The sequence below is a fragment of the Heptranchias perlo genome, unplaced genomic scaffold, assembly GCF_035084215.1.
Source record: "Heptranchias perlo isolate sHepPer1 unplaced genomic scaffold, sHepPer1.hap1 HAP1_SCAFFOLD_82, whole genome shotgun sequence".
Lineage (NCBI taxonomy): Eukaryota > Metazoa > Chordata > Chondrichthyes > Hexanchiformes > Hexanchidae > Heptranchias > Heptranchias perlo.
Window position 1 is genome coordinate 146,667 of NW_027139855.1, and position 72,089 is coordinate 218,755.

The following is a 72,089-nucleotide window of genomic DNA, read 5'->3' on the forward strand; positions in this document are numbered from 1 at the left end:
TCGTGGTTCTTGTCAATTTTTGTTGGTTTTCATCTGATGAACTTATTTCATTCAGCTAGATCTTTCTTCTTCAAAGCAAAAAGATTTTATCTTCAAATACAAGAACTTTTCGTGATTTTGTTGATTTTCAGCAAATGCACATATTTCAGCGAGCGGGAAGTTTTTTCTTTAATAGCGTCAGATTTCATCTTAAAATACAAGAACTTTTCGTGGTTCTTGTCAATTTTTGTTGGTTTTCATCCCATAAACTTATTTCAGTCAGCTAGATCTTTCTTCTTGAAAGCAAAAAGATTTTATCTTCAAATGCAAGAACTTTTCGTGGTTTTGTTGATTTTCAGCAAATGAACATATTTCAGCGAGCTAGAAGTTTTTTCTTCAATCGCGTAAGATTTTATCTTAAAATACAAGAACTTTTCGTGGTTCTTGTCAATTTTTGTTAGTTTTCATCTTATGAACTTATTTCAGTCAGCTAGATCTTTCTTCTTCAAAGCAAAAAGATTTTATCTTCAAATACAAGAACTTTTCGTGGTTTTGTTGATTTTCAGCAAATGAACATATTTCAGCGAGGGAGAAGTTTTTCCTTTAATCGCGTCAGATTTGATCTTAAAATACAAGAACTTTTCGTGGTTCTTGTCAATTTTTGTTGGTTTTCATCCAATGAACTTATTTCAGTCAGCTAGATCTTTCTTCTTCAAAGCAAAAAGATTTTATCTTCAAATACAAGAACTTTTCGTGGTTTTGTTGATTTTCAGCAAATGAACATATTTCAGCGAGCGAGAAGTTTTTTCTTTAATCGCGTCAGATTTTATCTTAAAATACAAGAACTTTTCGTGGTTCTTGTCAATTTTTGTTGGTTTTCATCCAATGAACTTATTTCAGTCAGCAAGATCTTTCTTCTTGAAAGCAAAAAGATTTTATCTTCAAATGCAAGAACTTTTCGTGGTTTTGTTGATTTTCAGCAAATGAACATATTTCAGCGAGCGAGAAGTTTTTTCTTTATTAGCGTCAGATTTCATCTTAAAATACAAGAACTTTTCGTGGTTCTTGTCAATTTTTGTTGGTTTTCATCCAATGAACTTATTTCAGTCAGCTAGATCTTTCTTCAAAAAAGCAAAAAGATTTTATCTTCAAATACAAGAACTTTTCGTGGTTTTGTTGATTTTCAACAAATGAACGTATTTCAGCGAGCTGGAAGTTTTTTCTTTAATAGCGTAAGATTTTATCTTAAAATACAAGAACTTTTCGTGGTTCTTGTCAATTTTTGTTGGTTTTCATCTGATGAACTTATTTCATTCAGCTAGATCTTTCTTCTTCAAAGCAAAAAGATTTTATCTTCAAATACAAGAACTTTTCGTGATTTTGTTGATTTTCAGCAAATGAACATATTTCAGCGAGCGAGAAGTTTTTTCTTTAATAGCGTCAGATTTTATCTTAAAATACAAGAACTTTTCGTGGTTCTTGTCAATTTTTGTTGATTTTCATCCAATGAACTTATTTCAGTCAGCCAGATCTTTCTTCTTCAAAGCATAAAGATTTTATCTTCAAATACAAGAACTTTTCGTGGTTTTGTTGATTTTCAGCAAATGAACATATTTCAGCGAGCGAGAAGTTTTTTCTTTAAAAGCGTCAGATTTTAGCTTAAAATACAAGAACTTTTCGTGGTTCTTGTCAATTTTTGTTCGTTTTCATCAAATGAACTTATTTCAGTCAGCTAGATCTTTCTTCTTCAAAGCAAAAAGATTTTATCTTCAAATACAAGAACTTTTCGTGGTTTTGTTGATTTTCAGCAAATGAACATATTTCAGCGAGGGAGAAGTTTGTTCTTTAATAGCGTCAGATTTTATCTTAAAATACAAGAACTTTTCGTGGTTCGTGTCAATTTTTGTTGGTTTTCATCCAATGAACTTATTTCAGTCAGCGAGATCTTTCTTCAAAAAAGCAAAAAGATTTTATCTTCAAATACAAGAACTTTTCGTGGTTTTGTTGATTTTCAGCAAATGAACGTATTTCAGCGAGCTGGAAGTTTTTTCTTTATTAGCGTCAGATTTTATCTTAAAATACAAGAACTTTTCGTGGTTCTTGTCAATGTTTGTTGGTTTTCATCCAATGAACTTATTTCAGTCAGCTAGATCTTTCTTCTTAATAGCAAAAAGATTTTATCTTCAAATACAAGAACTTTTCGTGGTTTTGTTGATTTTCAGCAAATGAACATATTTCAGCGAGCTGGAAGTTTTTTCTTTAATAGCATCAGATTTTATCTTAAAATACAAGAACTTTTCGTGGTTCTTGTCAATTTTTGTTGGTTTTCATCCAATGAACTTATTTCAGTCAGCAAGATCTTTCTTCTTGAAAGCAAAAAGATTTTATCTTCAAATGCAAGAACTTTTCGTGGTTTTGTTGATTTTCAGCAAATGAACATATTTCAGCAAGCAAGAAGTTTTTTCTTTATTAGCGTCAGATTTTATCTTAAAATACAAGAACTTTTCGTGGTTCTTGTCAATTTTTGTTGGTTTTCATCCAATGAACTTATTTCATTCAGCGAGATCTTTCTTCAAAAAAGCAAAAAGATTTTATCTTCAAATACAAGAACTTTTCGTGATTTTGTTGATTTTCAGCAAATGAACATATTTCAGCGAGCGAGAAGTTTTTTCTTTAATAGCGTCAGATTTTATCTTAAAATACAAGAACTTTTCGTGGTTCTTGTCAATTTTTGTTGGTTTTCATCTTATGAACTTATTTCAGTCAGCTAGATCTTTCTTCTTCAAAGCAAAAAGATTTTATCTTCAAATACAAGAACTTTTCGTGGTTTTGTTGATTTTCAGCAAATGAACATATTTCAGCGAGGGAGAAGTTTTTTCTTTAATAGCGTCAGATTTTATCTTAAAATACAAGAACTTTTCGTGGTTCTTGTCAATTTTTGTTGGTTTTCATCCAATGAACTTATTTCAGTCAGCTAGATCTTTCTTCTTAAAAGCAATAAGATTTTATCTTCAAATACAAGAACTATTCGTGGTTTTGTTGATTTTCAGCAAATGAACATATTTCAGCGAGGGAGAAGTTTTTTCTTTAATAGCGTCAGATTTTATCTGAAAATACAAGAACTTTTCGTGGTTCTTGTCAATTTTTGTTGGTTTTCATCCAATGAACTTATTTCAGTTAGCTAGATCTTTCTTCTTCAAAGCAAAAAGATTTTATCTTCAAACACAAGAACTTTTCGTGGTTTTGTTGATTTTCAGCAAATGAACATATTTCAGCGAGGGAGAAGTTTTTTCTTTAATAGCGTCAGATTTTATCTTAAAATACAAGAACTTTTCGTGGTTCTTGTCAATTTTTGTTGATTTTCATCCAATGAACTTATTTCAGTCAGCCAGATCTTTCTTCTTCAAAGCAAAAAGATTTTATCTTCAAATACAAGAACTTTTCGTGGTTTTGTTGATTTTCAGCAAATGAACATATTTCAGCGAGGGAGAAGTTTTTTCTTTAATAGCGTCAGATTTTATCTTAAAATACAAGAACTTTTCGTGGTTCTTGTCAATTTTTGTTGGTTTTCATCCAATGAACTTATTTCAGTCAGCTAGATCTTTCTTCTTCAAAGCAAAAAGATTTTATCTTCAAATACAAGAACTTTTCGTGGTTTTGTTGGTTTTCAGCAAATGAACAGATTTCAGCGAGCGAGAAGTTTTTTCTTTAAAAGCGTCAGATTTTAGCTTAAAATACAAGAACTTTTCGTGGTTCTTGTCAATTTTTGTTGGTTTTCATCCAATGAACTTATTTCAGTCAGCAAGATCTTTCTTCTTGAAAGCAAAAAGATTTTATCTTCAAATGCAAGAACTTTTCGTGGTTTTGTTGATTTTCAGCAAATGAACATATTTCAGCGAGCGAGAAGTTTTTTCTTTATTAGCGTCAGATTTTATCTTAAAATACAAGAACTTTTCGTGGTTCTTGTCAATTTTTATTGGTTTTCATCCAATGAACTTATTTCAGTCAGCTAGATCTTTCTTCTTCAAAGCAAAAAGATTTTATCTTCAAATACAAGAACTTTTCGCGGTTTTGTTGATTTTCAGCAAAAGAACATATTTCAGCGAGCTGGAAGTTTTTTCTTTAATAGCATAAGATTTTATCTTAAAATACAAGAACTTTTCGTGGTTCTTGTCAATTTTTGTTGGTTTTCATCTGATGAACTTATTTCATTCAGCTAGATCTTTCTTCTTCAAAGCAAAAAGATTTTATCTTCAAATACAAGAACTTTTCGTGATTTTGTTGATTTTCAGCAAATGCACATATTTCAGCGAGCGGGAAGTTTTTTCTTTAATAGCGTCAGATTTCATCTTAAAATACAAGAACTTTTCGTGGTTCTTGTCAATTTTTGTTGGTTTTCATCCCATAAACTTATTTCAGTCAGCTAGATCTTTCTTCTTGAAAGCAAAAAGATTTTATCTTCAAATGCAAGAACTTTTCGTGGTTTTGTTGATTTTCAGCAAATGAACATATTTCAGCGAGCTAGAAGTTTTTTCTTCAATCGCGTAAGATTTTATCTTAAAATACAAGAACTTTTCGTGGTTCTTGTCAATTTTTGTTAGTTTTCATCTTATGAACTTATTTCAGTCAGCTAGATCTTTCTTCAAAAAAGCAAAAAGATTTTATCTTCAAATACAAGAACTTTTCGTGGTTTTGTTGATTTTCAACAAATGAACGTATTTCAGCGAGCTGGAAGTTTTTTCTTTAATAGCGTAAGATTTTATCTTAAAATACAAGAACTTTTCGTGGTTCTTGTCAATTTTTGTTGGTTTTCATCTGATGAACTTATTTCATTCAGCTAGATCTTTCTTCTTCAAAGCAAAAAGATTTTATCTTCAAATACAAGAACTTTTCGTGATTTTGTTGATTTTCAGCAAATGAACATATTTCAGCGAGCGAGAAGTTTTTTCTTTAATAGCGTCAGATTTTATCTTAAAATACAAGAACTTTTCGTGGTTCTTGTCAATTTTTGTTGATTTTCATCCAATGAACTTATTTCAGTCAGCCAGATCTTTCTTCTTCAAAGCATAAAGATTTTATCTTCAAATACAAGAACTTTTCGTGGTTTTGTTGATTTTCAGCAAATGAACATATTTCAGCGAGCGAGAAGTTTTTTCTTTAAAAGCGTCAGATTTTAGCTTAAAATACAAGAACTTTTCGTGGTTCTTGTCAATTTTTGTTAGTTTTCATCAAATGAACTTATTTCAGTCAGCTAGATCTTTCTTCTTCAAAGCAAAAAGATTTTATCTTCAAATACAAGAACTTTTCGTGGTTTTGTTGATTTTCAGCAAATGAACATATTTCAGCGAGGGAGAAGTTTTTTCTTTAATAGCGTCAGATTTTATCTTAAAATACAAGAACTTTTCGTGGTTCGTGTCAATTTTTGTTGGTTTTCATCCAATGAACTTATTTCAGTCAGCGAGATCTTTCTTCAAAAAAGCAAAAAGATTTTATCTTCAAATACAAGAACTTTTCGTGGTTTTGTTGATTTTCAGCAAATGAACGTATTTCAGCGAGCTGGAAGTTTTTTCTTTATTAGCGTCAGATTTTATCTTAAAATACAAGAACTTTTCGTGGTTCTTGTCAATGTTTGTTGGTTTTCATCTGATGAACTTATTTCATTCAGCTAGATCTTTCTTCTTCAAAGCAAAAAGATTTTATCTTCAAATACAAGAACTTTTCGTGATTTTGTTGATTTTCAGCAAATGAACATATTTCAGCGAGGGTGAAGTTTTTTCTTTGATAGCGTCAGATTTTATCTTAAAATACAAGAACTTTTCGTGGTTCTTGTCAATTTTTGTTGGTTTTCATCCAATGAACTTATTTCAGTCAGCGAGATCTTTCTTCTTCAAAGCAAAAAGATTTTATCTTCAAATGCAAGAACTTTTCGTGGTTTTGTTGATTTTCAGCAAATGAACATATTTCAGCGAGCGAGAAGTTTTCTCTTTATTAGCATCAGATTTTATCTTAAAATGCAAGAACTTTTCGTGGTTCTTGTCAATTTTTGTTGGTTTTCATCTTATGAACTTATTTCAGTCAGCTAGATCTTTCTTCTTAAAAGCAAAAAGATTTTATCTTCAAATACAAGAACTTTTCGTGGTTTTGTTGATTTTCAGCAAATGAACGTATTTCAGCGAGCTGGAAGTTTTTTCTTTAATAGCGTAAGATTTTATCTTAAAATACAAGAACTTTTCGTGGTTCTTGTCAATTTTTGTTGGTTTTCATCCCATAAACTTATTTCAGTCAGCTAGATCTTTCTTCTTCAAAGCAAAAAGATTTTATCTTCAAATACAAGAACTTTTCGTGGTTTTGTTGATTTTCAGCAAATGAACGTATTTCAGCGAGCTGGAAGGTTTTTCTTTAATAGCGTAAGATTTTATCTTAAAATACAAGAACTTTTCGTGGTTCTTGTCAATTTTTCTTGGTTTTCATCTGATGAACTTATTTCATTCAGCTAGATCTTTCTTCTTCAAAGCAAAAAGATTTTATCTTCAAATACAAGAACTTTTCGTGATTTTGTTGATTTTCAGCAAATGAACATATTTCAGCGAGCGAGAAGTTTTTTCTTTATTAGCGTCAGATTTTATCTTAAAATACAAGAACTTTTCGTGGTTCTTGTCAATTTTTGTTGGTTTTCATCCAATGAACTTATTTCAGTCAGCAAGATCTTTCTTCTGAAAAGCAAAAAGATTTTATCTTCAAATACAAGAACTTTTCGTGGTTTTGTTGATTTTCAGCAAATGAACATATTTCAGCGAGGGAGAAGTTTTTTCTTTGATAGCGTCAGATTTTATCTTAAAATACAAGAACTTTTCGTGGTTCTTGTCAATTTTTGTTGGTTTTCATCCAATGAACTTATTTCAGTCAGCGAGATCTTTCTTCTTCAAAGCAAAAAGATTTTATCTTCAAATGCAAGAACTTTTCGTGGTTTTGTTGATTTTCAGCAAATGAACATATTTCAGCGAGCGAGAAGTTTTTTTCTTTATTAGCGTCAGATTTTATCTTAAAATGCAAGAACTTTTCGTGGTTCTTGTCAATTTTTGTTGGTTTTCATCTTATGAACTTATTTCAGTCAGCTAGATCTTTCTTCTTGAAAGCAAAAAGATTTTATCTTCAAATACAAGAACTTTTCGTGGTTTTGTTGATTTTCAGCAAATGAATGTATTTCAGCGAGCTGGAAGTTTTTTCTTTAATAGCGTAAGATTTTATCTTAAAATACAAGAACTTTTCGTGGTTCTTGTCAATTTTTGTTGGTTTTCATCCCATAAACTTATTTCAGTCAGCTAGATCTTTCTTCTTCAAAGCAAAAAGATTTTATCTTCAAATACAAGAACTTTTCGTGGTTTTGTTGATTTTCAGCAAATGAACATATTTCAGCGAGCGAGAAGTTCTTTCTTTAATCGCGTCAGATTTTATCTTAAAATACAAGAACTTTTCGTGGTTCTTGTCAATTTTTGTTGGTTTTCATCCAATGAACTTATTTCAGTCAGCAAGATCTTTCTTCTTGAAAGCAAAAAGATTTTATCTTCAAATGCAAGAACTTTTCGTGGTTTTGTTGATTTTCAGCAAATGAACATATTTCAGCGAGCGAGAAGTTTTTTCTTTATTAGCGTCAGATTTCATCTTAAAATACAAGAACTTTTCGTGGTTCTTGTCAATTTTTGTTGGTTTTCATCCAATGAACTTATTTCAGTCAGCTAGATCTTTCTTCAAAAAAGCAAAAAGATTTTATCTTCAAATACAAGAACTTTTCGTGGTTTTGTTGATTTTCAGCAAATGAACGTATTTCAGCGAGCTGGAAGTTTTTTCTTTAATAGCGTAAGATTTTATCTTAAAATACAAGAACTTTTCGTGGTTCTTGTCAATTTTTGTTGGTTTTCATCCCATAAACTTATTTCAGTCAGCTAGATCTTTCTTCTTCAAAGCAAAAAGATTTTATCTTCAAATACAAGAACTTTTCGTGGTTTTGTTGATTTTCAGCAAATGAACGTATTTCAGCGAGCTGGAAGGTTTTTCTTTAATAGCGTAAGATTTTATCTTAAAATACAAGAACTTTTCGTGGTTCTTGTCAATTTTTCTTGGTTTTCATCTGATGAACTTATTTCATTCAGCTAGATCTTTCTTCTTCAAAGCAAAAAGATTTTATCTTCAAATACAAGAACTTTTCGTGATTTTGTTGATTTTCAGCAAATGAACATATTTCAGCGAGCGAGAAGTTTTTTCTTTATTAGCGTCAGATTTTATCTTAAAATACAAGAACTTTTCGTGGTTCTTGTCAATTTTTGTTGGTTTTCATCCAATGAACTTATTTCAGTCAGCTAGATCTTTCTTCTGAAAAGCAAAAAGATTTTATCTTCAAATACAAGAACTTTTCGTGGTTTTGTTGATTTTCAGCAAATGAACATATTTCAGCGAGGGAGAAGTTTTTTCTTTGATAGCGTCAGATTTTATCTTAAAATACAAGAACTTTTCGTGGTTCTTGTCAATTTTTGTTGGTTTTCATCCAATGAACTTATTTCAGTCAGCGAGATCTTTCTTCTTCAAAGCAAAAAGATTTTATCTTCAAATGCAAGAACTTTTCGTGGTTTTGTTGATTTTCAGCAAATGAACATATTTCAGCGAGCGAGAAGTTTTTTTCTTTATTAGCGTCAGATTTTATCTTAAAATGCAAGAACTTTTCGTGGTTCTTGTCAATTTTTGTTGGTTTTCATCTTATGAACTTATTTCAGTCAGCTAGATCTTTCTTCTTGAAAGCAAAAAGATTTTATCTTCAAATACAAGAACTTTTCGTGGTTTTGTTGATTTTCAGCAAATGAATGTATTTCAGCGAGCTGGAAGTTTTTTCTTTAATAGCGTAAGATTTTATCTTAAAATACAAGAACTTTTCGTGGTTCTTGTCAATTTTTGTTGGTTTTCATCCCATAAACTTATTTCAGTCAGCTAGATCTTTCTTCTTCAAAGCAAAAAGATTTTATCTTCAAATACAAGAACTTTTCGTGGTTTTGTTGATTTTCAGCAAATGAACATATTTCAGCGAGCGAGAAGTTCTTTCTTTAATCGCGTCAGATTTTATCTTAAAATACAAGAACTTTTCGTGGTTCTTGTCAATTTTTGTTGGTTTTCATCCAATGAACTTATTTCAGTCAGCAAGATCTTTCTTCTTGAAAGCAAAAAGATTTTATCTTCAAATGCAAGAACTTTTCGTGGTTTTGTTGATTTTCAGCAAATGAACATATTTCAGCGAGCGAGAAGTTTTTTCTTTATTAGCGTCAGATTTCATCTTAAAATACAAGAACTTTTCGTGGTTCTTGTCAATTTTTGTTGGTTTTCATCCAATGAACTTATTTCAGTCAGCTAGATCTTTCTTCAAAAAAGCAAAAAGATTTTATCTTCAAATACAAGAACTTTTCGTGGTTTTGTTGATTTTCAACAAATGAACGTATTTCAGCGAGCTGGAAGTTTTTTCTTTAATAGCGTAAGATTTTATCTTAAAATACAAGAACTTTTCGTGGTTCTTGTCAATTTTTGTTGGTTTTCATCTGATGAACTTATTTCATTCAGCTAGATCTTTCTTCTTCAAAGCAAAAAGATTTTATCTTCAAATACAAGAACTTTTCGTGATTTTGTTGATTTTCAGCAAATGAACATATTTCAGCGAGGGAGAAGTTTTTTCTTTAATAGCGTCAGATTTTATCTTAAAATACAAGAACTTTTCGTGGTTCTTGTCAATTTTTGTTGGTTTTCATCTTATGAACTTATTTCAGTCAGCAAGATCTTTCTTCTTCAAAGCAAAAAGATTTTATCTTCAAATACAAGAACTTTTCGTGGTTCTTGTCAATTTTTGTTGGTTTTCATCCAATGAACTTATTTCAGTCAGCTAGATCTTTCTTCTTCAAAGCAAAAAGATTTTATCTTCAAATACAAGAACTTTTCGTGGTTTTGTTGATTTTCAGCAAATGAACATATTTCAGCGAGGGAGAAGTTTTTTCTTTAATAGCGTCAGATTTTATCTTATAATACAAGAACTTTACGTGGTTCTTGTCAATTTTTGTTGATTTTCATCCAATGAACTTATTTCAGTCAGCCAGATCTTTCTTCTTCAAAGCATAAAGATTTTATCTTCAAATACAAGAACTTTTCGTGGTTTTGTTGATTTTCAGCAAATGAACATATTTCAGCGAGCGAGAAGTTTTTTCTTTAAAAGCGTCAGATTTTAGCTTAAAATACAAGAACTTTTCGTCGTTCTTGTCAATTTTTGTTAGTTTTCATCAAATGAACTTATTTCAGTCAGCTAGATCTTTCTTCTTCAAAGCAAAAAGATTTTATCTTCAAATACAAGAACTTTTCGTGGTTTTGTTGATTTTCAGCAAATGAACATATTTCAGCGAGGGAGAAGTTTTTTCTTTAATAGCGTCAGATTTTATCTTAAAATACAAGAACTTTTCGTGGTTCGTGTCAATTTTTGTTGGTTTTCATCCAATGAACTTATTTCAGTCAGCGAGATCTTTCTTCTTCAAAGCAAAAAGATTTTATCTTCAAATGCAAGAACTTTTCGTGGTTTTGTTGATTTTCAGCAAATGAACATATTTCAGCGAGCGAGAAGTTTTTTCTTTATTAGCGTCAGATTTTATCTTAAAATACAAGAACTTTTCGTGGTTCTTGTCAATTTTTGTTGGTTTTCATCCAATGAACTTATTTCAGTCAGCTAGATCTTTCTTCAAAAAAGCAAAAAGATTTTATCTTCAAATACAAGAACTTTTCGTGGTTTTGTTGATTTTCAGCAAATGAACGTATTTCAGCGAGCTGGAAGTTTTTTCTTTAATAGCGTAAGATTTTATCTTAAAATACAAGAACTTTTCGTGGTTCTTGTCAATTTTTGTTGGTTTTCATCTGATGAACTTATTTCATTCAGCTAGATCTTTCTTCTTCAAAGCAAAAAGATTTTATCTTCAAATACAAGAACTTTTCGTGATTTTGTTGATTTTCAGCAAATGAACATATTTCAGCGAGCGAGAAGTTTTTTCTTTATTAGCGTCAGATTTTATCTTAAAATACAAGAACTTTTCGTGGTTCTTGTCAACTTTTGTTGGTTTTCATCCAATGAACTTATTTCAGTCAGCGAGATCTTTCTTCTTCAAAGCAAAAAGATTTTATCTTCAAATGCAAGAACTTTTCGTGGTTTTGTTGATTTTCAGCAAATGAACATATTTCAGCGAGCGAGAAGTTTTTTCTTTATTAGCGTCAGATTTTATCTTAAAATGCAAGAACTTTTCGTGGTTCTTGTCAATTTTTGTTGGTTTTCATCTTATGAACTTATTTCAGTCAGCTAGATCTTTCTTCTTAAAAGCAAAAAGATTTTATCTTCAAATACAAGAACTTTTCGTGGTTTTGTTGATTTTCAGCAAATGAACGTATTTCAGCGAGCTGGAAGTTTTTTCTTTAATAGCGTGAGATTTTATCTTAAAATACAAGAACTTTTCGTGGTTCTTGTCAATTTTTGTTGGTTTTCATCCCATAAACTTATTTCAGTCAGCTAGATCTTTCTTCTTCAAAGCAAAAAGATTTTATCTTCAAATACAAGAACTTTTCGTGGTTTTGTTGATTTTCAGCAAATGAACATATTTCAGCGAGCGAGAAGTTCTTTCTTTAATCGCGTCAGATTTTATCTTAAAATACAAGAACTTTTCGTGGTTCTTGTCAATTTTTGTTGGTTTTCATCTTATGAACTTATTTCAGTCAGCTAGATCTTTCTTCTTCAAAGCAAAAAGATTTTATCTTCAAATACAAGAACTTTTCGTGGTTTTGTTGATTTTCAGCAAATGAACATATTTCAGCGAGGGAGAAGTTTTTTCTTTAATAGCGTCAGATTTTATCTTAAAATACAAGAACTTTTCGTGGTTCTTGTCAATTTTTGTTGGTTTTCATCCAATGAACTTATTTCAGTCAGCTCGATCTTTCTTCTTAAAAGCAAAAAGATTTTATCTTCAAATACAAGAACTATTCGTGGTTTTGTTGATTTTCAGCAAATGAACATATTTCAGCGAGCTGGAAGTTTTTTCTTTAATAGCGTCAGATTTTATCTTAAAATACAAGAACTTTTCGTGGTTCTTGTCAATTTTTGTTGGTTTTCATCTGATGAACTTATTTCATTCAGCTAGATCTTTCTTCTTCAAAGCAAAAAGATTTTATCTTCAAATACAAGAACTTTTCGTGATTTTGTTGATTTTCAGCAAATGAACATATTTCAGCGAGCGAGAAGTTTTTTCTTTATTAGCGTCAGATTTTATCTTAAAATACAAGAACTTTTCGTGGTTCTTGTCAACTTTTGTTGGTTTTCATCCAATGAACTTATTTCAGTCAGCTAGATCTTTCTTCTGAAAAGCAAAAAGATTTTATCTTCAAATACAAGAACTTTTCGTGGTTTTGTTGATTTTCAGCAAATGAACATATTTCAGCGAGGGAGAAGTTTTTTCTTTGATAGCGTCAGATTTTATCTTAAAATACAAGAACTTTTCGTGGTTCTTGTCAATTTTTGTTGGTTTTCATCCAATGAACTTATTTCAGTCAGCGAGATCTTTCTTCTTCAAAGCAAAAAGATTTTATCTTCAAATGCAAGAACTTTTCGTGGTTTTGTTGATTTTCAGCAAATGAACATATTTCAGCGAGCGAGAAGTTTTTTCTTTATTAGCGTCAGATTTTATCTTAAAATGCAAGAACTTTTCGTGGTTCTTGTCAATTTTTGTTGGTTTTCATCTTATGAACTTATTTCAGTCAGCTAGATCTTTCTTCTTAAAAGCAAAAAGATTTTATCTTCAAATACAAGAACTTTTCGTGGTTTTGTTGATTTTCAGCAAATGAACGTATTTCAGCGAGCTGGAAGTTTTTTCTTTAATAGCGTAAGATTTTATCTTAAAATACAAGAATTTTTCGTGGTTCTTGTCAATTTTTGTTGGTTTTCATCCCATAAACTTATTTCAGTCAGCTAGATCTTTCTTCTTCAAAGCAAAAAGATTTTATCTTCAAATACAAGAACTTTTCGTGGTTTTGTTGATTTTCAGCAAATGAACATATTTCAGCGAGCGAGAAGTTCTTTCTTTAATCGCGTCAGATTTTATCTTAAAATACAAGAACTTTTCGTGGTTCTTGTCAATTTTTGTTGGTTTTCATCCAATGAACTTATTTCAGTCAGCTAGATCTTTCTTCTTCAAAGCAAAAAGATTTTATCTTCAAATACAAGAACTTTTCGTGGTTTTGTTGATTTTCAGCAAATGAACATATTTCAGCGAGGGAGAAGTTTTTTCTTTAATAACGTCAGATTTTATCTTAAAATACAAGAACTTTTCGTGGTTCTTGTCAATTTTTGTTGGTTTTCATCCAATGAACTTATTTCAGTCAGTTAGATCTTTCTTCTTCAAAGCAAAAAGATTTTATCTTCAAATAAAAGAACTTTACGTGGTTTTGTTGTTTTTCAGCAAATGAACAGATTTCAGCGAGCGAGAAGTTTTTTCTTTAAAAGCGTCAGATTTTAGCTTAAAATACAAGAACTTTTCGTGGTTCTTGTCAATTTTTGTTGGTTTTCATCCAATGAACTTATTTCAGTCAGCAAGATCTTTCTTCTTGAAAGCAAAAAGATTTTATCTTCAAATGCAAGAACTTTTCGTGGTTTTGTTGATTTTCAGCAAATGAACATATTTCAGCGAGCTGGAAGTTTTTTCTTTATTAGCGTCAGATTTTATCTTAAAATACAAGAACTTTTCGTGGTTCTTGTCAATTTTTGTTGGTTTTCATCTGATGAACTTATTTCATTCAGCTAGATCTTTCTTCTTCAAAGCAAAAAGATTTTATCTTCAAACACAAGAACTTTTCGTGATTTTGTTGATTTTCAGCAAATGAACATATTTCAGCGAGCGAGAAGTTTTTTCTTTATTAGCGTCAGATTTTATCTTAAAATACAAGAACTTTTCGTGGTTCTTGTCAATTTTTGTTGGTTTTCATCCAATGAACTTATTTCAGTTAGCCAGATCTTTCTTCTTGAAAGCAAAAAGATTTTATCTTCAAATACAAGAACTTTTCGTGGTTTTGTTGATTTTCAGCAAGTGAACATATTTCAGCGAGGGAGAAGTTTTTTCTTTAATAGCGTCAGATTTTATCTTAAAATACAAGAACTTTTCGTGGTTCTTGTCAATTTTTGTTGGTTTTCATCCAATGAACTTATTTCAGTCAGCGAGATCTTTCTTCTTCAAAGCAAAAAGATTTTATCTTCAAATGCAAGAACTTTTCGTGGTTTTGTTGATTTTCAGCAAATGAACATATTTCAGCGAGCGAGAAGTTTTTTCTTTATTAGCGTCAGATTTTATCTTAAAATACAAGAACTTTTCGTGGTTCTTGTCAATTTTTGTTGGTTTTCATCAAATGAACTTATTTCAGTCAGCGAGATCTTTCTTCTTAAAAGCAAAAAGATTTTATCTTCAAATACAAGAACTTTTCGTGGTTTTGTTGATTTTCAGCAAATGAACGTATTTCAGCGAGCTGGAAGTTTTTTCTACAATAGCGTAAGATTTTATCTTAAAATACAAGAACTTTTCGTGGTTCTTGTCAATTTTTGTTGATTTTCATCCAATGAACTTATTTCAGTCAGCCAGATCTTTCTTCTTGAAAGCAAAAAGATTTTATCTTCAAATACAAGAACTTTTCGTGGTTTTGTTGATTTTCAGCAAATGAACATATTTCAGCGAGCGAGAAGTTTTTTCTTTAAAAGCGTCAGATTTTAGCTTAAAATACAAGAACTTTTCGTGGTTCTTGTCAATTTTTGTTAGTTTTCATCAAATGAACTTATTTCAGTCAGCTAGATCTTTCTTCTTCAAAGCAAAAAGATTTTATCTTCAAATACAAGAACTTTTCGTGGTTTTGTTGATTTTCAGCAAATGAACATATTTCAGCGAGGGAGAAGTTTTTTCTTTAATAGCGTCAGATTTTATCTTAAAATACAAGAACTTTTCGTGGTTCGTGTCAATTTTTGTTGGTTTTCATCCAATGAACTTATTTCAGTCAGCGAGATCTTTCTTCTTCAAAGCAAAAAGATTTTATCTTCAAATGCAAGAACTTTTCGTGGTTTTGTTGATTTTCAGCAAATGAACATATTTCAGCGAGCGAGAAGTTTTTTCTTTATTAGCGTCAGATTTTATCTTAAAATACAAGAACTTTTCGTGGTTCTTGTCAATTTTTGTTGGTTTTCATCCAATGAACTTATTTCAGTCAGCTAGATCTTTCTTCAAAAAAGCAAAAAGATTTTATCTTCAAATACAAGAACTTTTCGTGGTTTTGTTGATTTTCAGCAAATGAACGTATTTCAGCGAGCTGGAAGTTTTTTCTTTAATAGCGTAAGATTTTATCTTAAAATACAAGAACTTTTCGTGGTTCTTGTCAATTTTTGTTGGTTTTCATCTGATGAACTTATTTCATTCAGCTAGATCTTTCTTCTTCAAAGCAAAAAGATTTTATCTTCAAATACAAGAACTTTTCGTGATTTTGTTGATTTTCAGCAAATGAACATATTTCAGCGAGCGAGAAGTTTTTTCTTTATTAGCGTCAGATTTTATCTTAAAATACAAGAACTTTTCGTGGTTCTTGTCAACTTTTGTTGCTTTTCATCCAATGAACTTATTTCAGTCAGCTAGATCTTTCTTCTGAAAAGCAAAAAGATTTTATCTTCAAATACAAGAACTTTTCGTGGTTTTGTTGATTTTCAGCAAATGAACATATTTCAGCGAGGGAGAAGTTTTTTCTTTAATCGCGTCAGATTTTATCTTAAAATACAAGAACTTTTCGTGGTTCTTGTCAATTTTTGTTGGTTTTCATCCAATGAACTTATTTCAGTCAGCGAGATCTTTCTTCTTCAAAGCAAAAAGATTTTATCTTCAAATGCAAGAACTTTTCGTGGTTTTGTTGATTTTCAGCAAATGAACATATTTCAGCGAGCGAGAAGTTTTTTCTTTATTAGCGTCAGATTTTATCTTAAAATGCAAGAACTTTTCGTGGTTCTTGTCAATTTTTGTTGGTTTTCATCTTATGAACTTATTTCAGTCAGCTAGATCTTTCTTCTTAAAAGCAAAAAGATTTTATCTTCAAATACAAGAACTTTTCGTGGTTTTGTTGATTTTCAGCAAATGAACGTATTTCAGCGAGCTGGAAGTTTTTTCTTTAATAGCGTAAGATTTTATCTTAAAATACAAGAACTTTTCGTGGTTCTTGTCAATTTTTGTTGGTTTTCATCCCATAAACTTATTTCAGTCAGCTAGATCTTTCTTCTTCAAAGCAAAAAGATTTTATCTTCAAATACAAGAACTTTTCGTGGTTTTGTTGATTTTCAGCAAATGAACAGATTTCAGCGAGCGAGAAGTTCTTTCTTTAATCGCGTCAGATTTTATCTTAAAATACAAGAACTTTTCGTGGTTCTTGTCAATTTTTGTTGGTTTTCATCTTATGAACTTATTTCAGTCAGCTGGATCTTTCTTCTTCAAAGCAAAAAGATTTTATCTTCAAATACAAGAACTTTTCGTGGTTTTGTTGATTTTCAGCAAATGAACATATTTCAGCGAGGGAGAAGTTTTTTCCTTAATAGCGTCAGATTTTATCTTAAAATACAAGAACTTTTCGTGGTTCTTGTCAATTTTTGTTGGTTTTCATCCAATGAACTTATTTCAGTCAGCTAGATCTTTCTTCTTAAAAGCAAAAAGATTTTATCTTCAAATACAAGAACTATTCGTGGTTTTGTTGATTTTCAGCAAATGAACATATTTCAGCGAGCTGGAAGTTTTTTCTTTAATAGCGTCAGATTTTATCTTAAAATACAAGAACTTTTCGTGGTTCTTGTCAATTTTTGTTGGTTTTCATCCAATGAACTTATTTCAGTCAGCTAGATCTTTCTTCTTCAAAGCAAAAAGATTTTATCTTCAAATACAAGAACTTTTCGTGGTTTTGTTGATTTTCAGCAAATGAACATATTTCAGCGAGGGAGAAGTTTTTTCTTTAATAACGTCAGATTTTATCTTAAAATACAAGAACTTTTCGTGGTTCTTGTCAATTTTTGTTGGTTTTCATCCAATGAACTTATTTCAGTCAGTTAGATCTTTCTTCTTCAAAGCAAAAAGATTTTATCTTCAAATACAAGAACTTTTCGTGGTTTTGTTGATTTTCAGCAAATGAACGTATTTCAGCGAGCTGGAAGTTTTTTCTTCAATAGCGTAAGATTTTATCTTAAAATACAAGAACTTTTCGTGGTTCTTGTCAATTTTTGTTGGTTTTCATCTGATGAACTTATTTCATTCAGCTCGATCTTTCTTCTTCAAAGCAAAAAGATTTTATCTTCAAATACAAGAACTTTTCGTGATTTTGTTGATTTTCAGCAAATGAACATATTTCAGCGAGCGAGAAGTTTTTTCTTTATTAGCGTCAGATTTTATCTTAAAATAGAAGAACTTTTCGTGGTTCTTGTCAATTTTTGTTGGTTTTCATCCAATGAACTTATTTCAGTCAGCTGGATCTTTCTTCAAAAAAGCAAAAAGATTTTATCTTCAAATACAAGAACTTTTCGTGGTTTTGTTGATTTTCAGCAAATGAACATATTTCAGCGAGGGAGAAGTTTTTTCTTTAATAGCGTCAGATTTTATCTTAAAATACAAGAACTTTTCGTGGTTCTTGTCAATTTTTGTTGGTTTTCATCCAATGAACTTATTTCAGTCAGCGAGATCTTTCTTCTTCAAAGCAAAAAGATTTTATCTTCAAATGCAAGAACTTTTCGTGGTTTTGTTGATTTTCAGCAAATGAACATATTTCAGCGAGCGAGAAGTTTTTTCTTTATTAGCGTCAGATTTTATCTTAAAATACAAGAACTTTTCGTGGTTCTTCTCAATTTTTGTTGGTTTTCATCAAATGAACTTATTTCAGTCAGCTGGATCTTTCTTCTTAAAAGCAAAAAGATTTTATCTTCAAATACAAGAACTTTTCGTGGTTTTGTTGATTTTCAGCAAATGAACGTATTTCAGCGAGCTGGAAGTTTTTTCTTTAATAGCGTAAGATTTTATCTTAAAATACAAGAACTTTTCGTGGTTCTTGTCAATTTTTGTTGGTTTTCATCCAATGAACTTATTTCAGTCAGCTGGATCTTTCTTCTTCAAAGCAAAAAGATTTTATCTTCAAATACAAGAACTTTTCGTGGTTTTGTTGATTTTCAGCAAATGAACATATTTCAGCGAGGGAGAAGTTTTTTCTTTAATAGCGTCAGATTTTATCTTAAAATACAAGAACTTTTCGTGGTTCTTGTCAATTTTTGTTGGTTTTCATCCAATGAACTTATTTCAGTCAGCGAGATCTTTCTTCTTCAAAGCAAAAAGATTTTATCTTCAAATACAAGAAATTTTCGTGGTTTTGTTGATTTTCAGCAAATGAACATATTTCAGCGAGCGAGAAGTTTTTTCTTTATTAGCGTCAGATTTTATCTTAAAATACAAGAACTTTTCGTGGTTCTTGTCAATTTTTGTTGGTTTTCATCCCATAAACTTATTTCAGTCAGCTCGATCTTTCTTCTTCAAAGCAAAAAGATTTTATCTTCAAATACAAGAACTTTTCGTGGTTTTGTTGATTTTCAGCAAATGAACATATTTCAGCGAGCTGGAAGTTTTTTCTTTAATAGCGTCAGATTTTATCTTAAAATAGAAGAACTTTTCGTGGTTCTTGTCAATTTTTGTTGGTTTTCATCCAATGAACTTATTTCAGTCAGTTAGATCTTTCTTCTTCAAAGCAAAAAGATTTTATCTTAAAATACAAGAACTTTTCGTGGTTCGTGTCAATTTTTGTTGGTTTTCATCCAATGAACTTATTTCAGTCAGCGAGATCTTTCTTCTTCAAAGCAAAAAGATTTTATCTTCAAATGCAAGAACTTTTCGTAGTTTTGTTGATTTTCAGCAAATGAACATATTTCAGCGAGCGAGAAGTTTTTTCTTTATTAGCGTCAGATTTTATCTTAAAATACAAGAACTTTTCGTGGTTCTTGTCAATTTTTGTTGGTTTTCATCCAATGAACTTATTTCAGTCAGCTAGATCTTTCTTCAAAAAAGCAAAAAGATTTTATCTTCAAATACAAGAACTTTTCGTGGTTTTGTTGATTTTCAGCAAATGAACATATTTCAGCGAGCGAGAAGTTTTTTCTTTAAAAGCGTCAGATTTTAGCTTAAAATACAAGAACTTTTCGTGGTTCTTGTCAATTTTTGTTAGTTTTCATCAAATGAACTTATTTCAGTCAGCTAGATCTTTCTTCTTCAAAGCAAAAAGATTTTATCTTCAAATACAAGAACTTTTCGTGGTTTTGTTGATTTTCAGCAAATGAACATATTTCAGCGAGGGAGAAGTTTTTTCTTTAATAGCGTCAGATTTTATCTTAAAATACAAGAACTTTTCGTGGTTCGTGTCAATTTTTGTTGGTTTTCATCCAATGAACTTATTTCAGTCAGCGAGATCTTTCTTCTTCAAAGCAAAAAGATTTTATCTTCAAATGCAAGAACTTTTCGTGGTTTTGTTGATTTTCAGCAAATGAACATATTTCAGCGAGCGAGAAGTTTTTTCTTTATTAGCGTCAGATTTTATCTTAAAATACAAGAACTTTTCGTGGTTCTTGTCAATTTTTGTTGGTTTTCATCCAATGAACTTATTTCAGTCAGCTAGATCTTTCTTCAAAAAAGCAAAAAGATTTTATCTTCAAATACAAGAACTTTTCGTGGTTTTGTTGATTTTCAGCAAATGAACGTATTTCAGCGAGCTGGAAGTTTTTTCTTTAATAGCGTAAGATTTTATCTTAAAATACAAGAACTTTTCGTGGTTCTTGTCAATTTTTGTTGGTTTTCATCTGATGAACTTATTTCATTCAGCTAGATCTTTCTTCTTCAAAGCAAAAAGATTTTATCTTCAAATACAAGAACTTTTCGTGATTTTGTTGATTTTCAGCAAATGAACATATTTCAGCGAGCGAGAAGTTTTTTCTTTATTAGCGTCAGATTTTATCTTAAAATACAAGAACTTTTCGTGGTTCTTGTCAACTTTTGTTGCTTTTCATCCAATGAACTTATTTCAGTCAGCTAGATCTTTCTTCTGAAAAGCAAAAAGATTTTATCTTCAAATACAAGAACTTTTCGTGGTTTTGTTGATTTTCAGCAAATGAACATATTTCAGCGAGGGAGAAGTTTTTTCTTTGATAGCGTCAGATTTTATCTTAAAATACAAGAACTTTTCGTGGTTCTTGTCAATTTTTGTTGGTTTTCATCCAATGAACTTATTTCAGTCAGCGAGATCTTTCTTCTTCAAAGCAAAAAGATTTTATCTTCAAATGCAAGAACTTTTCGTGGTTTTGTTGATTTTCAGCAAATGAACATATTTCAGCGAGCGAGAAGTTTTTTCTTTATTAGCGTCAGATTTTATCTTAAAATGCAAGAACTTTTCGTGGTTCTTGTCAATTTTTGTTGGTTTTCATCTTATGAACTTATTTCAGTCAGCTCGAGCTTTCTTCTTAAAAGCAAAAAGATTTTATCTTCAAATACAAGAACTTTTCGTGGTTTTGTTGATTTTCAGCAAATGAACGTATTTCAGCGAGCTGGATGTTTTTTCTTTAATAGCGTAAGATTTTATCTTAAAATACAAGAACTTTTCGTGGTTCTTGTCAATTTTTGTTGGTTTTCATCCCATAAACTTATTGCAGTCAGCTAGATCTTTCTTCTTCAAAGCAAAAAGATTTTATCTTCAAATACAAGAACTTTTCGTGGTTTTGTTGATTTTCAGCAAATGAACATATTTCAGCGAGCGAGAAGTTCTTTCTTTAATCGCGTCAGATTTTATCTTAAAATACAAGAACTTTTCGTGGTTCTTGTCAATTTTTGTTGGTTTTCATCTTATGAACTTATTTCAGTCAGCTGGATCTTTCTTCTTCAAAGCAAAAAGATTTTATCTTCAAATACAAGAACTTTTCGTGGTTTTGTTGATTTTCAGCAAATGAACATATTTCAGCGAGGGAGAAGTTTTTTCCTTAATAGCGTCAGATTTTATCTTAAAATACAAGAACTTTTCGTGGTTCTTGTCAATTTTTGTTGGTTTTCATCCAATGAACTTATTTCAGTCAGCTAGATCTTTCTTCTTAAAAGCAAAAAGATTTTATCTTCAAATACAAGAACTATTCGTGGTTTTGTTGATTTTCAGCAAATGAACATATTTCAGCGAGCTGGAAGTTTTTTCTTTAATAGCGTCAGATTTTATCTTAAAATACAAGAACTTTTCGTGGTTCTTGTCAATTTTTGTTGGTTTTCATCCAATGAACTTATTTCAGTCAGCTAGATCTTTCTTCTTCAAAGCAAAAAGATTTTATCTTCAAATACAAGAACTTTTCGTGGTTTTGTTGATTTTCAGCAAATGAACATATTTCAGCGAGGGAGAAGTTTTTTCTTTAATAACGTCAGATTTTATCTTAAAATACAAGAACTTTTCGTGGTTCTTGTCAATTTTTGTTGGTTTTCATCCAATGAACTTATTTCAGTCAGTTAGATCTTTCTTCTTCAAAGCAAAAAGATTTTATCTTCAAATACAAGAACTTTTCGTGGTTTTGTTGATTTTCAGCAAATGAACGTATTTCAGCGAGCTGGAAGTTTTTTCTTCAATAGCGTAAGATTTTATCTTAAAATACAAGAACTTTTCGTGGTTCTTGTCAATTTTTGTTGGTTTTCATCTGATGAACTTATTTCATTCAGCTCGATCTTTCTTCTTCAAAGCAAAAAGATTTTATCTTCAAATACAAGAACTTTTCGTGATTTTGTTGATTTTCAGCAAATGAACATATTTCAGCGAGCGAGAAGTTTTTTCTTTATTAGCGTCAGATTTTATCTTAAAATAGAAGAACTTTTCGTGGTTCTTGTCAATTTTTGTTGGTTTTCATCCAATGAACTTATTTCAGTCAGCTAGATCTTTCTTCTTAAAAGCAAAAAGATTTTATCTTCAAATACAAGAACTTTTCGTGGTTTTGTTGATTTTCAGCAAATGAACATATTTCAGCGAGGGAGAAGTTTTTTCTTTAATAGCGTCAGATTTTATCTTAAAATACAAGAACTTTTCGTGGTTCTTGTCAATTTTTGTTGGTTTTCATCCAATGAACTTATTTCAGTCAGCTGGATCTTTCTTCTTCAAAGCAAAAAGATTTTATCTTCAAATACAAGAACTTTTCGTGGTTTTGTTGATTTTCAGCAAATGAACATATTTCAGCGAGGGAGAAGTTTTTTCTTTAATAGCGTCAGATTTTATCTTAAAATACAAGAACTTTTCGTGGTTCTTGTCAATTTTTGTTGGTTTTCATCCAATGAACTTATTTCAGTCAGCGAGATCTTTCTTCTTCAAAGCAAAAAGATTTTATCTTCAAATACAAGAAATTTTCGTGGTTTTGTTGATTTTCAGCAAATGAACATATTTCAGCGAGCGAGAAGTTTTTTCTTTATTAGCGTCAGATTTTATCTTAAAATACAAGAACTTTTCGTGGTTCTTCTCAATTTTTGTTGGTTTTCATCAAATGAACTTATTTCAGTCAGCTAGATCTTTCTTCTTAAAAGCAAAAAGATTTTATCTTCAAATACAAGAACTTTTCGTGGTTTTGTTGATTTTCAGCAAATGAACGTATTTCAGCGAGCTGGAAGTTTTTTCTTTAATAGCGTAAGATTTTATCTTAAAATACAAGAACTTTTCGTGGTTCTTGTCAATTTTTGTTGGTTTTCATCCCATAAACTTATTTCAGTCAGCTCGATCTTTCTTCTTCAAAGCAAAAAGATTTTATCTTCAAATACAAGAACTTTTCGTGGTTTTGTTGATTTTCAGCAAATGAACATATTTCAGCGAGCTGGAAGTTTTTTCTTTAATAGCGTCAGATTTTATCTTAAAATAGAAGAACTTTTCGTGGTTCTTGTCAATTTTTGTTGGTTTTCATCCAATGAACTTATTTCAGTCAGTTAGATCTTTCTTCTTCAAAGCAAAAAGATTTTATCTTAAAATACAAGAACTTTTCGTGGTTCGTGTCAATTTTTGTTGGTTTTCATCCAATGAACTTATTTCAGTCAGCGAGATCTTTCTTCTTCAAAGCAAAAAGATTTTATCTTCAAATGCAAGAACTTTTCGTGGTTTTGTTGATTTTCAGCAAATGAACATATTTCAGCGAGCGAGAAGTTTTTTCTTTATTAGCGTCAGATTTTATCTTAAAATACAAGAACTTTTCGTGGTTCTTGTCAATTTTTGTTGGTTTTCATCCAATGAACTTATTTCAGTCAGCTAGATCTTTCTTCAAAAAAGCAAAAAGATTTTATCTTCAAATACAAGAACTTTTCGTGGTTTTGTTGATTTTCAGCAAATGAACGTATTTCAGCGAGCTGGAAGTTTTTTCTTTAATAGCGTAAGATTTTATCTTAAAATACAAGAACTTTTCGTGGTTCTTGTCAATTTTTGTTGGTTTTCATCTGATGAACTTATTTCATTCAGCTAGATCTTTCTTCTTCAAAGCAAAAAGATTTTATCTTAAAATACAAGAACTTTTCGTGATTTTGTTGATTTTCAGCAAATGAACATATTTCAGCGAGCGAGAAGTTTTTTCTTTATTAGCGTCAGATTTTATCTTAAAATACAAGAACTTTTCGTGGTTCTTGTCAACTTTTGTTGCTTTTCATCCAATGAACTTATTTCAGTCAGCTAGATCTTTCTTCTGAAAAGCAAAAAGATTTTATCTTCAAATACAAGAACTTTTCGTGGTTTTGTTGATTTTCAGCAAATGAACATATTTCAGCGAGGGAGAAGTTTTTTCTTTGATAGCGTCAGATTTTATCTTAAAATACAAGAACTTTTCGTGGTTCTTGTCAATTTTTGTTGGTTTTCATCCAATGAACTTATTTCAGTCAGCGAGATCTTTCTTCTTCAAAGCAAAAAGATTTTATCTTCAAATGCAAGAACTTTTCGTGGTTTTGTTGATTTTCAGCAAATGAACATATTTCAGCGAGCGAGAAGTTTTTTCTTTATTAGCGTCAGATTTTATCTTAAAATGCAAGAACTTTTCGTGGTTCTTGTCAATTTTTGTTGGTTTTCATCTTATGAACTCATTTCAGTCAGCTGGATCTTTCTTCTTAAAAGCAAAAAGATTTTATCTTCAAATACAAGAACTTTTCGTGGTTTTGTTGATTTTCAGCAAATGAACGTATTTCAGCGAGCTGGAAGTTTTTTCTTTAATAGCGTAAGATTTTATCTTAAAATACAAGAACTTTTCGTGGTTCTTGTCAATTTTTGTTGGTTTTCATCCAATGAACTTATTTCAGTCAGCTAGATCTTTCTTCTTCAAAGCAAAAAGATTTTATCTTCAAATACAAGAACTTTTCGTGGTTTTGTTGATTTTCAGCAAATGAACATATTTCAGCGAGGGAGAAGTTTTTTCTTTAATAACGTCAGATTTTATCTTAAAATACAAGAACTTTTCGTGGTTCTTGTCAATTTTTGTTGGTTTTCATCCAATGAACTTATTTCAGTCAGTTAGATCTTTCTTCTTCAAAGCAAAAAGATTTTATCTTCAAATACAAGAACTTTTCGTGGTTTTGTTGATTTTCAGCAAATGAACGTATTTCAGCGAGCTGGAAGTTTTTTCTTCAATAGCGTAAGATTTTATCTTAAAATACAAGAACTTTTCGTGGTTCTTGTCAATTTTTGTTGGTTTTCATCTGATGAACTTATTTCATTCAGCTCGATCTTTCTTCTTCAAAGCAAAAAGATTTTATCTTCAAATACAAGAACTTTTCGTGATTTTGTTGATTTTCAGCAAATGAACATATTTCAGCGAGCGAGAAGTTTTTTCTTTATTAGCGTCAGATTTTATCTTAAAATAGAAGAACTTTTCGTGGTTCTTGTCAATTTTTGTTGGTTTTCATCCAATGAACTTATTTCAGTCAGCTAGATCTTTCTTCTTAAAAGCAAAAAGATTTTATCTTCAAATACAAGAACTTTTCGTGGTTTTGTTGATTTTCAGCAAATGAACATATTTCAGCGAGGGAGAAGTTTTTTCTTTAATAGCGTCAGATTTTATCTTAAAATACAAGAACTTTTCGTGGTTCTTGTCAATTTTTGTTGGTTTTCATCCAATGAACTTATTTCAGTCAGCTAGATCTTTCTTCTTCAAAGCAAAAAGATTTTATCTTCAAATGCAAGAACTTTTCGTGGTTTTGTTGATTTTCAGCAAATGAACATATTTCAGCGAGCGAGAAGTTTTTTCTTTATTAGCGTCAGATTTTATCTTAAAATACAAGAACTTTTCGTGGTTCTTCTCAATTTTTGTTGGTTTTCATCAAATGAACTTATTTCAGTCAGCGAGATCTTTCTTCTTAAAAGCAAAAAGATTTTATCTTCAAATACAAGAACTTTTCGTGGTTTTGTTGATTTTCAGCAAATGAACGTATTTCAGCGAGCTGGAAGTTTTTTCTTTAATAGCGTAAGATTTTATCTTAAAATACAAGAACTTTTCGTGGTTCTTGTCAATTTTTGTTGGTTTTCATCCAATGAACTTATTTCAGTCAGCTGGATCTTTCTTCTTCAAAGCAAAAAGATTTTATCTTCAAATACAAGAACTTTTCGTGGTTTTGTTGATTTTCAGCAAATGAACATATTTCAGCGAGGGAGAAGTTTTTTCTTTATTAGCGTCAGATTTTATCTTAAAATACAAGAACTTTTCGTGGTTCTTGTCAATTTTTGTTGGTTTTCATCCAATGAACTTATTTCAGTCAGCGAGATCTTTCTTCTTCAAAGCAAAAAGATTTTATCTTCAAATACAAGAAATTTTCGTGGTTTTGTTGATTTTCAGCAAATGAACATATTTCAGCGAGCGAGAAGTTTTTTCTTTATTAGCGTCAGATTTTATCTTAAAATACAAGAACTTTTCGTGGTTCTTCTCAATTTTTGTTGGTTTTCATCAAATGAACTTATTTCAGTCAGCTAGATCTTTCTTCTTAAAAGCAAAAAGATTTTATCTTCAAATACAAGAACTTTTCGTGGTTTTGTTGATTTTCAGCAAATGAACATATTTCAGCGAGCTGGAAGTTTTTTCTTTAATAGCGTAAGATTTTATCTTAAAATACAAGAACTTTTCGTGGTTCTTGTCAATTTTTGTTGGTTTTCATCCCATCAACTTATTTCAGTCAGCTCGATCTTTCTTCTTCAAAGCAAAAAGATTTTATCTTCAAATACAAGAACTTTTCGTGGTTTTGTTGATTTTCAGCAAATGAACATATTTCAGCGAGCTGGAAGTTTTTTCTTTAATAGCGTCAGATTTTATCTTAAAATAGAAGAACTTTTCGTGGTTCTTGTCAATTTTTGTTGGTTTTCATCCAATGAACTTATTTCAGTCAGTTAGATCTTTCTTCTTCAAAGCAAAAAGATTTTATCTTCAAATAAAAGAACTTTTCGTGGTTTTGTTGGTTTTCAGCAAATGAACAGATTTCAGCGAGCGAGAAGTTTTTTCTTTAAAAGCGTCAGATTTTAGCTTAAAATACAAGAACTTTTCGTGGTTCTTGTCAATTTTTGTTGGTTTTCATCCAATGAACTTATTTCAGTCAGCAAGATCTTTCTTCTTGAAAGCAAAAAGATTTTATCTTCAAATGCAAGAACTTTTCGTGGTTTTGTTGATTTTCAGCAAATGAAAATATTTCAGCGAGCGAGAAGTTTTTTCTTTATTAGCGTCAGATTTTATCTTAAAATACAAGAACTTTTCGTGGTTCTTGTCAATTTTTATTGGTTTTCATCCAATGAACTTATTTCAGTCAGCTAGATCTTTCTTCTTCAAAGCAAAAAGATTTTATCTTCAAATACAAGAACTTTTCGTGGTTTTGTTGATTTTCAGCAAAAGAACATATTTCAGCGAGCTGGAAGTTTTTTCTTTAATAGCGTAAGATTTTATCTTAAAATACAAGAACTTTTCGTGGTTCTTGTCAATTTTTGTGATTTTCATCAAATGAACTTATTTCAGTCAGCTAGATCTTTCTTCTTCAAAGCAAAAAGATTTTATCTTCAAATACAAGAACTTTTCGTGATTTTGTTGATTTTCAGCAAATGAACATATTTCAGCGAGCGGGAAGTTTTTTCTTCAATAGCGTCAGATTTTATCTTAAAATACAAGAACTTTTCGTGGTTCTTGTCAATTTTTGTGATTTTCATCAAATGAACTTATTTCAGTCAGCTAGATCTTTCTTCTTCAAAGCAAAAAGATTTTATCTTCAAATACAAGAACTTTTCGTGGTTTTGTTGATTTTCAGCAAATGAACATATTTCAGCGAGGGAGAAGTTTTTTCTTTAATAGCGTCAGATTTTATCTTAAAATACAAGAACTTTTCGTGGTTCTTGTCAATTTTTGTTGGTTTTCATCCAATGAACTTATTTCAGTCAGCTAGATCTTTCTTCAAAAGAGCAAAAAGATTTTATCTTCAAATACAAGAACTTTTCGTGGTTTTGTTGATTTTCAGCAAATGAACATATTTCAGCGAGCTAGAAGTTTTTTCTTCAATAGCGTAAGATTTTATCTTAAAATACAAGAACTTTTCGTGGTTCTTGTCAATTTTTGTTAGTTTTCATCTTATGAACTTATTTCAGTCAGCTAGATCTTTCTTCTTCAAAGCAAAAAGATTTTATCTTCAAATACAAGAACTTTTCGTGGTTTTGTTGATTTTCAGCAAATGAACGTATTTCAGCGAGCTGGAAGTTTTTTCTTTAATAGCGTAAGATTTTATCTTAAAATACAAGAACTTTTCGTGGTTCTTGTCAATTTTTGTTGGTTTTCATCCCATAAACTTATTTCAGTCAGCTCGATCTTTCTTCTTCAAAGCAAAAAGATTTTATCTTCAAATACAAGAACTTTTCGTGGTTTTGTTGATTTTCAGCAAATGAACATATTTCAGCGAGCTGGAAGTTTTTTCTTTAATAGCGTCAGATTTTATCTTAAAATAGAAGAACTTTTCGTGGTTCTTGTCAATTTTTGTTGGTTTTCATCCAATGAACTTATTTCAGTCAGCTGGATCTTTCTTCTTCAAAGCAAAAAGATTTTATCTTCAAATACAAGAACTTTTCGTGGTTTTGTTGATTTTCAGCAAATGAACATATTTCAGCGAGGGAGAAGTTTTTTCTTTAATAGCGTCAGATTTTATCTTAAAATACAAGAACTTTTCGTGGTTCTTGTCAATTTTTGTTGGTTTTCATCCAATGAACTTATTTCAGTCAGTTCGATCTTTCTTCTTCAAAGCAAAAAGATTTTATCTTCAAATAAAAGAACTTTTCGTGGTTTTGTTGGTTTTCAGCAAATGAACAGATTTCAGCGAGCGAGAAGTTTTTTCTTTAAAAGCGTCAGATTTTAGCTTAAAATACAAGAACTTTTCGTGGTTCTTGTCAATTTTTGTTGGTTTTCATCCAATGAACTTATTTCAGTCAGCAAGATCTTTCTTCTTGAAAGCAAAAAGATTTTATCTTCAAATGCAAGAACTTTTTGTGGTTTTGTTGATTTTCAGCAAATGAAAATATTTCAGCGAGCGAGAAGTTTTTTCTTTATTAGCGTCAGATTTTATCTTAAAATACAAGAACTTTTCGTGGTTCTTGTCAATTTTTATTGGTTTTCATCCAATGAACTTATTTCAGTCAGCTAGATCTTTCTTCTTCAAAGCAAAAAGATTTTATCTTCAAATACAAGAACTTTTCGTGGTTTTGTTGATTTTCAGCAAAAGAACATATTTCAGCGAGCTGGAAGTTTTTTCTTTAATAGCGTAAGATTTTATCTTAAAATACAAGAACTTTTCGTGGTTCTTGTCAATTTTTGTGATTTTCATCAAATGAACTTATTTCAGTCAGCTAGATCTTTCTTCTTCAAAGCAAAAAGATTTTATCTTCAAATACAAGAACTTTTCGTGATTTTGTTGATTTTCAGCAAATGAACATATTTCAGCGAGCGGGAAGTTTTTTCTTCAATAGCGTCAGATTTTATCTTAAAATACAAGAACTTTTCGTGGTTCTTGTCAATTTTTGTGATTTTCATCAAATGAACTTATTTCAGTCAGCTAGATCTTTCTTCTTCAAAGCAAAAAGATTTTATCTTCAAATACAAGAACTTTTCGTGGTTTTGTTGATTTTCAGCAAATGAACATATTTCAGCGAGGGAGAAGTTTTTTCTTTAATAGCGTCAGATTTTATCTTAAAATACAAGAACTTTTCGTGGTTCTTGTCAATTTTTGTTGGTTTTCATCCAATGAACTTATTTCAGTCAGCTAGATCTTTCTTCAAAAGAGCAAAAAGATTTTATCTTCAAATACAAGAACTTTTCGTGGTTTTGTTGATTTTCAGCAAATGAACATATTTCAGCGAGCTCGAAGTTTTTTCTTCAATAGCGTAAGATTTTATCTTAAAATACAAGAACTTTTCGTGGTTCTTGTCAATTTTTGTTAGTTTTCATCTTATGAACTTATTTCAGTCAGCTAGATCTTTCTTCTTCAAAGCAAAAAGATTTTATCTTCAAATACAAGAACTTTTCGTGGTTTTGTTGATTTTCAGCAAATGAACGTATTTCAGCGAGCTGGAAGTTTTTTCTTTAATAGCGTAAGATTTTATCTTAAAATACAAGAACTTTTCGTGGTTCTTGTCAATTTTTGTTGGTTTTCATCCCATAAACGTATTTCAGTCAGCTCGATCTTTCTTCTTCAAAGCAAAAAGATTTTATCTTCAAATACAAGAACTTTTCGTGGTTTTGTTGATTTTCAGCAAATGAACATATTTCAGCGAGCTGGAAGTTTTTTCTTTAATAGCGTCAGATTTTATCTTAAAATAGAAGAACTTTTCGTGGTTCTTGTCAATTTTTGTTGGTTTTCATCCAATGAACTTATTTCAGTCAGCTGGATCTTTCTTCTTCAAAGCAAAAAGATTTTATCTTCAAATACAAGAACTTTTCGTGGTTTTGTTGATTTTCAGCAAATGAACATATTTCAGCGAGGGAGAAGTTTTTTCTTTAATAGCGTCAGATTTTATCTTAAAATACAAGAACTTTTCGTGGTTCTTGTCAATTTTTGTTGGTTTTCATCCAATGAACTTATTTCAGTCAGTTCGATCTTTCTTCTTCAAAGCAAAAAGATTTTATCTTCAAATAAAAGAACTTTTCGTGGTTTTGTTGGTTTTCAGCAAATGAACAGATTTCAGCGAGCGAGAAGTTTTTTCTTTAAAAGCGTCAGATTTTAGCTTAAAATACAAGAACTTTTCGTGGTTCTTGTCAATTTTTGTTGGTTTTCATCCAATGAACTTATTTCAGTCAGCAAGATCTTTCTTCTTCAAAGCAAAAAGATTTTATCTTCAAATACAAGAACTTTTCGTGGTTTTGTTGATTTTCAGCAAATGAACATATTTCAGCGAGGGAGAAGTTTTTTCTTTAATAGCGTCAGATTTTATCTTAAAATACAAGAACTTTTCGTGGTTCTTGTCAATTTTTGTTAGTTTTGATCTTATGAACTTATTTCAGTCAGCTAGATCTTTCTTCTTCAAAGCAAAAAGATTTTATCTTCAAATACAAGAACTTTTCGTGGTTTTGTTGATTTTCAGCAAATGAACATATTTCAGCGAGGGAGAAGTTTTTCCTTTAATCGCGTCAGATTTTATCTTAAAATACAAGAACTTTTCGTGGTTCTTGTCAATTTTTGTTGGTTTTCATCCAATGAACTTATTTCAGTCAGCTAGATCTTTCTTCTTCAAAGCAAAAAGATTTTATCTTCAAATACAAGAACTTTTCGTGGTTTTGTTGATTTTCAGCAAATGAACATATTTCAGCGAGCGAGAAGTTTTTTCTTTAATCGCGTCAGATTTTATCTTAAAATACAAGAACTTTTCGTGGTTCTTGTCAATTTTTGTTGGTTTTCATCCAATGAACTTATTTCAGTCAGCTAGATCTTTCTTCTTCAAAGCAAAAAGATTTTATCTTCAAATACAAGAACTTTTCGTGGTTTTGTTGATTTTCAGCAAAAGAACATATTTCAGCGAGCTGGAAGTTTTTTCTTCAATAGCGTAAGATTTTATCTTAAAATACAAGAACTTTTCATGGTTCTTGTCAATTTTTGTTGGTTTTCATCTGATGAACTTATTTCATTCAGCTAGATCTTTCTTCTTCAAAGCAAAAAGATTTTATCTTCAAATACAAGAACTTTTCGTGATTTTGTTGATTTTCAGCAAATGAACATATTTCAGCGAGCGGGAAGTTTTTTCTTTAATAGCGTCAGATTTTATCTTAAAATACAAGAACTTTTCGTGGTTCTTGTCAATTTTTGTGATTTTCATCAAATGAACTTATTTCAGTCAGCTAGATCTTTCTTCTTCAAAGCAAAAAGATTTTATCTTCAAATACAAGAACTTTTCGTGATTTTGTTGATTTTCAGCAAATGAACATATTTCAGCGAGCGGGAAGTTTTTTCTTTAATAGCGTCAGATTTTATCTTAAAATACAAGAACTTTTCGTGGTTCTTGTCAATTTTTGTGATTTTCATCAAATGAACTTATTTCAGTCAGCTAGATCTTTCTTCTTCAAAGCAAAAAGATTTTATCTTCAAATACAAGAACTTTTCGTGGTTTTGTTGATTTTCAGCAAATGAACATATTTCAGCGAGGGAGAAGTTTTTTCTTTAATAGCGTCAGATTTTATCTTAAAATACAAGAACTTTTCGTGGTTCTTGTCAATTTTTGTTGGTTTTCATCCAATGAACTTATTTCAGTCAGCTAGATCTTTCTTCAAAAGAGCAAAAAGATTTTATCTTCAAATACAAGAACTTTTCGTGGTTTTGTTGATTTTCAGCAAATGAACATATTTCAGCGAGCTAGAAGTTTTTTCTTTAATAGCGTAAGATTTTATCTTAAAATACAAGAACTTTTCGTGGTTCTTGTCAATTTTTGTTAGTTTTGATCTTATGAACTTATTTCAGTCAGCTAGATCTTTCTTCTTCAAAGCAAAAAGATTTTATCTTCAAATACAAGAACTTTTCGTGGTTTTGTTGATTTTCAGCAAATGAACATATTTCAGCGAGGGAGAAGTTTTTCCTTTAATCGCGTCAGATTTTATCTTAAAATACAAGAACTTTTCGTGGTTCTTGTCAATTTTTGTTGGTTTTCATCCAATGAACTTATTTCAGTCAGCTAGATCTTTCTTCTTCAAAGCAAAAAGATTTTATCTTCAAATACAAGAACTTTTCGTGGTTTTGTTGATTTTCAGCAAATGAACATATTTCAGCGAGCGAGAAGTTTTTTCTTTAATCGCGTCAGATTTTATCTTAAAATACAAGAACTTTTCGTGGTTCTTGTCAATTTTTGTTGGTTTTCATCCAATGAACTTATTTCAGTCAGCTCGATCTTTCTTCTTCAAAGCAAAAAGATTTTATCTTCAAATACAAGAACTTTTCGTGGTTTTGTTGATTTTCAGCAAAAGAACATATTTCAGCGAGCTGGAAGTTTTTTCTTCAATAGCGTAAGATTTTATCTTAAAATACAAGAACTTTTCATGGTTCTTGTCAATTTTTGTTGGTTTTCATCTGATGAACTTATTTCATTCAGCTAGATCTTTCTTCTTCAAAGCAAAAAGATTTTATCTTCAAATACAAGAACTTTTCGTGATTTTGTTGATTTTCAGCAAATGAACATATTTCAGCGAGCGGGAAGTTTTTTCTTTAATAGCGTCAGATTTTATCTTAAAATACAAGAACTTTTCGTGGTTCTTGTCAATTTTTGTTGATTTTCATCCAATGAACTTATTTCAGTCAGCAAGATCTTTCTTCTTTAAAGCAAAAAGATTTTATCTTCAAATACAAGAACTTTTCGTGGTTTTGTTGATTTTCAGCAAATGAACATATTTCAGCGAGGGAGAAGTTTTTTCTTTAATAGCGTCAGATTTTATCTTAAAATACAAGAACTTTTCGTGGTTCTTGTCAATTTTTGTTGGTTTTCTTCCCATGAACTTATTTCAGTCAGCTAGATCTTTCTTCTTGAAAGCAAAAAGATTTTATATTCAAATACAAGAACTTTTCGTGGTTTTGTTGATTTTCAGCATATGAACATATTTCAGCGAGCTAGAAGTTTTTTCTTCAATAGCGTAAGATTTTATCTTAAAATACAAGAACTTTTCGTGGTTCTTGTCAATTTTTGTTAGTTTTCATCTTATGAACTTATTTCAGTCAGCTAGATCTTTCTTCTTCAAAGCAAAAAGATTTTATCTTCAAATACAAGAACTTTTCGTGGTTTTGTTGATTTTCAGCAAATGAAAATATTTCAGCGAGCGAGAAGTTTTTTCTTTATTAGCGTCAGATTTTATCTTAAAATACAAGAACTTTTCGTGGTTCTTGTCAATTTTTATTGGTTTTCATCCAATGAACTTATTTCAGTCAGCTAGATCTTTCTTCTTCAAAGCAAAAAGATTTTATCTTCAAATACAAGAACTTTTCGTGGTTTTGTTGATTTTCAGCAAAAGAACATATTTCAGCGAGCTGGAAGTTTTTTCTTTAATAGCGTAAGATTTTATCTTAAAATACAAGAACTTTTCGTGGTTCTTGTCAATTTTTGTGATTTTCATCAAATGAACTTATTTCAGTCAGCTAGATCTTTCTTCTTCAAAGCAAAAAGATTTTATCTTCAAATACAAGAACTTTTCGTGATTTTGTTGATTTTCAGCAAATGAACATATTTCAGCGAGCGGGAAGTTTTTTCTTTAATAGCGTCAGATTTTATCTTAAAATACAAGAACTTTTTGTGGTTCTTGTCAATTTTTGTGATTTTCATCAAATGAACTTATTTCAGTCAGCTAGATCTTTCTTCAAAAGAGCAAAAAGATTTTATCTTCAAATACAAGAACTTTTCGTGGTTTTGTTGATTTTCAGCAAATGAACATATTTCAGCGAGCTAGAAGTTTTTTCTTCAATAGCGTAAGATTTTATCTTAAAATACAAGAACTTTTCGTGGTTCTTGTCAATTTTTGTTAGTTTTGATCTTATGAACTTATTTCAGTCAGCTAGATCTTTCTTCTTCAAAGCAAAAAGATTTTATCTTCAAATACAAGAACTTTTCGTGGTTTTGTTGATTTTCAGCAAATGAACATATTTCAGCGAGGGAGAAGTTTTTTCTTTAATCGCGTCAGATTTTATCTTAAAATACAAGAACTTTTCGTGGTTCTTGTCAATTTTTGTTGGTTTTCATCCAATGAACTTATTTCAGTCAGCTAGATCTTTCTTCTTCAAAGCAAAAAGATTTTATCTTCAAATACAAGAACTTTTCGTGGTTTTGTTGATTTTCAGCAAAAGAACATATTTCAGCGAGCTGGAAGTTTTTTCTTCAATAGCGTAAGATTTTATCTTAAAATACAAGAACTTTTCATGGTTCTTGTCAATTTTTGTTGGTTTTCATCTGATGAACTTATTTCATTCAGCTAGATCTTTCTTCTTCAAAGCAAAAAGATTTTATCTTCAAATACAAGAACTTTTCGTGATTTTGTTGATTTTCAGCAAATGAACATATTTCAGCGAGCGGGAAGTTTTTTCTTTAATAGCGTCAGATTTTATCTTAAAATACAAGAACTTTTCGTGGTTCTTGTCAATTTTTGTTGATTTTCATCCAATGAACTTATTTCAGTCAGCAAGATCTTTCTTCTTTAAAGCAAAAAGATTTTATCTTCAAATACAAGAACTTTTCGTGGTTTTGTTGATTTTCAGCAAATGAACATATTTCAGCGAGGGAGAAGTTTTTTCTTTAATAGCGTCAGATTTTATCTTAAAATACAAGAACTTTTCGTGGTTCTTGTCAATTTTTGTTGGTTTTCTTCCCATGAACTTATTTCAGTCAGCGAGATCTTTCTTCTTGAAAGCAAAAAGATTTTATATTCAAATACAAGAACTTTTCGTGGTTTTGTTGATTTTCAGCATATGAACATATTTCAGCGAGCTAGAAGTTTTTTCTTCAATAGCGTAAGATTTTATCTTAAAATACAAGAACTTTTCGTGGTTCTTGTCAATTTTTGTTAGTTTTCATCTTATGAACTTATTTCAGTCAGCTAGATCTTTCTTCTTCAAAGCAAAAAGATTTTATCTTCAAATACAAGAACTTTTCGTGGTTTTGTTGATTTTCAGCAAATGAAAATATTTCAGCGAGCGAGAAGTTTTTTCTTTATTAGCGTCAGATTTTATCTTAAAATACAAGAACTTTTCGTGGTTCTTGTCAATTTTTATTGGTTTTCATCCCATAAACTTATTTCAGTCAGCTAGATCTTTCTTCTTCAAAGCAAAAAGATTTTATCTTCAAATACAAGAACTTTTCGTGGTTTTGTTGATTTTCAGCAAAAGAACATATTTCAGCGAGCTGGAAGTTTTTTCTTTAATAGCGTAAGATTTTATCTTAAAATACAAGAACTTTTCGTGGTTCTTGTCAATTTTTGTGATTTTCATCAAATGAACTTATTTCAGTCAGCTAGATCTTTCTTCTTCAAAGCAAAAAGATTTTATCTTCAAATACAAGAACTTTTCGTGATTTTGTTGATTTTCAGCAAATGAACATATTTCAGCGAGCGGGAAGTTTTTTCTTTAATAGCGTCAGATTTTATCTTAAAATACAAGAACTTTTCGTGGTTCTTGTCAATTTTTGTGATTTTCATCAAATGAACTTATTTCAGTCAGCTAGATCTTTCTTCTTCAAAGCAAAAAGATTTTATCTTCAAATACAAGAACTTTTCGTGGTTTTGTTGATTTTCAGCAAATGAACATATTTCAGCGAGGGAGAAGTTTTTTCTTTAATAGCGTCAGATTTTATCTTAAAATACAAGAACTTTTCGTGGTTCTTGTCAATTTTTGTTGGTTTTCATCCAATGAACTTATTTCAGTCAGCTAGATCTTTCTTCAAAAGAGCAAAAAGATTTTATCTTCAAATACAAGAACTTTTCGTGGTTTTGTTGATTTTCAGCAAATGAACGTATTTAAGCGAGCTGGAAGTTTTTTCTTCAATAGCGTAAGATTTTATCTTAAAATACAAGAACTTTTCGTGGTTCTTGTCAATTTTTGTTAGTTTTCATCTTATGAACTTATTTCAGTCAGCTAGATCTTTCTTCTTCAAAGCAAAAAGATTTTATCTTCAAATACAAGAACTTTTCGTGGTTTTGTTGATTTTCAGCAAATGAACATATTTCAGCGAGGGAGAAGTTTTTCCTTTAATCGCGTCAGATTTTATCTTAAAATACAAGAACTTTTCGTGGTTCTTGTCAATTTTTGTTGGTTTTCATCCAATGAACTTATTTCAGTCAGCTAGATCTTTCTTCTTCAAAGCAAAAAGATTTTATCTTCAAATACAAGAACTTTTCGTGGTTTTGTTGATTTTCAGCAAATGAACATATTTCAGCGAGCGAGAAGTTTTTTCTTTAATCGCGTCAGATTTTATCTTAAAATACAAGAACTTTTCGTGGTTCTTGTCAATTTTTGTTGGTTTTCATCCAATGAACTTATTTCAGTCAGCTCGATCTTTCTTCTTAATAGCAAAAAGATTTTTATCTTCAAATACAAGAACTTTTCGTGGTTTTGTTGATTTTCAGCAAATGAACATATTTCAGCGAGCTGGAAGTTTTTTCTTGAATAGCGTCAGATTTTATCTTAAAATACAAGAACTTTTCGTGGTTCTTGTCAATTTTTGTTGGTTTTCATCCAATGAACTTATTTCAGTCAGCAAGATCTTTCTTCTTGAAAGCAAAAAGATTTTATCTTCAAATGCAAGAACTTTTCGTGGTTTTGTTGATTTTCAGCAAATGAACATATTTCAGCGAGCGAGAAGTTTTTTCTTTATTAGCGTCAGATTTCATCTTAAAATACAAGAACTTTTCGTGGTTCTTGTCAATTTTTGTTGGTTTTCATCCAATGAACTTATTTCAGTCAGCTAGATCTTTCTTCTTCAAAGCAAAAAGATTTTATCTTCAAATACAAGAACTTTTCGTGGTTTTGTTGATTTTCAGCAAAAGAACATATTTCAGCGAGCTGGAAGTTTTTTCTTCAATAGCGTAAGATTTTATCTTAAAATACAAGAACTTTTCATGGTTCTTGTCAATTTTTGTTGGTTTTCATCTGATGAACTTATTTCATTCAGCTAGATCTTTCTTCTTCAAAGCAAAAAGATTTTATCTTCAAATACAAGAACTTTTCGTGATTTTGTTGATTTTCAGCAAATGAACATATTTCAGCGAGGGAGAAGTTTTTTCTTTAATAGCGTCAGATTTTATCTTAAAATACAAGAACTTTTCGTGGTTCTTGTCAATTTTTGTTGGTTTTCTTCCCATGAACTTATTTCAGTCAGCTAGATCTTTCTTCTTGAAAGCAAAAAGATTTTATATTCAAATACAAGAACTTTTCGTGGTTTTGTTGATTTTCAGCATATGAACATATTTCAGCGAGCTAGAAGTTTTTTCTTCAATAGCGTAAGATTTTATCTTAAAATACAAGAACTTTTCGTGGTTCTTGTCAATTTTTGTTAGTTTTCATCTTATGAACTTATTTCAGTCAGCTAGATCTTTCTTCTTCAAAGCAAAAAGATTTTATCTTCAAATACAAGAACTTTTCGTGGTTTTGTTGATTTTCAGCAAATGAACATATTTCAGCGAGCTGGAAGTTTTTTCTTTATTCGCGTCAGATTTTATCTTAAAATACAAGAACTTTTCGTGGTTCTTGTCAATTTTTGTTGGTTTTCATCCAATGAACTTATTTCAGTCAGCTAGATCTTTCTTCTTAATAGCAAAAAGATTTTATCTTCAAATACAAGAACTTTTCGTGGTTTTGTTGATTTTCAGCAAATGAACATATTTCAGCGAGCTGGAAGTTTTTTCTTTAATAGCGTCAGATTTTATCTTAAAATACAAGAACTTTTCGTGGTTCTTGTCAATTTTTGTTGGTTTTCATCCAATGAACTTATTTCAGTCAGCTGGATCTTTCTTCAAAAAAGCAAAAAGATTTTATCTTCAAATACAAGAACTTTTCGTGGTTTTGTTGATTTTCAGCAAATGAACATATTTCAGGGAGCGAGAAGTTTTTTCTTTATTAGCGTCAGATTTTATCTTAAAATACAAGAACTTTTCGTGGTTCTTGTCAATTTTTGTTGGTTTTCATCCAATGAACTTATTTCAGTCAGCTTGATCTTTCTTCAAAAAAGCAAAAAGATTTTATCTTCAAATACAAGAACTTTTCGTGGTTTTGTTGATTTTCAGCAAATGAACGTATTTCAGCGAGCTGGAAGTTTTTTCTTTCATAGCATCAGATTTTATCTTAAAATACAAGAACTTTTCGTGGTTCTTGTCAATTTTTGTTGGTTTTCATCCAATGAACTTATTTCAGTCAGCGAGATCTTTCTTCTTCAAAGCAAAAAGATTTTATCTTCAAATGCAGAACTTTTCGTGGTTTTGTTGATTTTCAGCAAATGAACATATTTCAGCGAGCGAGAAGTTTTTTCTTTAATAGCGTCAGATTTTATCTTAAAATACAAGAACTTTTCGTGGTTTTTGTCAATTTTTGTTGGTTTTCATCTTATGAACTTATTTCAGTCAGCTAGATCTTTCTTCTTCAAAGCAAAAAGATTTTATCTTCAAATACAAGAACTTTTCGTGGTTTTGTTGATTTTCAGCAAATGAACATATTTCAGCGAGGGAGAAGTTTTTTCTTTAATAGCGTCAGATTTTATCTTAAAATACAAGAACTTTTCGTGGTTCTTGTCAATTTTTGTTGGTTTTCATCCAATGAACTTATTTCAGTCAGCTCGATCTTTCTTCTTAATAGCAAAAAGATTTTTATCTTCAAATACAAGAACTTTTCGTGGTTTTGTTGATTTTCAGCAAATGAACATATTTCAGCGAGCTGGAAGTTTTTTCTTGAATAGCGTCAGATTTTATCTTAAAATACAAGAACTTTTCGTGGTTCTTGTCAATTTTTGTTGGTTTTCATCCAATGAACTTATTTCAGTCAGCAAGATCTTTCTTCTTGAAAGCAAAAAGATTTTATCTTCAAATGCAAGAACTTTTCGTGGTTTTGTTGATTTTCAGCAAATGAACATATTTCAGCGAGCGAGAAGTTTTTTCTTTATTAGCGTCAGATTTCATCTTAAAATACAAGAACTTTTCGTGGTTCTTGTCAATTTTTGTTGGTTTTCATCCAATGAACTTATTTCAGTCAGCTAGATCTTTCTTCTTCAAAGCAAAAAGATTTTATCTTCAAATACAAGAACTTTTCGTGGTTTTGTTGATTTTCAGCAAAAGAACATATTTCAGCGAGCTGGAAGTTTTTTCTTCAATAGCGTAAGATTTTATCTTAAAATACAAGAACTTTTCATGGTTCTTGTCAATTTTTGTTGGTTTTCATCTGATGAACTTATTTCATTCAGCTAGATCTTTCTTCTTCAAAGCAAAAAGATTTTATCTTCAAATACAAGAACTTTTCGTGATTTTGTTGATTTTCAGCAAATGAACATATTTCAGCGAGCGGGAAGTTTTTTCTTTAATAGCGTCAGATTTTATCTTAAAATACAAGAACTTTTCGTGGTTCTTGTCAATTTTTGTTGATTTTCATCAAATGAACTTATTTCAGTCAGCTAGATCTTTCTTCTTTCAAGCAAAAAGATTTTATCTTCAAATACAAGAACTTTTCGTGGTTTTGTTGATTTTCAGCAAATGAACATATTTCAGCGAGGGAGAAGTTTTTTCTTTAATAGCGTCAGATTTTATCTTAAAAGACAAGAACTTTTCGTGGTTCTTGTCAATTTTTGTTGGTTTTCTTCCCATGAACTTATTTCAGTCAGCTAGATCTTTCTTCTTGAAAGCAAAAAGATTTTATATTCAAATACAAGAACTTTTCGTGGTTTTGTTGATTTTCAGCATATGAACATATTTCAGCGAGCTAGAAGTTTTTTCTTCAATAGCGTAAGATTTTATCTTAAAATACAAGAACTTTTCGTGGTTCTTGTCAATTTTTGTTAGTTTTCATCTTATGAACTTATTTCAGTCAGCTAGATCTTTCTTCTTCAAAGCAAAAAGATTTTATCTTCAAATACAAGAACTTTTCGTGGTTTTGTTGATTTTCAGCAAATGAACATATTTCAGCGAGCTGGAAGTTTTTTCTTTATTAGCGTCAGATTTTATCTTAAAATACAAGAACTTTTCGTGGTTCTTGTCAATTTTTGTTGGTTTTCATCCAATGAACTTATTTCAGTCAGCTAGATCTTTCTTCTTAACAGCAAAAAGATTTTATCTTCAAATACAAGAACTTTTCGTGGTTTTGTTGATTTTCAGCAAATGAACATATTTCAGCGAGCTGGAAGTTTTTTCTTTAATAGCGTCAGATTTTATCTTAAAATACAAGAACTTTTCGTGGTTCTTGTCAATTTTTGTTGGTTTTCATCCAATGAACTTATTTCAGTCAGCAAGATCTTTCTTCTTGAAAGCAAAAAGATTTTATCTTCAAATGCAAGAACTTTTCGTGGTTTTGTTGATTTTCAGCAAATGAACATATTTCAGGGAGCGAGAAGTTTTTTCTTTATTAGCGTCAGATTTTATCTTAAAATACAAGAACTTTTTGTGGTTCTTGTCAATTTTTGTTGGTTTTCATCCAATGAACTTATTTCAGTCAGCTAGATCTTTCTTCAAAAAAGCAAAAAGATTTTATCTTCAAATACAAGAACTTTTCGTGGTTTTGTTGATTTTCAGCAAATGAACGTATTTCAGCGAGCTGGAAGTTTTTTCTTTCATAGCGTCAGATTTTATCTTAAAATACAAGAACTTTTCGTGGTTCTTGTCAATTTTTGTTGGTTTTCATCCAATGAACTTATTTCAGTCAGCGAGATCTTTCTTCTTCAAAGCAAAAAGATTTTATCTTCAAACGCAGAACTTTTCGTGGTTTTGTTGATTTTCAGCAAATGAACATATTTCAGCGAGCGAGAAGTTTTTTCTTTAATAGCGTCAGATTTTATCTTAAAATACAAGAACTTTTCGTGGTTTTTGTCAATTTTTGTTGGTTTTCATCTTATGAACTTATTTCAGTCAGCTAGATCTTTCTTCTTCAAAGCAAAAAGATTTTATCTTCAAATACAAGAACTTTTCGTGGTTTTGTTGATTTTCAGCAAATGAACATATTTCAGCGAGGGAGAAGTTTTTTCTTTAATAGCGTCAGATTTTATCTTAAAATACAAGAACTTTTCGTGGTTCTTGTCAATTTTTGTTGGTTTTCATCCAATGAACTTATTTCAGTCAGTTCGATCTTTCTTCTTCAAAGCAAAAAGATTTGATCTTCAAATACAAGAACTTTTCGTGGTTTTGTTGATTTTCAGCAAATGAACATATTTCAGCGAGCGAGAAGTTTTTTCTTTATTAGCGTCAGATTTTATCTTAAAATACAAGAACTTTTCGTGGTTCTTGTCAATTTTTGTTGGTTTTCATCCAATGAACTTATTTCAGTCAGCAAGATCTTTCTTCTTGAAAGCAAAAAGATTTTATCTTCAAATGCAAGAACTTTTCGTGGTTTTGTTGATTTTCAGCAAATTTACATATTTCAGCAAGCGAGAATTTTTTTCTTTATTAGCGTCAGATTTCATCTTAAAATACAAGAACTTTTCGTGGTTCTTGTCAATTTTTGTTGGTTTTCATCCAATGAACTTATTTCAGTCAGCTGGATCTTTCTTCTTCAAAGCAAAAAGATTTTATCTTAAAATACAAGAACTTTTCGTGGTTCTTGTCAATTTTTGTTGGTTTTCATCCAATGAACTTATTTCAGTCAGCGAGATCTTTCTTCTTCAAAGCAAAAAGATTTTATCTTCAAATGCAAGAACTTTTCGTGGTTTTGTTGATTTTCAGCAAATGAACATATTTCAGCGAGGGAGAAGTTTTTTCTTTTATAGCGTCAGATTTTGTCTTAAAATACAAGAACTTTTCGTGGTCCTTGTCAATTTTTGTTGGTTTTCATCCAATGAACTTATTTCAGTCAGTTAGATCTTTCTTCTTCAAAGCAAAAAGATTTTATCTTCAAATAAAAGAACTTTTCGTGGTTTTGTTGGTTTTCAGCAAATGAACAGATTTCAGCGAGCGAGAAGTTTTTTCTTTAAAAGCGTCAGATTTTAGCTTAAAATACAAGAACTTTTCGTGGTTCTTGTCAATTTTTGTTGGTTTTCATCCATTGAACTTATTTCAGTCAGCAAGATCTTTCTTCTTGAAAGCAAAAAGATTTTATCTTCAAATGCAAGAACTTTTCGTGGTTTTGTTGATTTTCAGCAAATGAACATATTTCAGCGAGCGAGAAGTTTTTTCTTTATTAGCGTCAGATTTTATCTTAAAATACAAGAACTTTTCGTGGTTCTTGTCAATTTTTATTGGTTTTCATCCAATGAACTTATTTCAGTCAGCTAGATCTTTCTTCTTCAAAGCAAAAAGATTTTATCTTCAAATACAAGAACTTTTCGTGGTTTTGTTGATTTTCAGCAAAAGAACATATTTCAGCGAGCTGGAAGTTTTTTCTTTAATAGCGTAAGATTTTATCTTAAAATACAAGAACTTTCGTGGTTCTTGTCAATTTTTGTTGGTTTTCATCTGATGAACTTATTTCATTCAGCTCGATCTTTCTTCTTCAAAGCAAAAAGATTTTATCTTCAAATACAAGAACTTTTCGTGATTTTGTTGATTTTCAGCAAATGCACATATTTCAGCGAGCGGGAAGTTTTTTCTTTAATAGCGTCAGATTTTATCTTAAAATACAAGAACTTTTCGTGGTTCTTGTCAATTTTTGTTGATTTTCATCAAATGAACTTATGTCAGTCAGCTAGATCTTTCTTCTTTAAAGCAAAAAGATTTTATCTTCAAATACAAGAACTTTTCGTGGTTTTGTTGATTTTCAGCAAATGAACATATTTCAGCGAGCGAGAAGTTTTTTCTTTAATAGCGTCAGATTATATCTTAAAATACAAGAACTTTTCGTGGTTTTTGTCAATTTTTGTTGGTTTTCATCTTATGAACTTATTTCAGTCAGCTAGATCTTTCTTCTTCAAAGCAAAAAGATTTTATCTTCAAATACAAGAACTTTTCGTGGTTTTGTTGATTTTCAGCAAATGAACATATTTCAGCGAGGGAGAAGTTTTTTCTTTAATAGCGTCAGATTTTATCTTAAAATACAAGAACTTTTCGTGGTTCTTGTCAATTTTTGTTGGTTTTCATCCAATGAACTTATTTCAGTCAGTTCGATCTTTCTTCTTCAAAGCAAAAAGATTTGATCTTCAAATACAAGAACTTTTCGTGGTTTTGTTGATTTTCAGCAAATGAACATATTTCAGCGAGCGAGAAGTTTTTTCTTTATTAGCGTCAGATTTTATCTTAAAATACAAGAACTTTTCGTGGTTCTTGTCAATTTTTGTTGGTTTTCATCCAATGAACTTATTTCAGTCAGCCAGATCTTTCTTCTTAATAGCAAAAAGATTTTATCTTCAAATACAAGAACTTTTCGTGGTTTTGTTGATTTTCAGCAAATGAACATATTTCAGCGAGCTGGAAGTTTTTTCTTTAATCGCGTCAGATTTTATCTTAAAATACAAGAACTTTTCGTGGTTCTTGTCAATTTTTGTTGGTTTTCATCCAATGAACTTATTTCAGTCAGCAAGATCTTTCTTCTTGAAAGCAAAAAGATTTTATCTTCAAATGCAAGAACTTTTCGTGGTTTTGTTGATTTTCAGCAAATTTACATCTTTCAGCAAGCGAGAAGTTTTTTCTTTATTAGCGTCAGATTTCATCTTAAAATACAAAAACTTTTCGTGGTTCTTGTCAATTTTTGTTGGTTTTCATCCAATGAACTTATTTCAGTCAGCTGGATCTTTCTTCTTCAAAGCAAAAAGATTTTATCTTAAAATACAAGAACTTTTCGTGGTTCTTGTCAATTTTTGTTGGTTTTCATCCAATGAACTTATTTCAGTCAGCGAGATCTTTCTTCTTCAAAGCAAAAAGATTTTATCTTCAAATGCAAGAACTTTTCGTGGTTTTGTTGATTTTCAGCAAATGAACATATTTCAGCGAGCGAGAAGTTTTTTCTTTAATCGCGTCAGATTTTATCTTAAAATACAAGAACTTTTCGTGGTTCTTGTCAATTTTTGTTGGTTTTCATCTTATGAACTTATTTCAGTCAGCCAGATCTTTCTTCTTCAAAGCAAAAAGATTTTATCTTCAAATACAAGAACTTTTCGTGGTTTTGTTGATTTTCAGCAAATGAACATATTTCAGCGAGGGAGAAGTTTTTTCTTTGATAGCGTCAGATTTTATCTTAAAATACAAGAACTTTTCGTGGTCCTTGTCAATTTTTGTTGGTTTTCATCCAATGAACTTATTTCAGTCAGTTAGATCTTTCTTCTTCAAAGCAAAAAGATTTTATCTTCAAATAAAAGAACTTTTCGTGGTTTTGTTGGTTTTCAGCAAATGAACAGATTTCAGCGAGCGAGAAGTTTTTTCTTTAAAAGCGTCAGATTTTAGCTTAAAATACAAGAACTTTTCGTGGTTCTTGTCAATTTTTGTTGGTTTTCATCCATTGAACTTATTTCAGTCAGCAAGATCTTTCTTCTTGAAAGCAAAAAGATTTTATCTTCAAATGCAAGAACTTTTCGTGGTTTTGTTGATTTTCAGCAAATGAACATATTTCAGCGAGCGAGAAGTTTTTTCTTTATTAGCGTCAGATTTTATCTTAAAATACAAGAACTTTTCGTGGTTCTTGTCAATTTTTATTGGTTTTCATCCAATGAACTTATTTCAGTCAGCTAGATCTTTCTTCTTCAAAGCAAAAAGATTTTTTGCTTTGAAGAAGAAAGATCGAGCTGAATGAAATAAGTTCATCAGATGAAAACCAACAAAAATTGACAAGAACCACGAAAGTTCTTGTATTTTAAGATAAAATCTTACGCTATTAAAGAAAAAACTTTTCGTGGTTTTGTTGATTTTCAGCAAAAGAACATATTTCAGCGAGCTGGAAGTTTTTTCTTTAATAGCGTAAGATTTTATCTTAAAATACAAGAACTTTCGTGGTTCTTGTCAATTTTTGTTGGTTTTCATCTGATGAACTTATTTCATTCAGCTCGATCTTTCTTCTTCAAAGCAAAAAGATTTTATCTTCAAATACAAGAACTTTTCGTGATTTTGTTGATTTTCAGCAAATGCACATATTTCAGCGAGCGGGAAGTTTTTTCTTTAATAGCGTCAGATTTTATCTTAAAATACAAGAACTTTTCGTGGTTCTTGTCAATTTTTGTTGATTTTCATCAAATGAACTTATGTCAGTCAGCTAGATCTTTCTTCTTTAAAGCAAAAAGATTTTATCTTCAAATACAAGAACTTTTCGTGGTTTTGTTGATTTTCAGCAAATGAACATATTTCAGCGAGCGAGAAGTTTTTTCTTTAATAGCGTCAGATTATATCTTAAAATACAAGAACTTTTCGTGGTTTTTGTCAATTTTTGTTGGTTTTCATCTTATGAACTTATTTCAGTCAGCTAGATCTTTCTTCTTCAAAGCAAAAAGATTTTATCTTCAAATGCAAGAACTTTTCGTGGTTTTGTTGATTTTCAGCAAATGAACATATTTCAGCGAGCGAGAAGTTTTTTCTTTATTAGCGTCAGATTTTATCTTAAAATACAAGAACTTTTCGTGGTTCTTGTCAATTTTTATTGGTTTTCATCCAATGAACTTATTTCAGTCAGCTAGATCTTTCTTCTTCAAAGCAAAAAGATTTTTTGCTTTGAAGAAGAAAGATCGAGCTGAATGAAATAAGTTCATCAGATGAAAACCAACAAAAATTGACAAGAACCACGAAAGTTCTTGTATTTTAAGATAAAATCTTACGCTATTAAAGAAAAAACTTTTCGTGGTTTTGTTGATTTTCAGCAAAAGAACATATTTCAGCGAGCTGGAAGTTTTTTCTTTAATAGCGTAAGATTTTATCTTAAAATACAAGAACTTTCGTGGTTCTTGTCAATTTTTGTTGGTTTTCATCTGATGAACTTATTTCATTCAGCTCGATCTTTCTTCTTCAAAGCAAAAAGATTTTATCTTCAAATACAAGAACTTTTCGTGATTTTGTTGATTTTCAGCAAATGCACATATTTCAGCGAGCGGGAAGTTTTTTCTTTAATAGCGTCAGATTTTATCTTAAAATACAAGAACTTTTCGTGGTTCTTGTCAATTTTTGTTGATTTTCATCAAATGAACTTATGTCAGTCAGCTAGATCTTTCTTCTTTAAAGCAAAAAGATTTTATCTTCAAATACAAGAACTTTTCGTGGTTTTGTTGATTTTCAGCAAATGAACATATTTCAGCGAGCGAGAAGTTTTTTCTTCAATAGCGTAAGATTTTATCTTAAAATACAAGAACTTTTCGTGGTTCTTGTCAATTTTTGTTGGTTTTCATCCCATAAACTTATTTCAGTCAGCTAGATCTTTCTTCTTGAAAGCAAAAAGATTTTATCTTCAAATACAAGAACTTTTCGTGGTTTTGTTGATTTTCAGCAAATGAACATATTTCAGCGAGCGAGAAGTTTTTTCTTCAATAGCGTAAGATTTTATCTTAAAATACAAGAACTTTTCGTGGTTCTTGTCAATTTTTGTTGGTTTTCATCCAATGAACTTATTTCAGTCAGTTCGATCTTTCTTCTTCAAAGCAAAAAGATTTGATCTTCAAATACAAGAACTTTTCGTGGTTTTGTTGATTTTCAGCAAATGAACATATTTCAGCGAGCGAGAAGTTTTTTCTTTATTAGCGTCAGATTTTATCTTAAAATACAAGAACTTTTCGTGGTTCTTGTCAATTTTTGTTGGTTTTCATCCAATGAACTTATTTCAGTCAGCGAGATCTTTCTTCTTAATAGCAAAAAGATTTTATCTTCAAATACAAGAACTTTTCGTGGTTTTGTTGATTTTCAGCAAATGAACATATTTCAGCGAGCTGGAAGTTTTTTCTTTAATCGCGTCAGATTTTATCTTAAAATACAAGAACTTTTCGTGGTTCTTGTCAATTTTTGTTGGTTTTCATCCAATGAACTTATTTCAGTCAGCAAGATCTTTCTTCTTGAAAGCAAAAAGATTTTATCTTCAAATGCAAGAACTTTTCGTGGTTTTGTTGATTATTCAGCAAATTTACATATTTCAGCAAGCGAGAAGTTTTTTCTTTATTAGCGTCAGATTTCATCTTAAAATACAAGAACTTTTCGTGGTTCTTGTCAATTTTTGTTGGTTTTCATCCAATGAACTTATTTCAGTCAGCTTGATCTTTCTTCAAAAAAGCAAAAAGATTTTATCTTCAAATACAAGAACTTTTCGTGGTTTTGTTGATTTTCAGCAAATGAACGTATTTCAGCGAGCTGGAAGTTTTTTCTTTAATAGCGTAAAATTTTATCTTAAAATACAAGAACTTTTCGTGGTTCTTGTCAATTTTTGTTGGTTTTCATCTGATGAACTTATTTCATTCAGCTAGATCTTTCTTCTTCAAAGCAAAAAGATTTTATCTTAAAATACAAGAACTTTTCGTGGTTCTTGTCAATTTTTGTTGGTTTTCATCCAATGAACTTATTTCAGTCAGCGAGATCTTTCTTCTTCAAAGCAAAAAGATTTTATCTTCAAATGCAAGAACTTTTCGTGGTTTTGTTGATTTTCAGCAAATGCACATATTTCAGCGAGCGAGAAGTTTTTTCTTTAATCGCGTCAGATTTTATCTTAAAATACAAGAACTTTTCGTGGTTCTTGTCAATTTTTGTTGGTTTTCATCTTATGAACTTATTTCAGTCAGCCAGATCTTTCTTCTTCAAAGCAAAAAGATTTTATCTTCAAATACAAGAACTTTTCGTGGTTTTGTTGATTTTCAGCAAATGAACATATTTCAGCGAGGGAGAAGTTTTTTCTTTGATAGCGTCAGATTTTATCTTAAAATACAAGAACTTTTCGTGGTCCTTGTCAATTTTTGTTGGTTTTCATCCAATGAACTTATTTCAGTCAGTTAGATCTTTCTTCTTCAAAGCAAAAAGATTTTATCTTCAAATAAAAGAACTTTTCGTGGTTTTGTTGGTTTTCAGCAAATGAACAGATTTCAGCGAGCGAGAAGTTTTTTCTTTAAAAGCGTCAGATTTTAGCTTAAAATACAAGAACTTTTCGTGGTTCTTGTCAATTTTTGTTGGTTTTCATCCATTGAACTTATTTCAGTCAGCAAGATCTTTCTTCTTGAAAGCAAAAAGATTTTATCTTCAAATGCAAGAACTTTTCGTGGTTTTGTTGATTTTCAGCAAATGAACATATTTCAGCGAGCGAGAAGTTTTTTCTTTATTAGCGTCAGATTTTATCTTAAAATACAAGAACTTTTCGTGGTTCTTGTCAATTTTTATTGGTTTTCATCCAATGAACTTATTTCAGTCAGCTAGATCTTTCTTCTTCAAAGCAAAACGATTTTATCTTCAAATACAAGAACTTTTCGTGGTTTTGTTGATTTTCAGCAAAAGAACATATTTCAGCGAGCTGGAAGTTTTTTCTTTAATAGCGTAAGATTTTATCTTAAAATACAAGAACTTTCGTGGTTCTTGTCAATTTTTGTTGGTTTTCATCTGATGAACTTATTTCATTCAGCTCGATCTTTCTTCTTCAAAGCAAAAAGATTTTATCTTCAAATACAAGAACTTTTCGTGATTTTGTTGATTATCAGCAAATGCACATATTTCAGCGAGCGGGAAGTTTTTTCTTTAATAGCGTCAGATTTTATCTTAAAATACAAGAACTTTTCGTGGTTCTTGTCAATTTTTGTTGATTTTCATCAAATGAACTTATGTCAGTCAGCTAGATCTTTCTTCTTTAAAGCAAAAAGATTTTATCTTCAAATACAAGAACTTTTCGTGGTTTTGTTGATTTTCAGCAAATGAACATATTTCAGCGAGGGAGAAGTTTTTTCTTTAATAGCGTCAGATTTTATCTTAAAATACAAGAACTTTTCGTGGTTCTTGTCAATTTTTGTTGGTTTTCATCCCATAAACTTATTTCAGTCAGCTAGATCTTTCTTCTTGAAAGCAAAAAGATTTTATCTTCAAATACAAGAACTTTTCGTGGTTTTGTTGATTTTCAGCAAATGAACATATTTCAGCGAGCGAGAAGTTTTTTCTTCAATAGCGTAAGATTTTATCTTAAAATACAAGAACTTTTCGTGGTTCTTGTCAATTTTTGTTGGTTTTCATCCAATGAACTTATTTCAGTCAGTTCGATCTTTCTTTTTCAAAGCAAAAAGATTTGATCTTCAAATACAAGAACTTTTCGTGGTTTTGTTGATTTTCAGCAAATGAACATATTTCAGCGAGCGAGAAGTTTTTTCTTTATTAGCGTCAGATTTTATCTTAAAATACAAGAACTTTTCGTGGTTCTTGTCAATTTTTGTTGGTTTTCATCCAATGAACTTATTTCAGTCAGCTAGATCTTTCTTCTTAATAGCAAAAAGATTTTATCTTCAAATACAAGAACTTTTCGTGGTTTTGTTGATTTTCAGCAAATGAACATATTTCAGCGAGCTGGAAGTTTTTTCTTTAATCGCGTCAGATTTTATCTTAAAATACAAGAACTTTTCGTGGTTCTTGTCAATTTTTGTTGGTTTTCATCCAATGAACTTATTTCAGTCAGCAAGATCTTTCTTCTTGAAAGCAAAAAGATTTTATCTTCAAATGCAAGAACTTTTCGTGGTTTTGTTGATTATTCAGCAAATTTACATATTTCAGCAAGCGAGAAGTTTTTTCTTTATTAGCGTCAGATTTCATCTTAAAATACAAGAACTTTTCGTGGTTCTTGTCAATTTTTGTTGGTTTTCATCCAATGAACTTATTTCAGTCAGCTGGATCTTTCTTCTTCAAAGCAAAAAGATTTTATCTTAAAATACAAGAACTTTTCGTGGTTCTTGTCAATTTTTGTTGGTTTTCATCCAATGAACTTATTTCAGTCAGCGAGATCTTTCTTCTTCAAAGCAAAAAGATTTTATCTTCAAATGCAAGAACTTTTCGTGGTTTTGTTGATTTTCAGCAAATGCACATATTTCAGCGAGCGAGAAGTTTTTTCTTTAATCGCGTCAGATTTTATCTTAAAATACAAGAACTTTTCGTGGTTCTTGTCAATTTTTGTTGGTTTTCATCTTATGAACTTATTTCAGTCAGCCAGATCTTTCTTCTTCAAAGCAAAAAGATTTTATCTTCAAATACAAGAACTTTTCGTGGTTTTGTTGATTTTCAGCAAATGAACATATTTCAGCGAGGGAGAAGTTTTTTCTTTGATAGCGTCAGATTTTATCTTAAAATACAAGAACTTTTCGTGGTCCTTGTCAATTTTTGTTGGTTTTCATCCAATGAACTTATTTCAGTCAGTTAGATCTTTCTTCTTCAAAGCAAAAAGATTTTATCTTCAAATAAAAGAACTTTTCGTGGTTTTGTTGGTTTTCAGCAAATGAACAGATTTCAGCGAGCGAGAAGTTTTTTCTTTAAAAGCGTCAGATTTTAGCTTAAAATACAAGAACTTTTCGTGGTTCTTGTCAATTTTTGTTGGTTTTCATCCATTGAACTTATTTCAGTCAGCAAGATCTTTCTTCTTGAAAGCAAAAAGATTTTATCTTCAAATGCAAGAACTTTTCGTGGTTTTGTTGATTTTCAGCAAATGAACATATTTCAGCGAGCGAGAAGTTTTTTCTTTATTAGCGTCAGATTTTATCTTAAAATACAAGAACTTTTCGTGGTTCTTGTCAATTTTTATTGGTTTTCATCCAATGAACTTATTTCAGTCAGCTAGATCTTTCTTCTTCAAAGCAAAAAGATTTTATCTTCAAATACAAGAACTTTTCGTGGTTTTGTTGATTTTCAGCAAAAGAACATATTTCAGCGAGCTGGAAGTTTTTTCTTTAATAGCGTAAGATTTTATCTTAAAATACAAGAACCTTCGTGGTTCTTGTCAATTTTTGTTGGTTTTCATCTGATGAACTTATTTCATTCAGCTCGATCTTTCTTCTTCAAAGCAAAAAGATTTTATCTTCAAATACAAGAACTTTTCGTGATTTTGTTGATTTTCAGCAAATGCACATATTTCAGCGAGCGGGAAGTTTTTTCTTTAATAGCGTCAGATTTTATCTTAAAATACAAGAACTTTTCGTGGTTCTTGTCAATTTTTGTTGCTTTTCATCAAATGAACTTATGTCAGTCAGCTAGATCTTTCTTCTTTGAAGCAAAAAGATTTTATCTTCAAATACAAGAACTTTTCGTGGTTTTGTTGATTTTCAGCAAATGAACATATTTCAGCGAGGGAGAAGTTTTTTCTTTAATAGCGTCAGATTTTATCTTAAAATACAAGAACTTTTCGTGGTTCTTGTCAATTTTTGTTGGTTTTCATCCCATAAACTTATTTCAGTCAGCTAGATCTTTCTTCTTGAAAGCAAAAAGATTTTATCTTCAAATACAAGAACTTTTCGTGGTTTTGTTGATTTTCAGCAAATGAACATATTTCAGCGAGCGAGAAGTTTTTTCTTCAATAGCGTAAGATTTTATCTCAAAATACAAGAACTTTTCGTGGTTCTTGTCAATTTTTGTTAGTTTTCATCTTATTAACTTATTTCAGTCAGCTAGATCTTTCTTCTTGAAAGCAAAAAGATTTTATCTTCAAATACAAGAACTTTTCGTGGTTTTGTTGATTTTCAGCAAATGAACATATTTCAGCGAGCGAGAAGTTTTTTCTTTATTAGCGTCAGATTTTATCTGAAAATACAAGAACTTTTCGTGGTTCTTGTCAATTTTTGTTGATTTTCATCAAATGAACTTATTTCAGTCAGCTAGATCTTTCTTCTTCAAAGCAAAAAGATTTTATCTTCAAATACAAGAACTTTTCGTGGTTTTGTTGATTTTCAGCAAATGAACATATTTCAGCGAGCGAGAAGTTTTTTCTTTATTAGCGTCAGATTTTATCTTAAAATACAAGAACTTTTCGTGGTTCTTGTCAATTTTTATTGGTTTTCATCCAATGAACTTATTTCAGTCAGCTAGATCTTTCTTCTTCAAAGCAAAAAGATTTTATCTTCAAATACAAGAACTTTTCGTGGTTTTGTTGATTTTCAGCAAAAGAACATATTTCAGCGAGCTGGAAGTTTTTTCTTTAATAGCGTAAGATTTTATCTTAAAATACAAGAACCTTCGTGGTTCTTGTCAATTTTTGTTGGTTTTCATCTGATGAACTTATTTCATTCAGCTCGATCTTTCTTCTTCAAAGCAAAAAGATTTTATCTTCAAATACAAGAACTTTTCGTGATTTTGTTGATTTTCAGCAAATGCACATATTTCAGCGAGCGGGAAGTTTTTTCTTTAATAGCGTCAGATTTTATCTTAAAATACAAGAACTTTTCGTGGTTCTTGTCAATTTTTGTTGCTTTTCATCAAATGAACTTATGTCAGTCAGCTAGATCTTTCTTCTTTGAAGCAAAAAGATTTTATCTTCAAATACAAGAACTTTTCGTGGTTTTGTTGATTTTCAGCAAATGAACATATTTCAGCGAGGGAGAAGTTTTTTCTTTAATAGCGTCAGATTTTATCTTAAAATACAAGAACTTTTCGTGGTTCTTGTCAATTTTTGTTGGTTTTCATCCCATAAACTTATTTCAGTCAGCTAGATCTTTCTTCTTGAAAGCAAAAAGATTTTATCTTCAAATACAAGAACTTTTCGTGGTTTTGTTGATTTTCAGCAAATGAACATATTTCAGCGAGCGAGAAGTTTTTTCTTCAATAGCGTAAGATTTTATCTCAAAATACAAGAACTTTTCGTGGTTCTTGTCAATTTTTGTTAGTTTTCATCTTATTAACTTATTTCAGTCAGCTAGATCTTTCTTCTTGAAAGCAAAAAGATTTTATCTTCAAATACAAGAACTTTTCGTGGTTTTGTTGATTTTCAGCAAATGAACATATTTCAGCGAGCGAGAAGTTTTTTCTTTATTAGCGTCAGATTTTATCTGAAAATACAAGAACTTTTCGTGGTTCTTGTCAATTTTTGTTGATTTTCATCAAATGAACTTATTTCAGTCAGCTAGATCTTTCTTCTTCAAAGCAAAAAGATTTTATCTTCAAATACAAGAACTTTTCGTGGTTTTGTTGATTTTCAGCAAATGAACATATTTCAGTGAGGGAGAAGATTTTTCTTTAATAGCGTCAGATTTTATCTTAAAATACAAGAACTTTTCGTGGTTCTTGTCAATTTTTGTTGGTTTTCATCCCATAAACTTATTTCAGTCAGCTAGATCTTTCTTCTTGAAAGCAAAAAGATTTTATCTTCAAATACAAGAAGTTTTCGTGGTTTTGTTGATTTTCAGCAAATGAACATATTTCAGCGAGCTAGAAGTTTTTTCTTCAATAGCGTAAGATTTTATCTTAAAATACAAGAACTTTTCGTGGTTCTTGTCAATTTTTGTTAGTTTTCATCTTATGAACTTATTTCAGTCAGCTAGATCTTTCTTCTTCAAAGCAAAAAGATTTTATCTTCAAATACAAGAACTTTTCGTGGTTTTGTTGATTTTCAGCAAATGAACATATTTCAGCGAGGGAGAAGTTTTTCCTTTAATCGCGTCAGATTTTATCTTAAAATACAAGAACTTTTCGTGGTTCTTGTCAATTTTTGTTGGTTTTCATCCAATGAACTTATTTCAGTCAGCTAGATCTTTCTTCTTCAAAGCAAAAAGATTTTATCTTCAAATAAAAGAACTTTTCGTGGTTTTGTTGGTTTTCAGCAAATGAACAGATTTCAGCGAGCGAGAAGTTTTTTCTTTAAAAGCGTCAGATTTTAGCTTAAAATACAAGAACTTTTCGTGGTTCTTGTCAATTTTTGTTGGTTTTCATCCATTGAACTTATTTCAGTCAGCAAGATCTTTCTTCTTGAAAGCAAAAAGATTTTATCTTCAAATGCAAGAACTTTTCGTGGTTTTGTTGATTTTCAGCAAATGAACATATTTCAGCGAGCGAGAAGTTTTTTCTTTATTAGCGTCAGATTTTATCTTAAAATACAAGAACTTTTCGTGGTTCTTGTCAATTTTTGTTGGTTTTCATCCATTGAACTTATTTCAGTCAGCTAGATCTTTCTTCTTCAAAGCAAAAAGATTTTATCTTCAAATACAAGAACTTTTCGTGGTTTTGTTGATTTTCAGCAAAAGAACATATTTCAGCGAGCTGGAAGTTTTTTCTTTAATAGCGTAAGATTTTATCTTAAAATACAAGAACTTTCGTGGTTCTTGTCAATTTTTGTTGGTTTTCATCTGATGAACTTATTTCATTCAGCTCGATCTTTCTTCTTCAAAGCAAAAAGATTTTATCTTCAAATACAAGAACTTTTCGTGATTTTGTTGATTATCAGCAAATGCACATATTTCAGCGAGCGGGAAGTTTTTTCTTTAATAGCGTCAGATTTTATCTTAAAATACAAGAACTTTTCGTGGTTCTTGTCAATTTTTGTTGATTTTCATCAAATGAACTTATGTCAGTCAGCTAGATCTTTCTTCTTTAAAGCAAAAAGATTTTATCTTCAAATACAAGAACTTTTCGTGGTTTTGTTGATTTTCAGCAAATGAACATATTTCAGCGAGGGAGAAGTTTTTTCTTTAATAGCGTCAGATTTTATCTTAAAATACAAGAACTTTTCGTGGTTCTTGTCAATTTTTGTTGGTTTTCATCCCATAAACTTATTTCAGTCAGCTAGATCTTTCTTCTTGAAAGCAAAAAGATTTTATCTTCAAATACAAGAACTTTTCGTGGTTTTGTTGATTTTCAGCAAATGAACATATTTCAGCGAGCGAGAAGTTTTTTCTTCAATAGCGTAAGATTTTATCTTAAAATACAAGAACTTTTCGTGGTTCTTGTCAATTTTTGTTGGTTTTCATCCAATGAACTTATTTCAGTCAGTTCGATCTTTCTTCTTCAAAGCAAAAAGATTTGATCTTCAAATACAAGAACTTTTCGTGGTTTTGTTGATTTTCAGCAAATGAACATATTTCAGCGAGCGAGAAGTTTTTTCTTTATTAGCGTCAGATTTTATCTTAAAATACAAGAACTTTTCGTGGTTCTTGTCAATTTTTGTTGGTTTTCATCCAATGAACTTATTTCAGTCAGCTAGATCTTTCTTCTTAATAGCAAAAAGATTTTATCTTCAAATACAAGAACTTTTCGTGGTTTTGTTGATTTTCAGCAAATGAACATATTTCAGCGAGCTGGAAGTTTTTTCTTTAATCGCGTCAGATTTTATCTTAAAATACAAGAACTTTTCGTGGTTCTTGTCAATTTTTGTTGGTTTTCATCCAATGAACTTATTTCAGTCAGCAAGATCTTTCTTCTTGAAAGCAAAAAGATTTTATCTTCAAATGCAAGAACTTTTCGTGGTTTTGTTGATTATTCAGCAAATTTACATATTTCAGCAAGCGAGAAGTTTTTTCTTTATTAGCGTCAGATTTCATCTTAAAATACAAGAACTTTTCGTGGTTCTTGTCAATTTTTGTTGGTTTTCATCCAATGAACTTATTTCAGTCAGCTGGATCTTTCTTCTTCAAAGCAAAAAGATTTTATCTTAAAATACAAGAACTTTTCGTGGTTCTTGTCAATTTTTGTTGGTTTTCATCCAATGAACTTATTTCAGTCAGCGAGATCTTTCTTCTTCAAAGCAAAAAGATTTTATCTTCAAATGCAAGAACTTTTCGTGGTTTTGTTGATTTTCAGCAAATGCACATATTTCAGCGAGCGAGAAGTTTTTTCTTTAATCGCGTCAGATTTTATCTTAAAATACAAGAACTTTTCGTGGTTCTTGTCAATTTTTGTTGGTTTTCATCTTATGAACTTATTTCAGTCAGCCAGATCTTTCTTCTTCAAAGCAAAAAGATTTTATCTTCAAATACAAGAACTTTTCGTGGTTTTGTTGATTTTCAGCAAATGAACATATTTCAGCGAGGGAGAAGTTTTTTCTTTGATAGCGTCAGATTTTATCTTAAAATACAAGAACTTTTCGTGGTCCTTGTCAATTTTTGTTGGTTTTCATCCAATGAACTTATTTCAGTCAGTTAGATCTTTCTTCTTCAAAGCAAAAAGATTTTATCTTCAAATAAAAGAACTTTTCGTGGTTTTGTTGGTTTTCAGCAAATGAACAGATTTCAGCGAGCGAGAAGTTTTTTCTTGAAAAGCGTCAGATTTTAGCTTAAAATACAAGAACTTTTCGTGGTTCTTGTCAATTTTTGTTGGTTTTCATCCATTGAACTTATTTCAGTCAGCAAGATCTTTCTTCTTGAAAGCAAAAAGATTTTATCTTCAAATGCAAGAACTTTTCGTGGTTTTGTTGATTTTCAGCAAATGAACATATTTCAGCGAGCGAGAAGTTTTTTCTTTATTAGCGTCAGATTTTATCTTAAAATACAAGAACTTTTCGTGGTTCTTGTCAATTTTTATTGGTTTTCATCCAATGAACTTATTTCAGTCAGCTAGATCTTTCTTCTTCAAAGCAAAAAGATTTTATCTTCAAATACAAGAACTTTTCGTGGTTTTGTTGATTTTCAGCAAAAGAACATATTTCAGCGAGCTGGAAGTTTTTTCTTTAATAGCGTAAGATTTTATCTTAAAATACAAGAACCTTCGTGGTTCTTGTCAATTTTTGTTGGTTTTCATCTGATGAACTTATTTCATTCAGCTCGATCTTTCTTCTTCAAAGCAAAAAGATTTTATCTTCAAATACAAGAACTTTTCGTGATTTTGTTGATTTTCAGCAAATGCACATATTTCAGCGAGCGGGAAGTTTTTTCTTTAATAGCGTCAGATTTTATCTTAAAATACAAGAACTTTTCGTGGTTCTTGTCAATTTTTGTTGCTTTTCATCAAATGAACTTATGTCAGTCAGCTAGATCTTTCTTCTTTGAAGCAAAAAGATTTTATCTTCAAATACAAGAACTTTTCGTGGTTTTGTTGATTTTCAGCAAATGAACATATTTCAGCGAGGGAGAAGTTTTTTCTTTAATAGCGTCAGATTTTATCTTAAAATACAAGAACTTTTCGTGGTTCTTGTCAATTTTTGTTGGTTTTCATCCCATAAACTTATTTCAGTCAGCTAGATCTTTCTTCTTGAAAGCAAAAAGATTTTATCTTCAAATACAAGAACTTTTCGTGGTTTTGTTGATTTTCAGCAAATGAACATATTTCAGCGAGCGAGAAGTTTTTTCTTCAATAGCGTAAGATTTTATCTCAAAATACAAGAACTTTTCGTGGTTCTTGTCAATTTTTGTTAGTTTTCATCTTATTAACTTATTTCAGTCAGCTAGATCTTTCTTCTTGAAAGCAAAAAGATTTTATCTTCAAATACAAGAACTTTTCGTGGTTTTGTTGATTTTCAGCAAATGAACATATTTCAGCGAGCGAGAAGTTTTTTCTTTATTAGCGTCAGATTTTATCTGAAAATACAAGAACTTTTCGTGGTTCTTGTCAATTTTTGTTGATTTTCATCAAATGAACTTATTTCAGTCAGCTAGATCTTTCTTCTTCAAAGCAAAAAGATTTTATCTTCAAATACAAGAACTTTTCGTGGTTTTGTTGATTTTCAGCAAATGAACATATTTCAGTGAGGGAGAAGATTTTTCTTTAATAGCGTCAGATTTTATCTTAAAATACAAGAACTTTTCGTGGTTCTTGTCAATTTTTGTTGGTTTTCATCCCATAAACTTATTTCAGTCAGCTCGATCTTTCTTCTTCAAAGCAAAAAGATTTTATCTTCAAATACAAGAACTTTTCGTGATTTTGTTGATTATCAGCAAATGCACATATTTCAGCGAGCGGGAAGTTTTTTCTTTAATAGCGTCAGATTTTATCTTAAAATACAAGAACTTTTCGTGGTTCTTGTCAATTTTTGTTGATTTTCATCAAATGAACTTATGTCAGTCAGCTAGATCTTTCTTCTTTAAAGCAAAAAGATTTTATCTTCAAATACAAGAACTTTTCGTGGTTTTGTTGATTTTCAGCAAATGAACATATTTCAGCGAGGGAGAAGTTTTTTCTTTAATAGCGTCAGATTTTATCTTAAAATACAAGAACTTTTCGTGGTTCTTGTCAATTTTTGTTGGTTTTCATCCCATAAACTTATTTCAGTCAGCTAGATCTTTCTTCTTGAAAGCAAAAAGATTTTATCTTCAAATACAAGAACTTTTCGTGGTTTTGTTGATTTTCAGCAAATGAACATATTTCAGCGAGCGAGAAGTTTTTTCTTCAATAGCGTAAGATTTTATCTTAAAATACAAGAACTTTTCGTGGTTCTTGTCAATTTTTGTTGGTTTTCATCCAATGAACTTATTTCAGTCAGTTCGATCTTTCTTCTTCAAAGCAAAAAGATTTGATCTTCAAATACAAGAACTTTTCGTGGTTTTGTTGATTTTCAGCAAATGAACATATTTCAGCGAGCGAGAAGTTTTTTCTTTATTAGCGTCAGATTTTATCTTAAAATACAAGAACTTTTCGTGGTTCTTGTCAATTTTTGTTGGTTTTCATCCAATGAACTTATTTCAGTCAGCTAGATCTTTCTTCTTAATAGCAAAAAGATTTTATCTTCAAATACAAGAACTTTTCGTGGTTTTGTTGATTTTCAGCAAATGAACATATTTCAGCGAGCTGGAAGTTTTTTCTTTAATCGCGTCAGATTTTATCTTAAAATACAAGAACTTTTCGTGGTTCTTGTCAATTTTTGTTGGTTTTCATCCAATGAACTTATTTCAGTCAGCAAGATCTTTCTTCTTGAAAGCAAAAAGATTTTATCTTCAAATGCAAGAACTTTTCGTGGTTTTGTTGATTATTCAGCAAATTTACATATTTCAGCAAGCGAGAAGTTTTTTCTTTATTAGCGTCAGATTTCATCTTAAAATACAAGAACTTTTCGTGGTTCTTGTCAATTTTTGTTGGTTTTCATCCAATGAACTTATTTCAGTCAGCTGGATCTTTCTTCTTCAAAGCAAAAAGATTTTATCTTAAAATACAAGAACTTTTCGTGGTTCTTGTCAATTTTTGTTGGTTTTCATCCAATGAACTTATTTCAGTCAGCGAGATCTTTCTTCTTCAAAGCAAAAAGATTTTATCTTCAAATGCAAGAACTTTTCGTGGTTTTGTTGATTTTCAGCAAATGCACATATTTCAGCGAGCGAGAAGTTTTTTCTTTAATCGCGTCAGATTTTATCTTAAAATACAAGAACTTTTCGTGGTTCTTGTCAATTTTTGTTGGTTTTCATCTTATGAACTTATTTCAGTCAGCCAGATCTTTCTTCTTCAAAGCAAAAAGATTTTATCTTCAAATACAAGAACTTTTCGTGGTTTTGTTGATTTTCAGCAAATGAACATATTTCAGCGAGGGAGAAGTTTTTTCTTTGATAGCGTCAGATTTTATCTTAAAATACAAGAACTTTTCGTGGTCCTTGTCAATTTTTGTTGGTTTTCATCCAATGAACTTATTTCAGTCAGTTAGATCTTTCTTCTTCAAAGCAAAAAGATTTTATCTTCAAATAAAAGAACTTTTCGTGGTTTTGTTGGTTTTCAGCAAATGAACAGATTTCAGCGAGCGAGAAGTTTTTTCTTTAAAAGCGTCAGATTTTAGCTTAAAATACAAGAACTTTTCGTGGTTCTTGTCAATTTTTGTTGGTTTTCATCCATTGAACTTATTTCAGTCAGCAAGATCTTTCTTCTTGAAAGCAAAAAGATTTTATCTTCAAATGCAAGAACTTTTCGTGGTTTTGTTGATTTTCAGCAAATGAACATATTTCAGCGAGCGAGAAGTTTTTTCTTTATTAGCGTCAGATTTTATCTTAAAATACAAGAACTTTTCGTGGTTCTTGTCAATTTTTATTGGTTTTCATCCAATGAACTTATTTCAGTCAGCTAGATCTTTCTTCTTCAAAGCAAAAAGATTTTATCTTCAAATACAAGAACTTTTCGTGGTTTTGTTGATTTTCAGCAAAAGAACATATTTCAGCGAGCTGGAAGTTTTTTCTTTAATAGCGTAAGATTTTATCTTAAAATACAAGAACCTTCGTGGTTCTTGTCAATTTTTGTTGGTTTTCATCTGATGAACTTATTTCATTCAGCTCGATCTTTCTTCTTCAAAGCAAAAAGATTTTATCTTCAAATACAAGAACTTTTCGTGATTTTGTTGATTTTCAGCAAATGCACATATTTCAGCGAGCGGGAAGTTTTTTCTTTAATAGCGTCAGATTTTATCTTAAAATACAAGAACTTTTCGTGGTTCTTGTCAATTTTTGTTGCTTTTCATCAAATGAACTTATGTCAGTCAGCTAGATCTTTCTTCTTTGAAGCAAAAAGATTTTATCTTCAAATACAAGAACTTTTCGTGGTTTTGTTGATTTTCAGCAAATGAACATATTTCAGCGAGGGAGAAGTTTTTTCTTTAATAGCGTCAGATTTTATCTTAAAATACAAGAACTTTTCGTGGTTCTTGTCAATTTTTGTTGGTTTTCATCCCATAAACTTATTTCAGTCAGCTAGATCTTTCTTCTTGAAAGCAAAAAGATTTTATCTTCAAATACAAGAACTTTTCGTGGTTTTGTTGATTTTCAGCAAATGAACATATTTCAGCGAGCGAGAAGTTTTTTCTTCAATAGCGTAAGATTTTATCTCAAAATACAAGAACTTTTCGTGGTTCTTGTCAATTTTTGTTAGTTTTCATCTTATTAACTTATTTCAGTCAGCTAGATCTTTCTTCTTGAAAGCAAAAAGATTTTATCTTCAAATACAAGAACTTTTCGTGGTTTTGTTGATTTTCAGCAAATGAACATATTTCAGCGAGCGAGAAGTTTTTTCTTTATTAGCGTCAGATTTTATCTGAAAATACAAGAACTTTTCGTGGTTCTTGTCAATTTTTGTTGATTTTCATCAAATGAACTTATTTCAGTCAGCTAGATCTTTCTTCTTCAAAGCAAAAAGATTTTATCTTCAAATACAAGAACTTTTCGTGGTTTTGTTGATTTTCAGCAAATGAACATATTTCAGTGAGGGAGAAGATTTTTCTTTAATAGCGTCAGATTTTATCTTAAAATACAAGAACTTTTCGTGGTTCTTGTCAATTTTTGTTGGTTTTCATCCCATAAACTTATTTCAGTCAGCTAGATCTTTCTTCTTGAAAGCAAAAAGATTTTATCTTCAAATACAAGAAGTTTTCGTGGTTTTGTTGATTTTCAGCAAATGAACATATTTCAGCGAGCTAGAAGTTTTTTCTTCAATAGCGTAAGATTTTATCTTAAAATACAAGAACTTTTCGTGGTTCTTGTCAATTTTTGTTAGTTTTCATCTTATGAACTTATTTCAGTCAGCTAGATCTTTCTTCTTCAAAGCAAAAAGATTTTATCTTCAAATACAAGAACTTTTCGTGCTTTTGTTGATTTTCAGCAAATGAACATATTTCAGCGAGGGAGAAGTTTTTCCTTTAATCGCGTCAGATTTTATCTTAAAATACAAGAACTTTTCGTGGTTCTTGTCAATTTTTGTTGGTTTTCATCCAATGAACTTATTTCAGTCAGCTAGATCTTTCTTCTTCAAAGCAAAAAGATTTTATCTTCAAATGCAAGAACTTTTCGTGGTTTTGTTGATTTTCAGCAAATGAACATATTACAGCGAGCGCGAAGTTTTTTCTTTATTAGCGTCAGATTTTATCTTAAAATACAAGAACTTTTCGTGGTTCTTGTCAATTTTTGTTGGTTTTCATCCAATGAACTTATTTCAGTCAGCTAGATCTTTCTTCAAAAAAGCAAAAAGATTTTATCTTCAAATACAAGAACTTTTCGTGGTTTTGTTGATTTTCAGCAAATGAACGTATTTCAGCGAGCTGGAAGTTTTTTTTTTAATAGCGTCAGATTTTATCTTAAAATACAAGAACTTTTCGTGGTTCTTGTCAATTTTTGTTGGTTTTCATCCAATGAACTTATTTCAGTCAGCGAGATCTTTCTTCTTCAAAGCAAAAAGATTTTATCTTCAAATGCAAGAACTTTTCGTGGTTTTGTTGATTTTCAGCAAATGAACATATTTCAGCGAGCGAGAAGTTTTTTCTTTAATAGCGTCAGATTTTATCTTAAAATACAAGAACTTTTCGTGGTTCTTGTCAATTTTTGTTGGTTTTCATCTTATGAACTTATTTCAGTCAGCTAGATCTTTCTTCTTCAAAGCAAAAAGATTTTATCTTCAAATACAAGAACTTTTCGTGGTTTTGTTGATTTTCAGCAAATGAACAGATTTCAGCGAGCGAGAAGTTTTTTCTTTAAAAGCGTCAGATTTTAGCTTAAAATACAAGAACTTTTCGTGGTTCTTGTCAATTTTTGTTGGTTTTCATCCATTGAACTTATTTCAGTCAGCAAGATCTTTCTTCTTGAAAGCAAAAAGATTTTATCTTCAAATGCAAGAACTTTTCGTGGTTTTGTTGATTTTCAGCAAATGAACATATTTCAGCGAGCGAGAAGTTTTTTCTTTATTAGCGTCAGATTTTATCTTAAAATACAAGAACTTTTCGTGGTTCTTGTCAATTTTTATTGGTTTTCATCCAATGAACTTATTTCAGTCAGCTAGATCTTTCTTCTTCAAAGCAAAAAGATTTTATCTTCAAATACAAGAACTTTTCGTGGTTTTGTTGATTTTCAGCAAAAGAACATATTTCAGCGAGCTGGATGTTTTTTCTTTAATAGTGTAAGATTTTATCTTAAAATACAAGAACTTTTCGTGGTTCTTGTCAATTTTTGTTGGTTTTCATCTGATGAACTTATTTCATTCAGCTCGATCTTTCTTCTTCAAAGCAAAAAGATTTTATCTTCAAATACAAGAACTTTTCGTGATTTTGTTGATTTTCAGCAAATGCACATATTTCAGCGAGCGGGAAGTTTTTTCTTTAATAGCGTCAGATTTTATCTTAAAATACAAGAACTTTTCGTGGTTCTTGTCAATTTTTGTTGATTTTCATCAAATGAACTTATTTCAGTCAGCTAGATCTTTCTTCTTCAAAGCAAAAAGATTTTATCTTCAAATACAAGAACTTTTCGTGGTTTTGTTGATTTTCAGCAAATGAACATATTTCAGCGAGGGAGAAGTTTTTTCTTTAATAGCGTCAGATTTTATCTTAAAATACAAGAACTTTTCGTGGTTCTTGTCAATTTTTGTTGGTTTTCATCCCATAAACTTATTTAAGTCAGCTAGATCTTTCTTCTTGAAAGCAAAAAGATTTTATCTTCAAATACAAGAACTTTTCGTGGTTTTGTTGATTTTCAGCAAATGAACATATTTCAGCGAGCTAGAAGTTTTTTCTTCAATAGCGTAAGATTTTATCTTAAAATACAAGAACTTTTCGTGGTTCTTGTCAATTTTTGTTAGTTTTCATCTGATGAACTTATTTCAGTCAGCTAGATCTTTCTTCTTCAAAGCAAAAAGATTTTATCTTCAAATACAAGAACTTTTCGTGGTTTTGTTGATTTTCAGCAAATGAACATATTTCAGCGAGCGAGAAGTTTTTTCTTTATTAGCGTCAGATTTTATCTTAAAATACAAGAACTTTTCGTGGTTCTTGTCAATTTTTGTTGGTTTTCATCCAATGAACTTATTTCAGTCAGCTCGATCTTTCTTCTTAATAGCAAAAAGATTTTATCTTCAAATACAAGAACTTTTCGTGGTTTTGTTGATTTTCAGCAAATGAACATATTTCAGCGAGCTGGAAGTTTTTTCTTTAATAGCGTCAGATTTTATCTTAAAATACAAGAACTTTTCGTGGTTCTTGTCAATTTTTGTTGGTTTTCATCCAATGAACTTATTTCAGTCAGCAAGATCTTTCTTCTTGAAAGCAAAAAGATTTTATCTTCAAATGCAAGAACTTTTCGTGGTTTTGTTGATTTTCAGCAAATGAACATATTTCAGCGAGCGAGAAGTTTTTTCTTTATTAGCGTCAGATTTTATCTTAAAATACAAGAACTTTTCGTGGTTCTTGTCAATTTTTGTTAGTTTTCATCTTATGAACTTATTTCAGTCAGCTAGATCTTTCTTCTTCAAAGCAAAAAGATTTTATCTTCAAATACAAGAACTTTTCGTGGTTTTGTTGATTTTCAGCAAATGAACATATTTCAGCGAGGGAGAAGTTTTTCCTTTAATCGCGTCAGATTTTATCTTAAAATACAAGAACTTTTCGTTGTTCTTGTCAATTTTTGTTGGTTTTCATCTGAAAAACTTATTTCATTCAGCTCGATCTTTCTTCTTCAAAGCAAAAAGATTTTATATTCAAATACAAGAACTTTTCGTGATTTTGTTGATTTTCAGCAAATGCACATATTTCAGCGAGCGGGAAGTTTTTTCTTTAATAGCGTCAGATTTTATCTTAAAATACAAGAACTTTTCGTGGTTCTTGTCAATTTTTGTTGATTTTCATCAAATGAACTTATTTCAGTCAGCGAGATCTTTCTTCTTTAAAGCAAAAAGATTTTATCTTCAAATACAAGAACTTTTCGTGGTTTTGTTGATTTTCAGCAAATGAACATATTTCAGCGAGGGAGAAGTTTTTCCTTTAATCGCGTCAGATTTTATCTTAAAATACAAGAACTTTTCGTGGTTCTTGTCAATTTTTGTTGGTTTTCATCCCAAAAACTTATTTCAGTCAGCTAGATCTTTCTTCTTGAAAGCAAAAAGATTTCATCTTCAAATACAAGAACTTTTCGTGGTTTTGTTGATTTTCAGCAAATGAACATATTTCAGCGAGCTCGAAGTTTTTTCTTCAATAGCGTAAGATTTTATCTTAAAATACAAGAACTTTTCGTGGTTCTTGTCAATTTTTGTTAGATTTCATCTTATGAACTTATTTCAGTCAGCTAGATCTTTCTTCTTCAAAGCAAAAAGATTTTATCTTCAAATACAAGAACTTTTCGTGGTTTTGTTGATTTTCAGCAAATGAACATATTTCAGCGAGCTGGAAGTTTTTTCTTTATTAGCGTCAGATTTTATCTTAAAATACAAGAACTTTTCGTGGTTCTTGTCAATTTTTGTTGGTTTTCATCCAATGAACTTATTTCAGTCAGCAAGATCTTTCTTCTTGAAAGCAAAAAGATTTTATCTTCAAATGCAAGAACTTTTCGTGGTTTTGTTGATTTTCAGCAAATGAACATATTTCAGCGAGCGAGAAGTTTTTTCTTTATTAGCGTCAAATTTTATCTTAAAATACAAGAACTTTTCGTGGTTCTTGTCAATTTTTGTTAGTTTTCATCTTATGAACTTATTTCAGTCAGCTAGATCTTTCTTCTTCAAAGCAAAAAGATTTTATCTTCAAATACAAGAACTTTTCGTGGTTTTGTTGATTTTCAGCAAATGAACATATTTCAGCGAGGGAGAAGTTTTTCCTTTAATCGCGTCAGATTTTATCTTAAAATACAAGAACTTTTCGTGGTTCTTGTCAATTTTTGTTGGTTTTCATCCAATGAACTTATTTCAGTCAGCTAGATCTTTCTTCTTCAAAGCAAAAAGATTTTATCTTCAAATACAAGAACTTTTCGTGGTTTTGTTGATTTTCAGCAAATGAACATATTTCAGCGAGCGAGAAGTTTTTTCTTTATTAGCGTCAAATTTTATCTTAAAATACAAGAACTTTTCGTGGTTCTTGTCAATTTTTGTTGGTTTTCATCCAATGAACTTATTTCAGTCAGCTAGATCTTTCTTCTTAATAGCAAAAAGATTTTATCTTCAAATACAAGAACTTTTCGTGGTTTTGTTGATTTTCAGCAAATGAACATATTTCAGCGAGCTGGAAGTTTTTTCTTTAATAGCGTCAGATTTTATCTTAAAATACAAGAACTTTTCGTGGTTCTTGTCAATTTTTGTTGGTTTTCATCCAATGAACTTATTTCAGTCAGCTGGATCTTTCTTCAAAAAAGCAAAAAGATTTTATCTTCAAATACAAGAACTTTTCGTGGTTTTGTTGATTTTCAGCAAATGAACGTATTTCAGCGAGCTGGAAGTTTTTTCTTTAATAGCGTCAGATTTTATCTTAAAATACAAGAACTTTTCGTGGTTCTTGTCAATTTTTGTTGGTTTTCATCCAATGAACTTATTTCAGTCAGCGAGATCTTTCTTCTTCAAAGCAAAAAGATTTTATCTTCAAATGCAAGAACTTTTCGTGGTTTTGTTGATTTTCAGCAAATGAACATATTTCAGCGAGCGAGAAGTTTTTTCTTTAATAGCGTCAGATTTTATCTTAAAATACAAGAACTTTTCGTGGTTCTTGTCAATTTTTGTTGGTTTTCATCTTATGAACTTATTTCAGTCAGCTAGATCTTTCTTCTTCAAAGCAAAAAGATTTTATCTTCAAATACAAGAACTTTTCGTGGTTTTGTTGATTTTCAGCAAATGAACATATTTCAGCGAGGGAGAAGTTTTTTCTTTAATAGCGTCAGATTTTATCTTAAAATATAAGAACTTTTCGTGGTTCTTGTCAATTTTTGTTGGTTTTCATCCAATGAACTTATTTCAGTCAGCTGGATCTTTCTTCAAAAAAGCAAAAAGATTTTATCTTCAAATACAAGAACTTTTCGTGGTTTTGTTGATTTTCAGCAAATGAACGTATTTCAGCGAGCTGGAAGTTTTTTCTTTAATAGCGTCAGATTTTATCTTAAAATACAAGAACTTTTCGTGGTTCTTGTCAATTTTTGTTGGTTTTCATCCAATGAACTTATTTCAGTCAGCGAGATCTTTCTTCTTCAAAGCAAAAATATTTTATCTTCAAATGCAAGAACTTTTCGTGGTTTTGTTGATTTTCAGCAAATGAACATATTTCAGCGAGCGAGAAGTTTTTTCTTTAATAGCGTCAGATTTTATCTTAAAATACAAGAACTTTTCGTGGTTCTTGTCAATTTTTGTTGGTTTTCATCTTATGAACTTATTTCAGTCAGCTAGATCTTTCTTCTTCAAAGCAAAAAGATTTTATCTTCAAATACAAGAACTTTTCGTGGTTTTGTTGATTTTCAGCAAATGAACATATTTCAGCGAGGGAGAAGTTTTTTCTTTAATAGCGTCAGATTTTATCTTAAAATACAAGAACTTTTCGTGGTTCTTGTCAATTTTTGTTGGTTTTCATCCAATGAACTTATTTCAGTCAGCAAGATCTTTCTTCTTGAAAGCAAAAAGATTTTATCTTCAAATGCAAGAACTTTTCGTGGTTTTGTTGATTTTCAGCAAATGAACATATTTCAGCGAGCGAGAAGTTTTTTCTTTATTGGCGTCAGATTTTATCTTAAAATACAAGAACTTTTCGTGGTTCTTGTCAATTTTTATTCGTTTTCATCCAATGAACTTATTTCAGTCAGCTAGATCTTTCTTCTTCAAAGCAAAAAGATTTTATCTTCAAATACAAGAACTTTTCGTGGTTTTGTTGATTTTCAGCAAAAGAACATATTTCAGCGAGCTGGAAGTTTTTTCTTTAATAGCGTCAGATTTTATCTTAAAATACAAGAACTTTTCGTTGTTCTTGTCAATTTTTGTTGGTTTTCATCTGAAAAACTTATTTCATTCAGCTCGATCTTTCTTCTTCAAAGCAAAAAGATTTTATATTCAAATACAAGAACTTTTCGTGATTTTGTTGATTTTCAGCAAATGCACATATTTCAGCGAGCGGGAAGTTTTTTCTTTAATAGCGTCAGATTTTATCTTAAAATACAAGAACTTTTCGTGGTTCTTGTCAATTTTTGTTGATTTTCATCAAATGAACTTATTTCAGTCAGCTAGATCTTTCTTCTTTAAAGCAAAAAGATTTTATCTTCAAATACAAGAACTTTTCGTGGTTTTGTTGATTTTCAGCAAATGAACATATTTCAGCGAGGGAGAAGTTTTTCCTTTAATCGCGTCAGATTTTATCTTAAAATACAAGAACTTTTCGTGGTTCTTGTCAATTTTTGTTGGTTTTCATCCCAAAAACTTATTTCAGTCAGCTAGATCTTTCTTCTTGAAAGCAAAAAGATTTCATCTTCAAATACAAGAACTTTTCGTGGTTTTGTTGATTTTCAGCAAATGAACATATTTCAGCGAGCTCGAAGTTTTTTCTTCAATAGCGTAAGATTTTATCTTAAAATACAAGAACTTTTCGTGGTTCTTGTCAATTTTTGTTAGTTTTCATCTTATGAACTTATTTCAGTCAGCTAGATCTTTCTTCTTCAAAGCAAAAAGATTTTATCTTCAAATAGAACAACTTTTCGTGGTTTTGTTGATTTTCAGCAAATGAACATATTTCAGAGAGCGAGAAGTTTTTTCTTTAATAGCGTCAGATTTTATCTTAAAATACAAGAACTTTTCGTGGTTCTTGTCAATTTTTGTTGGTTTTCATCCAATGAACTTATTTCAGTCAGCTGGATCTTTCTTCTTAATAGCAAAAAGATTTTATCTTCAAATACAAGAACTTTTCGTGGTTTTGTTGATTTTCAGCAAATGAACATATTTCAGCGAGCTGGAAGTTTTTTCTTTAATAGCGTCAGATTTTATCTTAAAATACAAGAACTTTTCGTGGTTCTTGTCAATTTTTGTTGGTTTTCATCCAATGAACTTATTTCAGTCAGCTTGATCTTTCTTCAAAAAAGCAAAAAGATTTTATCTTCAAATACAAGAACTTTTCGTGGTTTTGTTGATTTTCAGCAAATGAACGTATTTCAGCGAGCTGGGAGTTTTTTCTTTAATAGCGTAAAATTTTATCTTAAAATACAAGAACTTTTCGTGGTTCTTGTCAATTTTTGTTGGTTTTCATCTGATGAACTTATTTCATTCAGCTAGATCTTTCTTCTTCAAAGCAAAAAGATTTTATCTTCAAATACAAGAACTTTTCGTGGTTTTGTTGATTTTCAGCAAATGAACATATTTCAGCGAGCTGGAAGTTTTTTCTTTAATAGCGTCAGATTTTATCTTAAAATACAAGAACTTTTCGTGGTTCTTGTCAATTTTTGTTGGTTTTCATCCAATGAACTTATTTCAGTCAGCTCGATCTTTCTTCAAAAAAGCAAAAAGATTTTATCTTCAAATACAAGAACTTTTCGTGGTTTTGTTGATTTTCAGCAAATGAACGTATTTCAGCGAGCTGGAAGTTTTTTCTTTAATAGCGTCAGATTTTATCTTAAAATACAAGAACTTTTCGTGGTTCTTGTCAATTTTTGTTGGTTTTCATCCAATGAACTTATTTCAGTCAGCGAGATCTTTCTTCTTCAAAGCAAAAGGATTTTATCTTCAAATGCAAGAACTTTTCGTGGTTTTGTTGATTTTCAGCAAATGAACATATTTCAGCGAGCGAGAAGTTTTTTCTTTAATAGCGTCAGATTTTATCTTAAAATACAAGAACTTTTCGTGGTTCTTGTCAATTTTTGTTGGTTTTCATCTTATGAACTTATTTCAGTCAGCTAGATCTTTCTTCTTCAAAGCAAAAAGATTTTATCTTCAAATACAAGAACTTTTCGTGGTTTTGTTGATTTTCAGCAAATGAACATATTTCAGCGAGGGAGAAGTTTTTTCTTTAATAGCGTCAGATTTTATCTTAAAATACAAGAACTTTTCGTGGTTCTTGTCAATTTTTGTTGGTTTTCATCCAATGAACTTATTTCAGTCAGCAAGATCTTTCTTCTTGAAAGCAAAAAGATTTTATCTTCAAATGCAAGAACTTTTCGTGGTTTTGTTGATTTTCAGCAAATGAACATATTTCAGCGAGCGAGAAGTTTTTTCTTTATTGGCGTCAGATTTTATCTTAAAATACAAGAACTTTTCGTGGTTCTTGTCAATTTTTATTCGTTTTCATCCAATGAACTTATTTCAGTCAGCTAGATCTTTCTTCTTCAAAGCAAAAAGATTTTATCTTCAAATACAAGAACTTTTCGTGGTTTTGTTGATTTTCAGCAAAAGAACATATTTCAGCGAGCTGGAAGTTTTTTCTTTAATAGCGTCAGATTTTATCTTAAAATACAAGAACTTTTCGTTGTTCTTGTCAATTTTTGTTGGTTTTCATCTGAAAAACTTATTTCATTCAGCTCGATCTTTCTTCTTCAAAGCAAAAAGATTTTATATTCAAATACAAGAACTTTTCGTGATTTTGTTGATTTTCAGCAAATGCACATATTTCAGCGAGCGGGAAGTTTTTTCTTTAATAGCGTCAGATTTTATCTTAAAATACAAGAACTTTTCGTGGTTCTTGTCAATTTTTGTTGATTTTCATCAAATGAACTTATTTCAGTCAGCGAGATCTTTCTTCTTTAAAGCAAAAAGATTTTATCTTCAAATACAAGAACTTTTCGTGGTTTTGTTGATTTTCAGCAAATGAACATATTTCAGCGAGGGAGAAGTTTTTCCTTTAATCGCGTCAGATTTTATCTTAAAATACAAGAACTTTTCGTGGTTCTTGTCAATTTTTGTTGGTTTTCATCCCAAAAACTTATTTCAGTCAGCTAGATCTTTCTTCTTGAAAGCAAAAAGATTTCATCTTCAAATACAAGAACTTTTCGTGGTTTTGTTGATTTTCAGCAAATGAACATATTTCAGCGAGCTCGAAGTTTTTTCTTCAATAGCGTAAGATTTTATCTTAAAATACAAGAACTTTTCGTGGTTCTTGTCAATTTTTGTTAGATTTCATCTTATGAACTTATTTCAGTCAGCTAGATCTTTCTTCTTCAAAGCAAAAAGATTTTATCTTCAAATACAAGAACTTTTCGTGGTTTTGTTGATTTTCAGCAAATGAACATATTTCAGCGAGGGAGAAGTTTTTCCTTTAATCGCGTCAGATTTTATCTTAAAATACAAGAACTTTTCGTGGTTCTTGTCAATTTTTGTTGGTTTTCATCCAATGAACTTATTTCAGTCAGCTAGATCTTTCTTCTTCAAAGCAAAAAGATTTTATCTTCAAATAGAACAACTTTTCGTGGTTTTGTTGATTTTCAGCAAATGAACATATTTCAGAGAGCGAGAAGTTTTTTCTTTAATAGCGTCAGATTTTATCTTAAAATACAAGAACTTTTCGTGGTTCTTGTCAATTTTTGTTGGTTTTCATCCAATGAACTTATTTCAGTCAGCTAGATCTTTCTTCTTAATAGCAAAAAGATTTTATCTTCAAATACAAGAACTTTTCGTGGTTTTGTTGATTTTCAGCAAATGAACATATTTCAGCGAGCTGGAAGTTTTTTCTTTAATAGCGTCAGATTTTATCTTAAAATACAAGAACTTTTCGTGGTTCTTGTCAATTTTTGTTGGTTTTCATCCAATGAACTTATTTCAGTCAGCTTGATCTTTCTTCAAAAAAGCAAAAAGATTTTATCTTCAAATACAAGAACTTTTCGTGGTTTTGTTGATTTTCAGCAAATGAACGTATTTCAGCGAGCTGGGAGTTTTTTCTTTAATAGCGTAAAATTTTATCTTAAAATACAAGAACTTTTCGTGGTTCTTGTCAATTTTTGTTGGTTTTCATCTGATGAACTTATTTCATTCAGCTAGATCTTTCTTCTTCAAAGCAAAAAGATTTTATCTTCAAATACAAGAACTTTTCGTGGTTTTGTTGATTTTCAGCAAATGAACATATTTCAGCGAGCTGGAAGTTTTTTCTTTAATAGCGTCAGATTTTATCTTAAAATACAAGAACTTTTCGTGGTTCTTGTCAATTTTTGTTGGTTTTCATCCAATGAACTTATTTCAGTCAGCTCGATCTTTCTTCAAAAAAGCAAAAAGATTTTATCTTCAAATACAAGAACTTTTCGTGGTTTTGTTGATTTTCAGCAAATGAACGTATTTCAGCGAGCTGGAAGTTTTTTCTTTAATAGCGTCAGATTTTATCTTAAAATACAAGAACTTTTCGTGGTTCTTGTCAATTTTTGTTGGTTTTCATCCAATGAACTTATTTCAGTCAGCGAGATCTTTCTTCTTCAAAGCAAAAGGATTTTATCTTCAAATGCAAGAACTTTTC